The sequence below is a fragment of the Equus quagga genome, chromosome 5 (assembly GCF_021613505.1).
Source record: "Equus quagga isolate Etosha38 chromosome 5, UCLA_HA_Equagga_1.0, whole genome shotgun sequence".
Taxonomy (NCBI): domain Eukaryota; kingdom Metazoa; phylum Chordata; class Mammalia; order Perissodactyla; family Equidae; genus Equus; species Equus quagga.
Genome location: NC_060271.1, coordinates 3,473,783 through 3,545,871, shown reverse-complemented (window position 1 = coordinate 3,545,871; position 72,089 = coordinate 3,473,783). Strand labels below are relative to the sequence as shown.

Below are 72,089 nucleotides of genomic sequence, written 5' to 3'. Positions count from 1 at the left end.
CATTGATGTAATTAGGAGTTCTATTGTCTTCATGTACTTATAAGTCCAGTTTCTTCCCCAGGTTTTGGAAGTTCTCAGCTATTATTTCTTTGAATAAGCTCTCTGTTCCTTTCTCCCTCGCTTCTCCCTCTGGGATACCTATAATCTTTATGTTACTTTTCCTAATTGAGTCAGCTAATTCTCAAAGAATTTCTTCATCTTTTAAAAATCTTAGTTCTTGCTCCTCCTCCACCTGAAGCATTTCTAGATTTCTATCTTCTAGGCCACTTATTGTCTCCTCTATAAGGTCAGCTGTATTTTTATGCTTTCTACATTATTGCTTATCTTACTAATTGTGTTCTTCGCATCCAGAATTTTTGTTTAGTGTTTTTTAATGTCTTTGGTAAAGTATTCCTTCCGTTCATTAATTTTATTCCGGAGCTCATTGAACTGTCTTTCTGTGTTTTCTTGTAACTCATTGAGTTTCTCTATGACAGCTATTTTGAATTCTATGTCACTTAGATTGTAATCTTTTGGGACTTCAGGTTTGGTTTCTGGAGACTTGCCGTTTTCTTTCTGTTCTTCAGTGCTACTATAGTTCTTCATGGTGTTTGATGAATTGATCCTCTGCCAGCATGTTTGTGGTAATATCAGGTCTCAGATTCCACCTGCCATCTCTGGAGGGTTGGCAGGGTCTGCGTTTTCTTTTCCCACCCCATCTGTTGGTAATTGTGCTACCAGATTGCTCTGCATTTGCACAGGCTGGCCTCAGCTGCTGGATGGATTGTGCTTATGTGGGTGGGAACACTGCATTTTTCAGGTGAGTTTGGCCCAGTTTCTGTGCTAGGCAGGCAGGGCACTTTCATGTGGGCCAGGCTGCTGCACTTGGTGGGCAGTCAGACCAGGCTGTCGCACTTGGTGGATGGGTTGCATTCTAGTAGGCAGGGTGCCTTTGCACAGGATGGGCTGCTGTGCTCTGTCAGTACGTCCAGCTGTACTGCTATACTTGGCAGGCAGGACACCTTTGCCCAAGCTGAGCTGCCACCACTCAGTGGGGAACGTTGGTGTAGGTAGGGCTTGCTTGGTAGGTGGATGCTCCCACAGGCTGGCCTACCACTCAAAGCATCTGCATGCGGGCCAGGCTGCACCTGCCTCCACTCATAGTTGTGCTGGCTGCTGTGTGAAGATCCATGACATGGATTGCTTCCACCAGGAAGGGGGAGGGGCCCACTCACCTGGTTCCACTATTTCTCAGGGATCCAATCCACCTACGTTCAGAGGTATAGCTGTGTGGATCTCTCAGGCATCGTGCTGTGTTATATAGGGAATTCTCTCTTGGTTGGTGGATGTTCATTTAGTTGTACCTTAGAGGGGAGAGACAACTTAAGGAAAAACTTAAGACAACAAAAGGAACAACTTACTCCACCGTGACACTTACGTCACTCCTCATAGGTTTGCTTTTGATCGACTTATTTGAAGTGACCATTGACTGCAGCTGTATCTGCATTACCTACTCCCACTGTATCCATTGCCAGTCTTCCTAGAAGAGCCTTCGGCATCCATTTATGCATGGTGCAACAGATACAACATAGCCAGCACCAGAACTGTCGCCCTTAAGGAACTTCTCTGCTGCAAATAAAACAGGGAATTAATCTTCCTTGAATCCCTACTTTTCAAGTAGCAAGACTTATTTCACTTATTTTCCAAAATAACTCTGAGGAATATGTATTACTTTAACACCTTTCAGTTAAGAAAACTGAGTATCAAGCGTGTTAAGTAACATGTGTGAAGACACATAGCATCTAAATGGTAGAGTTATGTTTAAGTACCTTTGACCAAAACCCATGGGTCATAATGGAAGGAGAAGTCAATTATAAGCTAGGAGGTCTGGGTTTATCCCAGCTCTACTGTTAATCTGACTGTGGCCTCAGATAATTTCCTTCTCCTGTCTCAGTCTGGGTTTCCTCATCTGTAGATGAAGGAACTGGATACGGTGACCACTCGTGCTCTTCCCACAGCAGAGCTCTGAGCCCCTAGAAGCTGCTATGCTAGTCACATCAGCCTGCCCAGGTGTTGTAATTCAGAATTTCCCATGTGGTAATCAGTCTCATCTTGTTATTTCCTGCCTGCACCCCTAAGCTCCCTCATTTGAGATCATTTGTATCACTTTTTTGTGTTGTTTATGTTTACTGAGTGCTTGATTTAGAATCATCTGCAAATTTCATCAAAGGGCAATTATTCACCACCTACCCAGGGAAAGTTCAGAAGCAAAGTGAAATACCAACCACGGAGCTTGTGTTCTTCCTTCTTTCTTCTTCTGAAGGAAGATCACCTTCTTCCTTCTTATGTGTTTCTCTAAATAACTGTCCTCGAAATGAGTTAGCACTATCCTGAAAACCTGTCGTTTTGAGTCAGAAGGACGTTATAGAAACCTTGGGCAAGTTATTTAACCTTTGCTTAACTTTCTGAGCTTCAGTTTCTTCACCTAGGAAACAGGAATCATTATACCCACCCCAAAGGGCTATTTGGAGTATTACAGTTATGTGTGGCATACGGAGCAGTCTAATATAGGGCCTGGAATGAGTTACTCCCTCACCCCTTCCCCATCTCTGAAGGCTCTGGGAATGGCCATTAAGCAAACAGAGCTTTCTGAAGAGGCTTCTCTCTCTTTCTCTGAATAGCATCATGGGGAGTTTTCCTAGTAATGACGTCTAATATTGTCTATGTACTTTTTAACACACCCTTAGGCATATAATGTATATCTTCAGCCTGAAAATAAAGAGGGAAAATTAAACCTCATCTCTCTCAGGCAAATGACCTTGGAGGGGTTATTTAATCTTGCTAAGCCTCTTTTTATGGAGCCTTTCTAAGTCTCTATGGTTTTAGGTTGCTGTGAGGATTAAATGGAGTAATGCAGGTATAATGAAAGGCCATGACAGGTAATGGATACATCAGATAGGTCTGTATTTAAATTCCATCTCACATTTACTAACTTAGAGACCCCCTTTTTTTTCTTTTGTTGAGGAAGATTGACCCTGAGCTAACATCAGTTGCCAATCTTCCTCTTTTTGCCTGAGGAAGGTTGTCACTGAGCTAACGTCTGTGCCAATCTTCCTCTGTATTGTTTGTGGGATGCCACCACATCATGTCTTGATGAGCAGTGCATAGGTCCCTGCCTGGGATCTGAACTGGCGAACCCCAGGCTGCCATAGTAGAGCATGTGAACTTAACCACTACACCACTGGGCCAGCGCCTAGATACCCTTTTGAAGACCAGTTTCCACATCTGTCAAATGAGGATAATAATTCTTATGTGTAATATGGTTATGAGTATCTATGCAACAACATTAGTGGGTGTGCCAAACCCACAGAAGGTGCTGAGTATATTCCTGCACTTTTCATGAACATTTTTGAGCTGTGTGGTCATGGTTTGAGAACAGGTAAAGAGCATGTTAAAAAAAAAAAAAAAGTAGAAATGCACAAAAACAAAACAGGTGAAATGTATTCCTTTCTTTGGAGGGTTCTTAAGAGTTAACCTTGGGATGCGGTTGAGGCATCAGATCGTTCTACATAAATAAAAACTTTACTAGGCCATCACATTTGGTTCATATCAAAATCACTCAGATCCAAAGATGCATTCCAAGCAGTTGACATCCATTCCAGTTGGATGCTAATCCAGTTTTTAAAAATTAATCTAAACTTGACAAAAGCTGATCTCATGTATCTTACCAGAACATCCCACTCCCAGTCAACTTCCTGGGACAGAAATGGGTAGCCTGGCTGTCAAGAACAGGACTGAAGACACGCCTTTTCCTTATTTCGGCTGGAATCTGCAGTTTCAGAAAGGATTTAAACAGCCCAGTTGAATCTCATGAATTACTCCTGTCACAGCCATTTTGTCTTTCACATGTGATTTACCAAAAAACAAAATAGCTCACGTCCTTTCCTGCCATCAGTGGATTCTAGAGCCCCAGAGTTGGGAGGACCCTCAGAAAGCTTGCCTCTTCCCTCTCCATCAGCCCCTCACATCAAATAGTCACCAAATCCTACCAGTTCTGTGCTCTGCCTATTTTCCCAAACCTGTCTTTTTAACTTTATCCCAGGTTTTACTCCCTTGATCAAGCCTTCATCAATTCTCACCTAGACTATTGCAGTCATGTCCCAAATCTCCAGGACTCCCCTATATATCAGCCAACATCTTTATAATATGTGAATATGACCATACTACTCCTTGTTTAAAACCTTCAGTGGCTCCCCTCAGGATTAAATACAAAATGCTCACCTTGGCTGCTGATACTCAGCATGTTTTGGCCCCCACCTCTCTCTTCAGATTCCCCCTCTGCTACTGCATCCCTTACACGTTTTACTCCAGCCATAATTAACTTTGAACTTCTCTTCTACTTCTGGAATGCTTTAGTACTCCTGCCACTACCCAAGAGCCCCTATGTGCCCTTCAAAATTAACGTAAATACAATCTCCTCTTTAAGACCTTTCCTGACCTCTCTGCCCAACCCAAGCACGGCTATCTACTCTCCAATCTGTGATCCCATACACTTTGTATCCACTCTATTTACACTGTCTTAGAATTATCAGTGTGAATGTCTGTTTTCCCCGCTATGCTTTGAATTCCTCAAAAGCTAAAGCTATATTGTATCGCCTTGGATTCCTATGTTCGAAGAGTGGGTATTCATGCATTCATAGTCTGGAAATATTCACTGAACATCTACAATGTGTGTAGCACTGGGAATCTGGAGATAAACATGTACCCTACAGCATGGAGGCACAGCCAGTATACAGAGGCAACTAATAATATGATGCGACATGGTAGAAGGAAGCACAGATTCTCTTATTGGAGTCCCAAGAAGTCCTGACAATCTGGGTGGGAAGAGAGAAGAGAAAAATACTTCTAAGAGGAGATGAAAAGGTTATTTCCTTTAAATTTGAATTGTGTTTAGAGTTAGAATTTCAGGTTTATGGTTCAAGACGGCAGACCAGGCATCCCTCCCAGACAAGACCCCATTGAACAGACAACAAAGATGTGCAAAATAGGATATATAAATTCTTGGTGGTTCTGATTTTTTTTAAAAAAGTGGGTGTTATCCACACACAAATCTCTGAAGGGTGGAAGGTAAATGGGATTGTTGTGGCATAAGTGGAGCACAAGAGGGAGTGGGAGCACAGTGGGAGACACAGAGGGAAGACTGCAGTGAGTGTGTGACCTGATATAACCTGATGGAGCTCTAGATAGGCCTCTAGATGGGAGTGAGCAGGCTTGGGGAGCCAGAGAGGGTTAAAGATGGCCATCATGAGGGGATCAAGGCCAGACGGAGGAGGGCTCATAGTCTGGGTGGGAGCTGAGGATGGAGGCAGAGAAGAGTCCAAGGCAAATTGCATGCCCACCTTGACTTGAAAAGAGAAAGGAAATATGCTCCACTCAGGAAGGAAATGTGCAGCTCTCCAACCCCATGGGGAATGCCTTTTCACTGTGGAATTGTGGGGCCTCAAACAAGCTGGTCAGCTTCCCATCCCTACTGAGCACAAAAAAGACCAGCCTGCCATTCAGCAGGACCTGCTCATCTACACAGAGCTCTTCATCAGCTCTCTCACCTGGAGAAAAGACCTTCTGGGTAAATGGACCTGCTGGATTACCAAGGGAAACCATGCAGCTACCTATGCTGTCAGACAAGAGATGTGCAAAAAAAGGTTAGCCAACTTGTGTCAACATTTGAGGAAAACTGATGAGACATAGAAAGCCCAAGATTAAAAAAATGCAAACAGAGGATCCTGGAGGGAATAAAAATAAGCAAGAAATAGAAGAAAAACATCAAAAGAAATTTAATCAGAAATCTCAGATAAATTTGAAAAGTTATTGTTACTACAAGAAACAGGCAGTCAAGAGTTCTTGAAAATGTGAACTATGTTTGTCAACACTTGAAAAATTCAGTTGAGTGTCTAGCCAGTAGATTGGTCATGGCTAGAGACCAAATTAGTATTCTGGAAGATGAAATCAAGGAAATATGATGGAACATGTAGCAAAAGATGAGGAGAAGGAAATTATGAGAAAATTAAAAGTTAAACTAAATGGAGAATAGATCCAGAAGACCCAGAGCTCTTCTAATAGGAGTTTCAGACTTGGAAAGAATAGATTCAGATATTAGCGAAGGTTATGGAGGTGCAGCTATTGAAGGAAAAAAAAAACAGTAGGAAAAAAAAAAAAAAAAACGTATTCCTTGTCCTTAAATAGAGATTCAAGTCTTTAAGGTGAAAGGATCATTTCAGTGTGAAGCATGAAAGATGTAAACGAAGCAAACAAACAAACAAAATGAAAACCCGCTCCCAGTCAGAATCTGGTGAAATTTCAAGGAGCCCATCCTAAGAGACGCCAGGGGATGTGGTAGTAAATGTACCTAAAAAGGACAAAGAATCAGAGTGCACTCAGATCTGTGTCAACAATCATTGACCCCAGACGACGGGAAGGAGTGTCTCCAAAGTTATGAGGGAACATATTTTTGAAGCTAGAACTCTATAAGCAGTATGAAGCTAATATAAGAAATTCCAGGATTTGGGGGGACTCCAAAAGGCTGTGTAATAGGCAAAAGGAAGCCCTCCCCCAAAGGTGTCCACATCCAAATTCCAGAAACCTATGAATATGTTACCTTACATGGAAAAACAGACTTGCAGATCAAATTAATGACCTTGATATGGGTCATTAAAAGTGGGAAATCTTTTCTTTTGTGGTTAGAGGGAGATCTGATTGCAGAGGAAAGGCCAGAGAGATGTCACATTGCTGGTTCTGAAGACAGAGGAATGAGGCCGTGAGCCAAAGGATGCAAGTGACCTCCAGAAGCTGGAAAAGGGAAGGAAACAGATTTTCCCTGAGTGTGTCCAGAAAGGCATCCAGCCCTGCCAATGTTTCTGTTTTAGCTTAGTGAGACCTATGTCAGACATCTTGCCTACAGAACTGTTAAGATAATAAATTTACATTGCTTTAAGCCACTAAGTTTCTGGTGGTATGTTACAGCAGCGACAGGAAACTGCACGGTTACCTCCCATACTCATCTTCTGAAAACAATTACTTGAAGATATACTTTAGAGAAATGAAAGAAGAAGCTAAGAAAGAGAGATGCACATGATGCAAGAAACAATGGAACTAATCCAGCAGTAAAATGTAACGATCGGATTTGGTGCAATAAATCTAGCAAGCATTCTTTCAAAATTAGAATAGAAAGCCAGAAGTTTTCAAGAAAAAATATCTTACAGGAGAAAGTAAATTCCATTGCAAAATCATAAGACTAAGAAACCCAAAGATCTTAAATATAGAATGAAGATATTTGCATATTCTATGAATTAAAAGAAATTCATTAGGAACTTTGGGAAAAAAATCAAAAATTGTACACAGAAGTCATGATCCAAATACATATGATTTTAAACAATTGCTAGGGAGTAAGAAAAGATAAGCCATTTACCCTTGATAACAGGAATATTTCCTTCATGCACCATGGCTGAGAATTACCATTTCTTCTCTGTGGGTTCAGTAACACTGCTAGATTCTGTAGTAAATGTTGTTTACCCAATTACAATATTTGAAATGCCTTTTTGAGAGTTTGGCCATTTAACCTATAGACAAAGCAAGTAAGATTTAGTTATAATTATAGTACAGAACATAATTGGTACCAACACTGACAATATGAAAATACCGCTGGCCTTCAGGATTCAGGAGGGGGAGGAGAGAAGGCAGAAAGTATAGGTCCAACAGTGTCCCCATGTCACATGGTGGGAAGTCAGTAGTACTGTCTAAATGGCTGACAAAACAAAAGTTTACGTATACATGTTTTTTAACTTATAAAGATAATCATTCATTTAAGTAGAGAGATGAGAGAAGGCCTCAGGAGAAATGATGCTCAGGAAACTATCTGAAGGTGGGGAGAGATTGAGCCTTACGAATATCTGAGGGAAGAGCGTTCTAGGCAGAGGGAGTAGCAAGTGCAAAGACTGAAGTGGGCGAACGCAACTAGAGACCAGGAGGCTGAAGCAAGAAGAGGGAGGAAGAGTGTAATAAGACAGGCCCGCGAGCCAAGGGAGGATGAGTAGGCGGGTTGTGGAGAAGATCGTGTAGTCTTTCAGTGAAGTGTCGTCCTTCAGCCAGTAGCATCACACCACCCAGGATCAGAACCTGCACTTGAACAAGCCCCCGGTGAACCTTATGCACTTGGAAGTTTGAAAGCACTTCTATGGAGCCTCCTGGGCCCTCCTAAAGACTTCGGTTTTTATTCTAAATGAGAAGAAAGCCATTGACTGAGCAGAGGAGTAACATGATCTGGTATTCATTTTAAAAGAACTCCTTTGACTACTATTTTGTAATTAGACTATGAGAGGGCAAGAGAGGAAACAGGGAAACAAGTTAGAATATTTCAACAATTCAAATGAGAGATGGTGATGATTTGGACAATGGAAGTGATGACAAGTGGTCAGAGTGTGGATATATTTTGAGCTAAAATCAACAGGATTTTCCACCAATTTGGATATGAACCTTGATGGGGACAAAAAGGTGTTGGAGGGAGGGGTGATAGAAGATTCGGTTTCTGAACAACTATGAAGATGAAGTTGGCATTTACTGAGTGGGGAAGACAGTGGGGGAGCAGGTTGGAGAGGGCAGAGTGGGGTGGAACCAAAAAGCATGAATTTAGTTTGGGATATTTTAAGGTTGAGATGTTTGTTAGCCATCCAAGTGGAAGCATCAAGCAGGCAGTTGGTTGGAAGAGTCTGGTATTCAGTAGAGAAGGCACTTACCTGAAAACCTAAGAATAACTTGAAGAACTGAAAATAGTAGCGTGAGAGAGGGAGAGTGCGAAGGGATTGTGAAAGCGGAGCAATGACACTTAATCTTTCATTGTGGGGAATCAACAAATACTGTTTAAATTTGAGAGATTAAATAACACCATACAAGTGTATAGAGTTATGGTAGTAACCTATCTAAAATAAAAAATAGTCAAAAAGAAATTAAGTGAAATAAGCCAGTCACGAAAGGACAAATATTGTATGATTCACTTATATGAGAGACCTAGATTAGATAGATTGATAGAGACAGAAAGAATGGTGGTTGCCAGAGGCTAGAGGGAGAGAGCAATGGAGTGTTACTGTTTAACGGGTACAGAGTTTCATTTTGGGAAGATGAAGAAAGTTGTAGAGATGGATGGTAGTGATGGTTGCACAACAATGTGAATGTACTTAATGCCAATGAACTTTACACTCAAAAATGGTTAAAATGGTAAATTTTATGTTATGCTTATTTTACCACAATAATTTTTTTTAATTTTTATAAACTCACATAGTAATCGCACACAAAACAGAAATAAACTGTTACCTTATGAGACATGAAAAGAGAGGAAGGAAGGGAGATTTTTGCTTTGAATTCTGTGCTTTTCTTTACTGTTTGGATTCTTTAGCCATATGCACAGATTATTTTCATATTTAAAAATAAAATATTTTAAAAGAATGAGTATGCGAAGGGAGAATTTCAATCCATGTTTCTGCTTGACTTGCGCTCAATTTCTCAAAACACTATTTTATAGAAGCTGATTTCCAAGAAGCTTTCAAAGCCCCTTTTATTATTATTATTCCTAGAGCCTTTCCCTTGGAGTCAGAAACACGTGTTTTTCCAACGGAGCTCGCGTTCAGAGCCTCGGCAGGTAAGCACATTTGGAAACCTGCTCGGCGCAGGCCTCCCCTTTGAACCACTGTGTTTTCCAGGGCTCCTCACGCATCCTTCATCCAGTTGGCTTCCCATCTAACACATCCATCAGGCAGCCAGTATTCACTGAGTTGCCCGTGGGGGTGGCCAGAGGCTGCTGGAGCACGACTGTTAAAGAAAACCTGCCACCAGCAAGGCAGACCTCAGGAAAAGCCCAGACTACAGTGGCTCATCGTCCAGGCTCCAACCAACAGGCCATATGATGCCGATATGAAGGCCTCGAATAAGTCTGTCTCATCTTTACCAGAAATTCTAGATTCCAGCCAGAAAATTCTAGCACACTCGGGTTAGAAGAGACTTCAGAAATCATATTGTAAAACTTTTCCTTTTTAAAAAGGGCGATACAAGACCTAAAGATGTGCCATCACAGACAATGAGTTAGAAGCAGAGCCCAGACCTAAATGTCGGTATGGATGTCAGGAAACATGCCACGTTCTAGATAAGTCTGAAAGATCTCCCAGAATAGTGGTCCTGTCCTATAGGGGGTGGTTAAGGAATAGACGGTGATTAGGGGACTAGGAAGCAGTTGCAATTCCATTGGCAGAGAGAGGAATAGCATGATGAGTCAGCAAGAGTTCTTTGATGGACTGTGAAGGCATTCAACTGATGGATGGATGGATTCTCTGTTGAGCGACTCTTTTTTTATTTTATGTCCCAGAACTTGCTCTATGTGCTCTGGATGTCGACTTGAATCAGACATGGTCCTGCACTCAAGAAGCAGTCCAGCAGGCCAGATGGTTACCATGGCTGCCAAGAGAGACAGTTGCAATACAGCATGATAAGCATGGGATAGAGCAATCTTTACTAAACTTTTCTGATCATGAGAATTACCCACACCAGATTTACTGAGTTGGATTATTCAGGGGAAGGGCCTGGTATTCTGCACTTTTATCACAACCCTCCCCTCTCCCCCCAGCGATACTTATGATCAGTCATTCTGGCTTTGGAATCATTCAGAGCTGGATTCCAATTCTGGTTTAGGTCAATGATGTTATCTGCCTGAGAAAATTACCTATCTGGACATTCACCTTTCACCGGTCCCCAAGTCTCCCAAGACTGTGCCTTTTCCACCTGTCAAGATATGGGCCACTTTGTGTTGTTGTCCAGGTTGTATACTGCACAGACACTGGGTCAAGAGACTGAATGTTTGCTGAGATTCCACCCTGTCCTAATTCCTCCACCCAGAGGAAAGGGTCCCACTGTTTTTCATACAAACACTAAGCGTTGCATCCTGTTGAGCTATCTTCCCAAAGGGAGCGACATTTGTAATTCATCTGCCCAAAGGGGGCACTTTTTTCTAATTTGTACAAAGGCACCATTGAGACTAGCAGGATCCTGAAAATGGTACTGGTACCCGTCACCGCTCCCAGATTTCCCTGCCACAGATGGCTTCTTCATCTCTTCAGTGCCTGCACCAGTCTAAAGTAGGAGCCAGTTCTCAGTCTGAGTCCTTGCCAATCCACTCAGCCCTGTAACAAAGGATACAGCATCCCAAATACTGTTTGCCCTGTGCCTGGAACCAGAGGCAATGTAGCTCGTGATGAACAAGATGAGTTTTGGAGTCAGACCAGAGTTCAGTTTGCAACTTCACCCTTTACTGTGTGACTTGAACAAATTAAGTGTTATCTATAAAATATAAATTAAGAAGTTTTTTATACATAACGTTCTTGGAAGGTTTGAATGAGATAAGGCATGTAAAAGCCTTTAGCATAGAGCCTTTGGCATGGTGAAGTTTGTTCCCTATGTGCTGCTCCAATGGATTTAAGCTTCACCATAACACTCTGGACAGCTACGATTATTAGCTCCATTCCACAGATGAAGAAAAGGAGTTTTGGAGGTGAGAAGCGGGAAGGGGACAGAGCTGACATCCAAACTCAACTCTAATTGTCTAATCCATTTTCCTTCTACTTTTGCCCCTAGATCCAGACATCACCTTTTCTCTTGGTTCCTGATTCAAGGAAAGGAAAAAATAAGATTTCATCCTCAGTTTATAAATGCACCCAGATTATTCCTACCAACATGGGTAGAACAGCAAATAGGATTTTGATTTTGAGTGTCAACTCACAGGGGTTAGTAATTCCTGCCCAGAGGACCACGTTATGAAAGGTTGCCAGGGCAAGTCGGGGTTTCTAGAGAATCATGATTGATTCATGATGTCAGCCACAGGAATGGGATCCAGGAACGAAGGCAGGCCCTACAGAGTGCACCCCACCCCCTTTCAGATTTCAAAGTCTGCCCAAAGTCAAGCACACTTGATAAAAAGGGTACTAAATAAAGCTGTTAAAGACCATTAGCACCTTATTAAGACCTTTTCCCAGAAGCAGCCAAAAACAGCCAAAGAATACAGAATGGAGGAACATTTTGGAGAGAAAGCATGGAGCTGTCTGATGTATTTTACATAAGGAGCAAAAACTCAGTTCTGTCTATTCCCGAAGACTTCTAGGCTCCGGCCTGCTGAACATCCAGGAAGGTGGAGGGAGGTCGCTATGGAATTCTGAGACCTCCTCATGAAGCCCAGCAGGAGCTTACGTGCGACCTGGGGCGACTAACCTAGGCTCTCCCAGCTTTAGGTATTTCATCTGTAAAACGCCGATAGTAATCTCTAACTCATTGTGGTTTTGCAAGTACTAAATAAGGTAAATTATGTAAAGAAACTACAGAGAACCCCATCCAAAGTAGGTTTTGGAAAGTGTTTATTCCTCACTCCTTCTCCTTCTCCCTCAGGAACACTGTGACATCTTTGTAGGTCAGGATTGTTGAGGTATAATTTACACAGAGTAAAATTCATTCATTTTAGGTGAACACTTCTATGAGTTTGACGAACATCACAGCCACGTAACTGCTATCACTAAGCTGTGGGATGCTGCCACCACCCCAAAGAGGTCCCTCACGTCACTTTCCAGTCAACCCCTCACCCACCCCGGCAAACACTGATCTTATTTCTGCTCCTATAGCGTTGCTTTTTATTGTGACCTATTTCAAAAGAATAAATCCAAATAGCAAATAATTCTCTTGAGTTTTTCTTTCACATTCTATTCAAAAATAGCTCAGCTCTGACAGCTCAGCTCTCTTTTCCAGGAAAATTCTTTATTAAATAAATGAATTCCATGTGCATATTAAGAAGACATTCTGCTTAGTATTCCTTCTATTTATAGCCAGAGTTTAACCAGCAGGGGCCCGGCCAGCCTGTCAGGGTCCTTTTCAGCTCACACTCTCTCCTCCCCACTCCAGCCCAACTGCAGAGCTGGCTCCAGGCCCAGGGGGCACAGGCGAGTCCAAGTGCCAAGAGGGGCCTGGGGAAGTGTTTCCTGATGAGGTGCGCTCCTCAATCTTTTGGTGCAAACTTCAGGATGCCCTGGAACTCCCGTGGAGAGTACATGAGCGTATAATAGCTAAGAGCATGTAGAGGGGAACTGGACTAAAGACAAGGCTAGAAGGAGGGATGGGCAGAGCTCAGTGGTCTCTGAAGTCCTTTCCTGCAGAGGAGTCCCATGACCCAGGCAGATCACTCAACAACTCCTGAGGCCACCCCCCGCCCCCCATCATGTGCCAGATATTGCGCTGGGCATGAGAATTAGAGGTGGACAAGTAAGGGAAAAATAATTAGACTAGTTTCTGCCCACAAAGAACTTACTATCTAATAGAGAGATAAAACATGAGCAAAGGACGTGGTTGAGTGGAGGAAAGCTAGCATGGGCTATGGAGCTAAAGGGAAGGAGATTTTAACCAGATTTTGCCGTTTGCTGGTCACGTGACCTCGGTACTGTTGTTCACCTCTCTGAGCCTCAGTGTTCTCATCTGTAAGATGGAAATTACATCCACCCACCGAGGGGTGTTATGTGAGATGAATGAGGTAACAGGCATAAAGCATCTAGCCCAGCCCCTGTTATATACAGGCTCAGGAAAGGCTGGTTTCCTTCTTACCCTCTGTGTTAGTCAAGGTTCTCCAGAAAAACAGAACCAAAAGGAGATACAGAATATAGATATGTATCTGAGAGATTGATTATAAGGAATTGGCTCATGCAATTATGGCGGCTGAGAAGTCCCAAGACCTGCAGTTGGTAAGCTGGAGACACAGAAAAGCCAATGGTGTAGTTCCAGTCCACGTCCGAAGGCCTGGGAACCGGAGAGCTGACGGCATAGGCCCCGTCCAAAAGCCAGCAGGCCTAAGACCCGAGAAGAGATGATTTTTCAGTTTGTGTATGGAGGCAGGTAAAGACCGGGGTCCCAGCTCAGAAGTCAGGCAGGAGGAATTCCCTCTTATTCCACCATTGACTGGATGAGGCCCCATCAGGGAGGACAGTCTGCTTTACTCAGCTTACCAACTCAAAAGTTTCCATCTCATCCGGAAACCCTTCACAGACACACCTGGAAAAACGTTTGACCAATTGTCAGGGCACCCCACGGCCCAGTCAAATTGACATAGAAAATTTACCACCGCACCCTCCAAGAAAGGAGTTGGTGTTCTGTTAGAGGTTCAGATAGAGAGCTACAGCATTTAGAAGGAGAAAAAGGTTACTTCTGGCTGAGAGATGTGGAGGAGACGATATTTGAACCTTCTGCTCGCAACTACAGCTGCCCCATCTCCTGAGAACCTGCTCCATCTTACAGGACAGGTCCCGGTTTAGGTGTCATCCACTCCTGTCAGTGTCAGCTCCATCCTGAGATGTGACTTCTGACTTTCTACCTTGCGTTACAGTCCTCCTCTCATTCTATAGTCTGTAGGCTTCTTAAGGACTTTGTCCCTGACTGATGTGGTCTCAGGCACATGGCAGAGGTTCAGGAATGTTAGTTGAGCAACTGTGACATCTAATCCAACCATTTCAGGCAACAGATAAGGCAGCTAAGGCTCAAGGCTTATTTGTTTGTTCATTCAGCCAGCACTTGCTGCGCCTCCTCTATGCTCTGTGACAATAAATAAAGGTAAAATTAAAGATACAAGCAAGATATCAAATATGCCTCTAAAAGCTCAGGCTAATACAGAGGAGAGAAATGAAGAAAAGGGAGCTCCTACTATGTTCAAGCCTCTTTATTCCCTTATATTCCCAATGTCCACTCACTCATCCATTTCTCCAAAAATATATACATATTTTTTTGAGGAAGCTCAGCCCTGAGCTAACTACCGCCAATCTTCCTCTTTTTGCTGAGGAAGACTGGCCCTGAGCTAACATCCATGCCCATCTTCCTCTACTTTTTATGTGGGACACCTACCTCAGCATGGTGTGCCAAGCGGTGCCGTGTCCGCACCCGGGATCTGAACCGGTGAACCCCGGGCCACTGGGAAGCAGAATGTGAGCACTTAACTGCTGCACCACTGGATCGGCCCCCAAAAATATTTCTTGAGCACTCTGAGTGCCAGGCCTGTCTGAGGTTCCAGCAAACAAATGAGGAGTCGTTCTTCTGCCGTAGAGTTCACAGCCCAGTGGGAGACACAGACTGAGAGACATGATAAAATAAAACAAGGCAATTATAAAAATGGCAGTATTCGAAACTGCAGAGGACTCAAAAGAGAAAGAACAAATCATCTGCCTGGGGAAGTCAGGGAAGGTTTGCCAGTATTGGAGCTGAGAGGTGAAGGCAGTGCAGCTGTCCTCAGTCAGACGTGTAGGGAACATTGACCACACAGACACTGCGTCTTAGGCCATGGGAACAGCCTGTACAAAGGTTACAAATAAGAGCTTTCGTGTCGTGATGGAGCCTCTTATAGTTTAATTTTGCCCAAAACATTGTATTAAAACATATGACCACAAACCATTGCACACCACAGTCTAGCTCTGATTATTCATTCTAGCTGGTTAACTGTAACCCTCCGTGTGGCCGCAATCCAACAGCTTCCAACTCTCATTGCTCAGAGCATCGTGTCAGGTTGGGCTGTAACTGCTGGGCCAGAGAGCGCCCGAGGGCAAGGGCTCCTCCTCCACCACCATGGATATCTTTGTGGCCCTGTTGGTATTTGCCTCAACCAATCTTTATTACCTCTTTTGGAATAAATCCTGCTTTCAAGGATCATAGGCACGGAATGCTACCAGAGAGTTGAGCTGGAGGCTTCGTAGTGCCCCTTACTTACCCTGTTACCACAATCAAAACAGCCTCACAAGCCTCAGTTTTCTCAGTTAATAACTGTTCATCTTTATTGAGGGCTTACTGTATGCCAGGCCCTGTTCTGGGCACTTATAGTCTATTGTCAAACATATGTTATCTCACCCAGTCTTCACTACAAGCTGTGGATGTGGATATAAGTGTTAGGATTCCCATTTTACAGCTGTGGAAACTGAGGCCCAAGAGTGATGAACTGATTTGTCCAGAGTCACACAGATAAGATCAGAATATGGTCTAGAGCTCAGCAAGCTCAGCTCCTTGCCCCTACAACTTCCCTCCAGGACTAGAGATGAATACAATTCAACTGCATAAAAAAGGGGTGTGCAAATATTAATGAGGCAATGAAGCCTGACTATGCCATTCTTTGACTTAAATCGATTGTTCAACTCGTCCTCCACTAACCACAAGATAGTCCCTTCTGCTTGCATGGCCTTCAGTATCCTCTACAATCTAGCTCTGCCTGCCCCTTCAGCCTTTACCGTGTTCATTTACCCAAGCCCAACACCAAATACTGCATGTTAGAGCCCTTAAACCCCAAACTCCCTATTGTAGATAGCGTATGTACAGCTCCTCAGTTACCCAATCTGCAGTAATGAGAGGTTTGGCAATAGACTATAAGGGTTCTTCAGACTTAAGGAAACTACGGAGATTTCTATTTCTGGCCAAGATGGAGTAATAGGGACAAGATTAACCCTCCCATGTGAGACAACTCAAAAAACAATGATTCTCAAGACATTGGACATTTAGGCAATGAAGGATTGAGATCCCTGAGAGACAGGATACAAGCAAAGTAAGTCTTACAATTGCCCCAGTTTACAGGTTGTATGAGTTCTTAGGTCACAACACAGGACGGAGAATCCAGGTGGAGGCCAGTGGACTCCCTGATTTGCGGAGGCCAAGGCGGGTAGAGTTCGCAAGGTGGGTAGATACCTGCAGAAAGAGAGAGCTCCTGACATCTGCAGATGGCTCCTCTTAACCATTCAGCTGAGAGCAGAGCAGAGCAGCACATACATGTAAGAAAACTACTCAAGACGGGAAAGAACCAACCTGTTAGAGGAGTAGAATCAATTGAAACCAACGCAGATGATGAAGCTGGTAGTCAGGGACATGAAAATGGTTATTACAACAGTATCCCGCATGTTCAAAAAGCTAGAGGAAAAGATTGAACATGTTCAGTAGAGACAGGAAAGATGTAAAAAGGATCCAAACTGAATGGCAATATCTGAGATGAAAAATGAACTGAACGGGATTAATGACAGATTCAACATAGCAGAAGACAGTAAACATGCAGACTATCCAAAATAAAACACAGGAAAAAAGACTGGAAAACAACGAACAGATCAGCAGGAAGCTTTGGGAGAGCACTATTTAGAGAATGGAAAGGCAAAACAACAGACTGCGAGAAATTATTTTCAAATCACATATTTGATAAACGACTTGTATCCAGAATGTATAAAGAATTCTCAAACTCAATAATAGGAAAACAAGCAACTCAACTTTAAAAACAGACATAAGATTTGAACAGACACTCTACCAAGAAAGATATATGGATGGCATATAAGCACGTGGAAAGATGCTCAACATCACTAGTCATTAAAGACATACAAACTAAAACCACACTAAGATACACTACTCACCTATTAGAATGTCTAAAACTCTAAAAGACTGACATACCAAGTGTTGGTGAGGACGTGGAGCAAGTGGAACTCTCACGCGTTGCTGGTGGAAACGTAAAATGTTGCAACCACTTTGGAAAACAGTTTGGCAGCTTTTTAAAAGCTAAATACGCATCTATCATTAGACCCAACCATTTTGCTTCTAGGAATTTAACAAAACCAATGTTCTTGGCAGCTTTATTTCTAATATCCAAAAACTAGAAACAAACCAAATGTTCATCAACAGGTGAATGGATAAATTACGGTAAATCTTCACAGTGGGCTGGTACTCGGCAGCGTAAAGGAATGACTGTGCATACATGAAATAACATGGTAAACCTCAACGTCATCGTGCTGAGTAAAAGAAGTGAAATTTAAAAAAGAAGACTTACTGTACGATTCTGTTTATATAAAATGCTGGAAACGCAAACTAAGTCACGGCAACAGAAAGCAGATCAGTGATTGCCTGGAGATGGGGATGGGAAGCGTGGCAGATGAGCCCGGGAAAAAAAGATTCTGAATCGGGTACTGGCCCAGTGGCTGAGTGGCTAAGTTCACGCGCTCCACTGCAGGCGGCCCAGTGTTTCATTAGTTTGGATCCTGGGTGCGGACAGGGCACTGCTCATCAAGCCACGCTAAGGCAGTGTCCCACATGCCACAACCAGAAGAACCCACAACGAAGAATATACAACTATGTGCCGGGGGGCTTGGGTAGAAAAAGGAAAAAATAAAATAAAATAAAATAAAGAAAAAGATTCTGAAGGGGCACAAAGAAATACGTAGGGTGACGGATATGTTCACTATCTTGATTAAAATGATAGTTTCACAGTATATGTGTACACTTGAAATATGTGCAGTTTATTGTACATGAAGAAGAAGAGGAAGAGGAGAAGAGGAAACGTAGCTATGAGGCTAAAAGTAGCTTTTCTCCACCATGCCAGGGCCAAGGGATGTCTGCTGCCTGCTTCAGGGCACCCAGCCCCAGGCTACAAACGTTATATATTTGCAACACTTCTTGAGCTCTTGCTGCTTATCAGGCTCTAAATTAAGTGCTCTGCATTTCTTATCTCATTTAATCCTCACATCAGCCCTCTGAGGGAAGCACTGTTATTATTCCCATTTTACAGATGAGGAAACAGAAGCCCGGAAGGGTTAAGCCTCATCCAGGTTTGCATAATAACGCTAAAATGAAATCGATTAAGTTATATAAAAATGCCCAGTGGCCCAACCCGGAGCAGATATTCTATAAACGTGAGTGGAGACAGCTCCACCTGGTCTCCTGTCAGTGGAGGCAGCCTACCCAGGGATTGAGACACAAACTGAGGTCAGAGGAACCTGGGTTCAAATCCGCTTGCCGGCTCTGGGGCCTCGGGCTTGAGATTTCATTTCTCTGTGCTCAGTTTCCTCATCTGCAAACAGAAATATTAACACCTGATTGAAGGCTAATTTGAGTAATGTGCATAAAGAATATGGAATAATGGTTGATATGTAGTAAAATTTCAAACATGACAGTTATCACGTTAGTTCAGTCTTGGCTTGTGCCGTGTTTGTTGACTGACTGATGATATAATCCACCCGAGAACTCCCCAGGATGGCAGTCGTGTTCTCGTTTACCATGCCACTGGGATCAAGAAAGAGACCTATTTTCAAAACAAAACCCATCATTTGTCTCCTAACAAATTTGGGTCTCATCACCCTGTCTGGCCATCTTGAAACCCCCTCAAAGCCCTGTGGGTGAGCCTTGACCTGAGGTCACTTTTCCTTTCCTGGACAGACCCTCACTAGCCAGTGCCTCTCCTCCTTCCACCTCGTCTCCTCTTAAACATCTTCATCCTGTCTGGGGGCTTTTGGGCTCTCAGGAGAAATGGTTCAGAGCCATTTATGGTACGTCGTCCTCTTTGGAATGGATAAAATTGTTTAATGGTTTAAATAATGCTGAAGAGTCCTGGCTTGGAGGCCGCCAGGCTGGCTCCAAGTACCAGCCTGTTTCTTTGGACAAGTTACTTAATTTTCTGGGCTTCAATTTACACACACATTACATGGTGATGATAACAGTATCCACTTGTGATGCAATTTTAAGGGTAAATGAAAACAATGTTACATAAATCATTTGTCACAGTTCTTTACTGAGAACCAGGTTCTCAACAAATGCCTGCCAATCATTTCATTATTGTTATCACTATTGTGTTTTCCGGCTTACAGAGCTCTTTCATGTTTGGTGTGTCCTTGGACACAGCCTGGTGAAGGGCCAGGTTCGTCGCCACTGGAGTTAAGGATTGGACTCTGAGAGGGGAAATGGCTTTGCTCCGGTCACAGCTGGCAGAACCAGGGTCTTGACCCCATTCCTGCTGCCACAGGTGGATTTTATTGCTACTAATTTGACATCCCTTCTAACACTGGGTTCTACCATTCCACAGAGTAGAGTAGGGAGAGGTTGCTGTGGAGGCTTCAACTCATTCCAATGAGCGGGTACTGAAGTCGCTAAGTGTTCTGAACAGAATGCATTGATAGCAGAAGCCTTTCCGATTGGGAGGCAGTGTCAGGATGCTTAAAGACCCAGTCTTTGGAAGGAGGTCCGCCTTCAAATCATCGCTCTGCACTAACCAGTCATGTGGCCCTGGGCAAGCCCTTTGATTTCAATAAGACTTGGTTTCCTCAGACGCAACATGGGGATAGCAAGAGCACCCACCTACCTTTTCTAAAGCATAGAGCATGATGCAGGCACATAGAAATCCTGAATAAATGTTCACTATTATTTACCCTCTAGTTGGTACCTACTACCCTGAGACAAAGACCAAACTCTTTAATAAGGCCTACAAAACCTTTGCCTGCCCTGTGTACCCGTCTAGCCTAACACTCCACTTTGCTCGCTACCCACCAGTCACATTAGATGACTGTGTAATTTCTCATCAGAGACACTTTAGAGAGTGCAAGAAGGGTCTGTTAATGGGTACTCTGAGCCCAAAAAGGGACTGTGGCCAGCAAACAGGGCATATGGTCAGCCTACATGTTGACCTTCTCTCCATTCTTGGTTTAGGCCAAACTCCTCTGAAACTTCATGAGTGCTGATTTACTTAACCAAGAAGCCCATCCCCCTCCCTCTTCACTCCACCACCTATTATTTATCCTTTGAGACACACCTCGAATGACACTTTCAGGCCCAGGCCCTCATAGCACCTTTCTCATGACATTCCTTTCTCATAACACTTCCCACAATTGTTCTTTCAACAATTCTCTCTATCGAGCTTGATTTATGTCTATCTCTCCCCCTGGACTATAAGCATAGGCCACAGCTGTCTTATTCATCACTATATCTCAAGTTCCTAGCAGTGACTGAATGAATGGATGAAATTTTTATCACATCTGTCCTGCACAATAACTATGTAAGATGAAAAAGTATTATCATGCCCAATTCATAGATGGAGAAATGAAAACAGAGAGGTTAAGCAAAGTTGCCCAAAGTTAGACAGTGAGAGAATCATTGAGTACATGTCCTCTGGATCTGAAGAGCTCCATCTCTGCAGTGAATAGCTACGAAATGCAAGAGAATCCCTCTGAATGTAGATGAGCTCTCTTTACTCCCTATTTTAGTCAGGAGTCTCTGGAAAGGAAGCTTACTTCAGACAGATACAAAAGATAAACATCTTCACCAGGTTGAATGTAGCCTATTCCAGGGGATGTTTGGATTAAAACCCCAGGGCAGTGTCTGGCCAACCTCCTCTCTCTGTGGGCAGCAGAGCACCACCAGGTTCAGGCCACGTTCAGGAGCCTCAGCCCAGGGGATGCACACAAGGAAATAGTCCAGAATCCTAGTGCTCCAAGGCTGCCTTGATGACTGACACCTGAGAGGCCTCTCGAACTTGAAGGAGAGGTCAGTTGACCCAAACACTCCATTATCCACTGAAAGTTACACCCAACGCAATTCGAGACACCTCAAAAAGAACACTATTCTCTTACAGAAGAGAGCTTTATATTTTTCAAAGTGCTTCCATAAACAGCTTTGTCTTCCTTTTATCCTGCTAACAACTACAAAAGGTGTGGACACAGACAATGCAGCAAAAATGATTAAGATCCTGGGATTTGGAGCCAGACTGGTTTGCAACCCATTTCTGACACCTTCTATCCATGGAACTGAGCCCCTATGAGCCTCATTTCCTCATCTATAAAATGAGGCTGCATACTATTACACACAGGGACATGATGGAGTCATTTAGGTGGTGGTACATGTAAAATGCCTGACTCATATGTTCGATAGTAATTCAATATTCGTAGTCCTGTAGTCTAGATTGCTGGATTCCCTTTCATTGAGTGGGATTTCTTTATAGGGAGGCCCACCAGCAAACATCCTCCTTCTCAGTTCATCTCCATGGTTAAACAGCAGGCTGAGTAAATATTTGTAGGATGAATCAATAAACCAGTGAATCTCTGTCCCACGATGGCCCCAAGAAGCCTTTCCTGTTCTCCTGGTTCAGGGCATAATCGCTCTGGAATAACAGGCTGTCAGGCTTTGATGGATCACAAACGGGTGGATTTACCAATGCCCTCAGAGCAGTCAAGTTTAGAGAAAAATCCTTTAGGGCACATTGATGGGGGTGAAGGAGAGAGGGCCTGGGTCCTGATGAATCCCACACATGGCCTGACAGGGTGAATGGCAGCCTCGTCAAATCGGTTCTTGGTGGGGGCACCTGGGGAGTTCTCACTTACCAGCCTCTCCAGACCTGTCTGTCTGTCCATGACAGACCCCGCCTCTGATTGGGGAGGCCGGAGTCAGGCGAGCAGGGGGCCTGCTGATTGGAGTCAGCTCACCGGGCTGTCAGCTGGGGAGAGGGGTATTGAATTCATCAGTCATGTCAAAAGAGATGGGGTTGGGGGAAGGAGCTCCCAGAGTGCAGGGGAAAAGCCAGTGGAGGGCAAAGCTGTGAAGAGCAACTGGCTTGGCCTTGGGTAGGGTGACCCTTTGAGCCAGATTGATGACCCACAGATTCCCATTTTTGTTTCAAATTGCACTAAATGATGGATGATAAACATTAGCCCTTGGTCCTCATTCAAATAGTCTAAGAAAAGCAGTAGATAATTTCCTAAACTTTTTCCTTAGTATTTTTATGTATTCTTGATGTCATAGAATGTTTTGCTTTTCAATGACTGGACCTTCTGTTACAATCCAGGAAGAGGAAAGAAACTGGAATTTATTGAACACCTATTATGTGCCATGTGTGTACATGTATATCTGTCATTTCATTCCTCTGAGAGGTGGGCATGAATATTTGACCTATCTATCAAGTGATTCTATCAAGTGATAGATAAGGGTACAGGACAAGACAGGTGACTAACTTGCCAAGTCACCTCCAGACAGTGACAGAACCAGAATTTCAACTGAGAGCTATTCAGCTCTAAAGTGCGGTCCATCCATGCCCCACCCACCTACCTCTGCTGCAGGAATCAGTAGCTGGAGTTGGTTTGACCCATTGCTCAGTTATTGATAATATGTATATGTGTTTTTCACTGGTTAATTTCTGGAGTGAATTATTTCTCTGGATGAGTTTTCGCCAGAGTTCTGTTGAGTTACCTGGCTAAATCTTAAGGTCAATTGTTTTTGGTCCTAAATGTCATGAGGAGCTCCAGTCCACCTGGAATCTGGGAGAGTCTTTCCTAGGATCTACTGTAGGCCTGGTCCAATCCAGGACCCATCAAGATGCACCTTTTCCTAGATTCTCAGAAAAAGAACAGATCTTGAGGTTCTTCTTCAAATTGCTGGAGCTGTCCTAATTAGAAGGCGGTAGAGGGGGAGGAGAGGTTTACAGCTGGTGCAGGGAGCTGGGCCAAGGTGCCCTCTGGTTGTGATGCTCTGCGATTCTGTGCATGGAAGGCTCTCCTCCAGGTGTCCTCATCCCACACTTCTGCTCTCCCAGCCTGGCTTCCACGTCCGTGGATTTCATCACTCGCTCTAGCGCTTTCAGGTAATGACACTGGACCGCAGGTTTGGAAAGGACTTTTGGGCTCTCAGGCTGGCTGTCATTCAACACCTGAATCTCATCTACAACATCCCTGCTTATCCTTCTCCAGCAAATGAGGAGCTCACTACCTCATTCCTTCTTTGGATAACATGGCTGTTAGAAAGTTCTTCCCTCCCTTTACGTTGTTTCAGGCAGAGGAGAAAATATGAACGAAAGCATGGAAGAGACAAGCAGCCTTGTGCGTTCAAAGAGGATCTGGAATCAGAAAACCAGACTTCCAGTCCCACACTTCCCACTTCTTAGCTGGTGAGCTTGGACTGATTGTTTAACCTTTGTGGACTTGAATATGTCTTTCCTTAGCTATAAAATAGGGTAGTAATACCTGCCTGTCTGCCCCAAGCAGTTGCCCTGAGGATCAAATGAGATAATGAATATTTACTTTCACAGAGGAGAAAATTGTGCTTGTAAAATACAATCATTATCATCCATATTTTATCATCCGACTTTTTCCACTTTAAATAAGAAAGGAACCAAAGCAGTTGTTTTTGTTTTGTTTTGTTTTGTTACTACTTGTAAGTGAGAGGTTTGACACCTATTATAAAATCCAGAGGTGGCCCTTGCCCAAGTTTTGCCATTTAGCGCACCAAAATATTCCCAGACGACACCATGAAATGGCTTTTCCCTTACCCCCAAATCCCCTTCCCCATCCAGGCGTATTTTCTGGACTTCCCTGGGGGGAAGCTGACACTTGTGCTGATTCGCACCCATGCTGCCTGGGGCGTGCACTGACAGAGACAGATGTCAACAGGGTGAAACCAACTAATTAATTTTACCTGATGACCTAAGCCAGATGTGGAGAGAAGTCTCAGAAGAAAAACGAGGGTGAACAAGATAAGACCTCTCTCTGTTGTGCCACAGCCTGTTCCGTTTTTTCAAGATTATCTGTCAGCCGTAGACCTCAGAACTGTTCCACACCCTATGGAAGCTTTCTGAAACAGCGGCTTCAGCTCACCCAGACTGGAATACCTCCGGATAACTATGGGTGTCATCCTTTGGGAAAGCCCTGCTTGACAATTTCAAATGCAACAAACAGTTCATTCCCATTATTTAGATGCACAAAGCGAGGCCAAGAGTGGTGAAAGCGATCATCCGAGTTCACAAGGTTAGTAGAAGGAAAACTAGAGCTAAAGTCTTTGACTTCAAAATAAAAAGAAATATTAAGGGGATCTCTCTTAAATGCGCATTTCAACACTGATTACATCCCCTCTCTGTGCCAGGCTCTGCACTGAGCACTGGAGATGGGTGCAGGTTCAGAGGAATATCTCGTTCTATTGAGGAAGAGTTTGAGGAGAAGTTTCCTTTCATAAGCTATAAATTGTGTGATTCTCAGGTCTGCCCCTTCAAAAAGTATCTATGGCCTACCCCAGTGGCCTAATGGTTAAGTTAGGCACACTCCACTTTGGCAGCCCCGGTTCAGTTCCGGGGCCTTTCACCACTCGTCCGTCAGCAGCCATGCTGTGGTGGTTGCTGACATGCAAAAAGCGGAAGATTGGCAGAGATCTTAGCTCAGGGCAAATCTTCCTCAGCAAAAGAGGAAGATTGGCCAAAGATGTTAGCTCAGGGTGAATCTTACTCAGCGTAAACAAGATTTAATGATGCCCACTAGGTGCCAACTAATGCTCTGGGTGTGAAAAAAAGCCACAGAGATGAATAGTTCATGTCCTCAAGATTAAGATGCAAGATTAAGAGGAAATCACTCCAAATGGTCAAATAGATGCGATGATCAAGGCCTACGAGGCTAGATGGGATCTCAGAAAACCCTTCTGTTACACAGTCCTGGGGTGGAGGAGCACAGGGAGGGGGAAGTGAGAACGACTTCTAGGAGGAGTTCTCATGTGACTTAGATCTTGAAAATCAAGTATAGCCAGATTAATATATGAAGAAAGGATATTCCAGAGAGTCTGAACAGTGGAAACTAGGCATAGAGCTGACAAGAGTGTCGTGCATGGAAGATCACAAGCTTAAATCCCAGTGAGAGAAGTGGTGAGGAATGAGACTGCATAGAATGCCAAGGGTTCAATCACAAAGGATCTAAGGAGCCAGACCAGGGAGTTTGGACTTATCTCAAAGATCATAGGAGAACAAGGAAGTGTTTTAAGCCGTAGAGTAAAATTTTGACCTGAGGTGGATATTTTCATTATCATAGTATATGATTCTGTAAACAAAGACTCAAATACATAATGTTTGTTTTTTATTGAAGTGTATTTGAAATATAACTGTGTTAATTTAAGGCGTAGAAATGTTAATTTATTACATTTATAAATTGTAATAGGATTACCATTGTACTGATAATTGGCACGTCTCTCACATTACATAATTATCTTTTTTTTTAGTATCTTTAGCATCTTTTTGTATCTTTAGTATCTTTTAGTATCTTTAGTATCTTTCTTGTTAGAAGCTGGCCTAGAGTTCTACTCTTTTAGCAAGTTTGAGGATTATAATATAATATCATTGTCTATGTTCACTGTACTGTGCATTAGATCTCTAGGTCCTGTTTACTACTTGTTGTAAACAGCATCTGTCCTTTCCCTCCACGTCCCACCCCCTGGTGGCCACCATCTTACTCCCTGCTTTTACTAGTTTGGCTGTTTTAGATTCTACATGTAAGTGGGATCATGCAGTACTTGTCTTTCTCTGACTTATTTAACTTAGCATAATGTGTTCAGGTTCCATCCATGTTGTCACAAATGGCAGGATATCCTCCTTTCTCATCTTGGCTATTGTGAATAACACTGCAATAAACATGGGAATGCATATATCTCTCTTTGAAATTCTGTTTTCCTTTCCTTTGGGGATATACCCAGAAGTGGAATTGCTGGGTCATATGGTAGATCTATATTTAATTTTTAGGGGAACCTCCATATTGTTTTCCGTAGTGATTGAGCCAATTTGCATTCCCACCAACAGTGTACAAGGCTTCCCTTTTCTCCACATCTTCACCAGCACTTGTAATCTCTGGTTTTCTTGATGATAGTCATTCTAACAGGTGTGAGGTGGTATCTCATTGTGGTTTCATTTGCATTTTCCTGATGATTAATGACATTGAGCATCTTTTCATGTGCCCATTAGCCGTTTGAATGTCTTCTTTGGAAAAATGTCTGTTTAGTTCTTCTGCCCATTTTTTAATCAAATTGTTTGGTTTTTTTGTTATTTAGTTGTCTGAGTTCTTTATGTGTGTAAAGTATTGATCGCTTTTCCGATATACAGTTTGCACAATATTTTTTCCCATTCTGTGGGTTGTCTTTTTATTTTATTGCAGTACCATTGGTTCATAACATTATATAAATTTCAGGTGTACATCATTATATTTTGATTTCTGTGTAGATTACATCATGTTCACCACTCAAAGACTAATTACAATCCATCCCACACATATGTGCCTAATCGCCCCTCTCACCCTCCTCTGTCCCCTATTCGCCTCTGGTAATCACTAATCCAATCTCTGTCTCTGTGTCTTTGTTTGTCGTTTTTATCTTCTATTTATGAGTGAGATCATATAGTATTTTATTTTGTCCCTCTGACTTATTTCACTTAGCATAATACCATCAAGGTCCATCCATGTTGTCACAAATGGCTATATTTCATCATTTTTTATGGCTGAGTAGTATTCCATTGTGTATATATACTACATCCTCTTTATCCGTTCGTCCCTTGATGGGCACTAAGGTTGCTTCCAAGTCTTGGCTATTGTGTATAATGCTGCAATGAACATAGGGGTGCATATATCTTTAGGCATTCATGTTTTCGTGTTCTTTGGATAAATACCCAGCAGTGGAATAGCTGAATCATACGATAGCTGTATTCTTAATTTTTGGCGGAATCTCCATACTGTTTTCCATAGTGGCTGCACTAGTTTACACTCCCACCAGCAGTGAATGAGGGTTCCCTTCTCTCCACATCCTCTCCAACACTCGTTATTTCCTGTCCTGTCGATTATAGCCATTCTGACAGGCATGAGGTGATCCCTCATTATAGTTCTCATTTGCATTTCCATGATGATTAGTAATGTTGAGCATCTTTTCACATGCCTGTTGGCCATCTGTATATCTTCTTTGGAGTAATGTCTGTTCATATCTTTTGCCCATATTTTAATTGGGTTGTTAGTTTTTTTGCCGTTGACATGTATGAGTTCTTTGTATATTTTGAATATTAACCCCTTATCAGATATATTTTTTGCAGATATCTTCTCCCAATTGGTAGATTGTCTCTTTGTTTTGTTGATGGTTTCTTTTGCTTTGCAGAATCTTTTTAGTTTGATGTAGTACCATTTGTTTATTTTTTCTATTGTTTCCTTTGCTGGTCAGATGCGGTACTTGAAAATATGATAAGACCAATGTCATAGAGCATACTGCCTATGTTTTCTTCTAGAAGTTCCATGATTTCAGGTCTTACATTCAAGTCTTTAATCTATTTTGAGTTAATTTTCGTGCATGGTGTAAGATAATGGTCTACTTGTATTCTTTTGCATGTGGCTGTCCAGTTTTCCCAACACCATTTATTGAAGAGACTTTGCTTTCTCCATTGTATGTTCTTGGTTCCCTTGTTAAAAATTAGCTGTCCATTGATGTGTGTGTTTACTTCTGGCTTCTCAATTCTGTTCCATTGATCTATGTCTGTTTTTGTGCCAGTACCTTGCTGTTTGGATTCCTATAGCTTTGTAGTATAATTTGAAATCAGGGAGTGTGTTGCCTCCAGTTTTATTCTTTTTTCTCAGGATTCCTTTGGGTATTCAGGGTCTTTTGTTCCATATAAATTTTAGGATTCTTTGTTCTATTTCTGTGAAAAATGTTGTTGGAACTTTGATAGGGATTGTGTTGAATCTATAAATTGCTTTAGGAAGTATGGACATTTTAACTATGTTAATTCTTCCAATCCAAGAGCACGGAATATCTTTCCACTTCCTTATGTCTCATTCAATTTCTTTCAAGAATGTTTTATAGTTTTCACTGTACAGCTCTTTCACCTCTTTGGTTAAGTTTATTCCTAGGTATTTTATTCTTTTTGATGCAATTGTAAATGGGATTGTACTCTTAATTTCTCTTTCTGCGACTTCATTGTTAAGGTATAGAAATGCAACCGATTTTTGTATGTTGATTTTGCATCTTGCAACTTGACAGTATTCATTATTCATTTATTATTTCTAAAAGCTTTTTCATGGATTCTTTAGAGTTTTCTATATATAAAATCATGTTATCAGCAAATACTGACAGTTTCCCTTCTTCTTTTCCAATTTGGATCCTTTTTATTTCTTTTTCTTGCCTGATTGCTCTGGCTAGGACTTCCAATACTATGTTAAATAAGAGTGGTGAAAGCGGCCATCCTGTCTGGTTCTGTTCTTGGTGGAATAGCTTTCAGTTTTTCTCCATTGAGAAAGATATTAGCTATGGGTTTGTCATATATGGCCTTTTATTATGTTGAGGTACTTTCCTTCTATACACACTTTTATTGATAGTTTCATTAATGGATGCTGTATCTTGTCAAATGCTTTCTCTGCATCTATTGAGATGATCATGTGATTTTCATTCTTCATTTTGTTAATGTGGTGTATCATGTTGATTAATTAGCAGTTGTTGAACCATCCCTGCATCTCTTGAATAAATCCCACTTGATCATGGTGTGTGATCTTTTTAATGTATTGTTGTGTTTGGTTTGCTAGTATTTTGTTGAGGATTTTTGCATCGATGTTCATCAGTGATATTGGCCTGTAATTTTCTTTTTTTGTGTTGTGTTTGTCTGGTTTTGGCATCAGGGTAATGTTGGCTTCATAGAATGAGTTAGGAAGCCTCCCCTCTTCTTCAGTTTTTCAGAAGAGTTTGAGAAGGATAGGTATTATGTCTTCTTTGAATGTTTGGTAGAATTCACCAGGAGGCTTTTGATCACTGTTTCAACCTCTTTATTGGTGATTGGTCTATTCAAATTCTCTATTTCTTCTTGATTCAGTTTTGAAAGGTTGTATGATTCTAAGAATTTATCCGTTTCTTCTAGATTATCCAATTCGTTGGCATATAGTTTGTCATAGTATTCTCTTATAATCTTTTGTATTTCTGAGGTGTCCATTGTAATTTCTCCTCTTTCATTTCTGATTTTATTTATTTGAGCCTTCTCTCTTTTTTCTTGTGAGTCTAGCTAAATGTTTGTCCATTTTGTTCATCTTTTCAAAGAACCAGCTCTTAATTTCATTGATTTTTTTCTATTTTCTTTTTTAGTCTCTATTTCATTTTTATTATTTCCTTCCTTCTACTGATCTGGGGCTTTGTTTGTTCTTCTTTTTCCGATAACTTTAGGTGCACTGTTTGATTGTTTATTTGAGATTCTTTTGTTTGTTGATGTAGGCCTGTATTGCTATAAACTTCCCTCTTAGAACCGCTTTTGCTGTATCCCATAAATTTTGGCATGTCATATTTTCATTTTCATTTGTCTCCAGATATTTTTTGATTTCTCCTTTGATTTCTTCTTTGACCCAATCGTTGTGCAGTAGCATTTTGTTTAATCTCCACATATTTGTGGCTTTTCTGATTTTCTTCCTGTAGTCAATTTCTAGTTTCATACCATTGCAGTCAGAAAAGATGTGTGGTATTATTTCAATCTTCAATTATTTCAATCTTAAATGTATTGTTTTGTGGTCTAATGTGTGATCTATCCTGGAGAATGTTCTGTGTGCATTTGAAAAGAACGTGCATTCTGCAGTTTGGATGGAATGTTTTCTATATATATCTACTAGGTCCATCTGGTCTGATGTGTCACTTAAGGCCAATTTTTCCTTATTGATCTTCCATTTGGATGATCTATCCATTGACATAAGTGGAGTGTTAAAGTCCCCTACTATGATTGTGTTGCTATTTCTCCTTTTATGTCTGTTAATAACTGCTTTACATATTTTGGTGCTCCTATGTTAGATGTATAGATATTTACAAGTGTTACATCTCTTGTTGAATTGTTCCTTTATCATTATATAGTGCCATTCTTTGTTTGTTGTTACAGTTTTTGTTTTAAAGTCCATTTTGTCTGATATAAGTATTGCTACCCTAGCTTTCTTTTCATTGCTATTTGCATGGAGTATCTTTTTCCATCTCTTCACTTTCAGTTTGTGAGTGTCTTTAGGTCTGAAGTGTGTATCTTGTACATAGCATATATATGGGTCTTGTTTTTTTTCCAGTTGGCCACTCTACGTCTTTTGATTGGAGCATTTAGTCCACTGACATTTAAAGTAGTTATTGATAAGAATGTTCTTATTGCCATTTTGTTACCTTTTTTTCAGGGTGTTTTAGTACTTCTTCTCTGTTCCTTTCTTCTTCTCTTGATGTCTTCCCTTGTGGTCTGATGGCTTTCTTTAGTCTTTTGTTTGGGTTCCTTTCTCTTAATTTTTTGTGTATTTATTATAGGTTTCTGGTTTGTGATTATCGTGAGGTTCATATATAATAATCTACTTCTATAGCAATCTATATTAAGTTGATGGTCTCTTTAGTTTGACCTCCTGCTAAAAGCACTACTCTTTCTCCCCTCCTCCCACATTTACGTTTTTGACATCATCTCTAACCTCTTTGTTTGTGCATGTGTATCCATTACCCTCTCATCATGGAAATAGATCATTTTAGTATTTTCATCTTTTGACCTTCATATTAGCTTCATAGGTGGTTGATCTGCTACCTTTACTGTATTTTTGCCTTTATCAGTTATTTTACGCTTTTTTTGATAATTTTTTTGTTCCTGTTTGTGGTCTTCTCTTTTCCACTTAAATAAGTCCCTTTAGCATTTCTTGTAGGGCTTGTTTCTTGGCGATAAATTCCTTTGGTTTTTGCTTGTCTGGGAAATTTTTATCTCTCCTTCATTCTGAATGAGAACCTTGTGGCTTGAGTATACCTTAAGATTTTTCCTGGCCTGCCATGAAGCAGGCAGCTGGAAGTTGGTTTTTTCTCTCAGAGGGAATTTCTGCCTCTTCCACCTCAATCAGCACTGTCCCTTTCTATGGGGATTATTTTTATGCAGTTTTCAGTTCTCTCTCAGGGGTTACTGTTCCAAGAGTAGTTGTAAATTTGTTGTGTCCATGGGAGGAGGTGAGTTCAGAGTCTGCCTATGCCACCGTCTTGACACCGTCCATGGGTTGCCTTTTCATTTTGTTCATTGTTCTTTTGCTGTGTAGAAGCTTTTAAGTTTGATATACTCTCATTTGTTGATTTTTGCTTTTGATGTCATACCCAAAAATCATTGCCAACACCAGTGTCAAAGAGCTTCTTCCTTAAATTTTCTTCTAGGAGTTTTACAGTATCTGGTCTTACGTTTAAGTCTTTGATCCATTTCAAGTTAATTTTTGTGAGTGGTGAAAGACAGAGGTTCAATTACATGGTTCTGCATATGTTTATCCAGTTTTCCCAACGCTGTTGGTTGAAGAGATTCACCTTCCTCATTGGGTGTTTTTGGCTCCCTTGTTGAATATTAGTTGACTGTATAGGAAAAGGTTTATTTCTGGGCTCTCAATTTTGTTCCATTGGCCTACGTGTCTATTTTTGTTCCAGTACCATACTGTTTTTATTACCATAACTTTGTAGTGTAATTTGAAATCAGAAAATGTGATACCTTCAGCTTTGTTCTGTTTCCTCAAGATTGCTTTGGCTATTTGGGGTCTTTTCTGATTCCATAAACATTTTAGGATTGTTTCTTCTATTTCCACAAAGAACTCCACTGGTATTTTGGTAGGGATTGCGTGGAATTTATAGATGGCTTTGCATAGTATGGACATTTAACAATATTAGTTCTTCTGATCCATGAACATGGGATATCTTTCCATTTGTTTGTGTCTTCTTCGATTTCTTTCAACAAAGTCTTAAAGTTTTTGTTGTACAGATCTTTCACTACCTTGGTTAAATTTATTCCTAAATATTTTATTATTTTTGATGCTGTTTTGAATGGAATGGTTTTCTTTTTCAGATGTTTCATCATTAATGTATAGACATGTAGATGGTTTCCGTATGTTGATTTTGTATCCTGCAACTTTATTGAAATTGTTAATTAGTTACAACAATTGTTTGGTTGAGTCTTTGGGATTTTCTATACCCAAAATCTTATCCTCTGCAAATAGCAACAGTTTTACTTCTTCCTTTCCAATTTGGATGTCTTTTATTTCTTTGTCCTGCCTAATTGTTCTAGCTAGGACTTCCAGTACTATGCTGCATAAGAGTGGGGAGAGAATAAGAGATGTTCTTGTCTTGTTCCTGATCTTAGAGGAAAAGCTTTCAATTTTTCTCCATTGAGTATAATGTTAGCTATGGGTTTGTTGTGTATGGCCTTTATTATGTGAGATATGTTCCTTCTATACTCATTCCATCAAAGGTTTTAATAATGAAAGAATGTTGTATTTTAAGTGCTTTTACTGCATCCATTGAGATGCTCGTGTGATTTTTATCTTCGTCCTATTAAAGAAAACACAATGTTTTAATCTGAGATAGTTTTCTTCTCCAGTCATAATATGTTTCTGAAAATTATTTGATATTCACGATGGATCCCAAAGTTACAACTGCTCTGTCAGAGGGAAAATGTTTGAAGTTTTAACAACTAAAGCTAAAACCAAGGGACAATTGCCAAAAAGCACAACTAGAGCTAATGATCAGCCTGTTAACATCACTCTAGATTAATTATTACATTCTGAGCATCTACACTGAGCCCTGCTCTGGCAGGGGCTATACATACATTGTTTTAGGTACTCTTGCCCTCACCTGGGAAAATACGTGTTGTGAAAGAGGAGGAAGCTAACCTGAGAGTAAAGGACGAATGCTGAAGTCTGAGTATCTGCCTTGTTACCTATGCATCATACAGGTCCCTGGACTTTAGATCCTGGTCTTTCGTAAAAAAAAAAAAAAATTAACTTTTTCGAGGTGTAATTTTTATACAATGAAATGCCCCTATTTGCATTAGACAATTTCGTGAGTTTTAACAAATGTATGCACTCACATACCAACACAACAATCAGGATGTAAAATATTTCCATCACCCCAAAAAGTTCACTTATGCCCCTTCCAAGTCAATCCTTACCCAGCCTCTACCACCTATCTCACACCCGTATTTCTCACAATCACTGATCTTCATATGGTTTAGTATGTGTATATGTGACGTGTGTCTTAATCTTTCTGTATGTCTTCTTTTGCTCAGCATATTGTTTTTTAGCTTCTTCCATGTAGTTGAATAGCTCAGTAGTTCATTACTTTTTATTGCTGACTATTATTTGTACACACACACACACACACACACACATTTATGTTGCTGGGGTTTTTTTGAACTTCTTGGATTTGGTCATGTAGATTTTTCATGAAATTTGAAATTTTCTTTTTTAGATTGGCACCTGAGCTAACTGTTGCCAATCCTTTTTTCTTTTTTTAGTTTTCTCCACAAAGCTCCCCAGTACATAGCTGTAGATTCTCGTTTTAGGTCCCTCTGGTTGTGCTATGTGGGACGCTGCCTCAGTATGGCCTGATGAGCGGTGCCATGTCCGTGCCCAGGATCTGAACTGGTGAAACCCTGAGCCGCTGAAGTGGAGCACGTGAACTTAATCTCTCAGCCACGGGGCCGGCCCCTGAAAATTTTTGAACATTAATATTCAAATATTTTTTTCTGTTCCTCTTCTCATAATTTTTTTCTGTTAGCCTGCTTACATTATTCCACAGATCATTGATACCCCTCTGTATTTTCACCCCACCCCCCCAGACATTTTTCTCTCTGTGCTTCAGTTTAGATTCTATTGTCCTGTCTTCAAGTGCACTTCTTTTCAATTCACATCTTTTCTTCTGCCATGTTTAATGGACTATTAATCTCATCCACTGAAATTTACATTTCATAAATTGGGTGTGTTTTTTTAACCTTTAGAAGTTCCATTCGGATCTTGTTTTATATCTTCCATTTTTCTCCTTTCTCTGTTTATATTTTCCTTTTAATATTCATACATGTTTATAATAGCTATTTTAATGTCATTGTCTACCAGTTCACAGTCATCTCTGTCATTTCTGGATCTGTTTCTATTGATGGGTTAATCTTTTTTCCTCCTGGCTCAAAGTCACATTTTCTTCTCTCTTGTTATGTCTTGTGCTACTTACTGGATCTTGGACATTTTGTCTATTATGTCATTGAGGTTCTGGAGTTTGCTGTCTTCCTTGAATGAGTGTTGGCTTTGTTTTTACAGATAGTTAAATTATTTGTGGATCTGTTTGATTCCTTGAGACCTGTTTTTAAGCTTTCCTAGGGCAGTTTTAGAATAGGTTTTATTGGAGGAATTATTCAGCCCATGAGTAAGCTATGATCCTTCTGGAGCTTTCACTGAATGCCTCAGGTGATCACCAAGGCTTTTGCAATTTGAGTCGTTGGAGCTTGAATGTTTCCCTGTCTTCTGTGAGCTCTGAGAGTTGTTCTCATTACAACTCCCAGTTGTCCTTTGCCTGACTTTGTACAGTTCACTTTACACATGTGTCACTTCTTACTCAGCAATGATTCAAGGGCACCCCTGTGCAGATTTCTGGGGATTTTTTTCTGCAAAGCTCCCTTCTTTCCATAACTCTGCCCTAAAAGTTCTTAATACCACAACTTCCTCACTTTTGATCTTGTCCTCAAGTCAGTGTGGTCTCCAGGCTCCAACAGGTTCTCCTTCCCTGAGCTCAGAGTCCAGAAATTTAGGCTCATCTTGTTTCCCTTTTTTCAGGGATCACAGCCTTGCATTGTCTATTGTGCAACATTGGGAAACAGTTCCTTTAAATATTTTGTCCTCTTGTTTCTTATTTACAAGGTGGAGAAGTTCATTCCTTGTTACTTCATCATGGTTGAAAGTGGAGATCCCCTATCTTGGTCTCTTACTCCCTGACCCTCTTGCTCACAGAGTCCCATCCTTTCTTTCCTGACCACTTCAGGTCCCTGATTCTGCAATCCACTTGCAAGTCTCCTACTTACCCAAATTGCTGTTTATCACCCAGGTAAGCCAACTTTTGCCTAAGGCAATTTTTCTCCTTTAAGGAATATCCCATACTCTGATTTTACTTTCTCACTTCCTGTTCGTGCTTTGATCTAATGCAATTTGAATTTCATTAGTACCCACTGCTGATACTGAGGACAGACATCAATAATCTCCTCATTCTTAAATCCAGTGGAAGCACTTCTGTCCCCAGTTTCTTTGATTTTTCTGCAGCATTTGATATTGCTGACTCCTTCCTCCTTCATGAATCTGCATTCCCTTGGAGGAGAGAAAACATAACATTGTGGTTAAGAGTACAGACTTTGAGTCAAAGAGACCCTGCTCTAATCCAAGTTTTGCGACTTATCTAGATATAAGAACTTGGACTAATGACTTGACTTTCTTGAGTCTTATTTTCTTCATATGTTAAAAGACCATAATAATAACCTCATGGTATTGTTGAAAGATTAAATGAAATATATTTGTAATGTGCTTAGCCAAGGGCCTGGCACATAGAAGCCACTTCATAAATGAAAGTCATGATTATCTTTTTTCTAGTTTCCATGACATTAGGCTCTCCTGGCTGTCTCTGGCCATTCTATGAATCTCCTTTAAAGGTCCCTTTCTTCTCTAACTATCCTTTAAGGTGTATTGCTCCCGATGACTCAAGTCTCCCTTATTTCTCTTTTTGTTTTTACATTTCAGATTATTACTTTAAAAAACAAAGTATTAAAAACTATTGAGTAGAAACAAAAAGAAAATATTTGTGAAATAGATGTGGATTAAAAAGAAAACAGATACAACTTACACTCCTATTCCTACCACCTTTTGGAAGAAATAGAGTATTATAATCATCTCTGAAACCCCCTGTGTGCTCCTATGGGATTTTATCCTTTACCCTTTCTCTACAGAGAAGGCCCCTATTCTGATTTTTGTGTTTGTCATTTCCTTGATTATTTTTTAAGTTTCACTACAATTGTTTAGTTTTGGGAGCATTTGAACTTTATACAAAATAATCATGCCGAACATTCTTTTCTGCAACTTTCTTTTTCTACTTAACATTATGTCCTTGAGGTTCACCCATGTTGTTTCTAAGGCTCTGTCTCATTATTTTTTATTGCTGTATCATTCCATTGTATGAATATTCCACAATTTATTTAGCCTTTCTATTGTTGATGGATATTTGGGTTGTTTCCCATTTTTTGCTAGTGCAACAATGCTGCTATGAACTTCTTTTCATGTCTCTTATGTCTCTTCCCTGAAATTGTCCACAATATATAATCAAGACTGGTATTGCAGGATGAGAGGGATTACACATTTTTACTAGGTAATTTAAGACTGTTTTTAAAATGGTCGGATCAGTTTACACTTCCATCACCATTGCACGAATATTCCAGATGTTTGATATCCTTACCAACACTTGATATTGTCATACTTTTCTGTTATTTTTTACTCTATTCACTGTCCCTTATCTTCAACTATCAATTCACTACTTCAGAGCTGATGACCACGGAACACTTATCTCCAGCTTCTATCTTTCTCCTAAGCTCCAGATCCACATACACAACTCCCTATTTCATATCCCCTACTGGTTGTCTTCATCCACAGCAAATGCAACGTGTCACAAACCGAGCATGTCTTTTTCAGTAAATCACACCATTTTTACCCAGTCATCCAAGCTAGCAATCAAGGCATCCTCCTAGACTTCTGCCTTTCCTTTTTATCCTACATCCAAATCTTATTAATTCTTTTCTTCAAATACCTCTTGAATCTACTCCTTCTCTTCTATTGTGGTTCACTGATATTTCTGGTGCTCCCTTTTTCAGAGGTCATAGTATGGTTGTACAACCTCATTTCATGAAGTTGGTAAGGTTTTGTGACTTTCTTAGCCAATCACATTCACTTAGAAATGTGAGCAGATGTAACATGTGTCCCTACCAGGCAGAAGTTGTGAGACTCAGTGCATGATTCACCATGACCTATACTCCTGCCCCAGTGACTGGCAACAGTGCATCTGGTAGTGGCTCCATCAGCCTCGGTTCTGGATTAAGAATAGCAGAACCCTGCTTACACATAATCAACATGGAGCATTAATAAAAAATAAGTGTTCGCTGTTTTAAGTCGCCGAAACTTTGAAGTTATTTGTAACTACAGCATAACCAAGACTATCCTGACAAATACACCCTCCTTTCCATCTTCCTGACTGTCGAACATGTTCAAGCAGCAAGGTTGGAGAATTTTCCAGTTCCCTTGGAGTTCACTGCTATTTGATTTTTTTTTTTTTGCAACTTCCTGAATAAACTCTTGTGTTGGCATAAAACATAATAGCCCTCGAGTGCCCAACTTCAGAGCATGCTGAGTTCTTTCCAAGTGGCATTAGTCGAGGTTTTGGCACTTTCTTCCAGAGCACGGCCATCCTCTATCTGCATAAAAGTCAGCTGTTATCTTCTTTCCAAAACCATCAAATCCCAAAATAGCATAAGTGGGGGGTAGGCTAATATCTTCCTGGCAAAGTCCAGTGTGAGGTTTCAAGGGCACCATTTGACATCCAGCTAACTAAAGGACATAACCTAGACTCTTTATAGTGCTCAAAGACCTACAGAGTTTTGCTTTTAAGGAACTAACCAAATTGAAGCCATATTACGACACTAACTGAGTGAAAGGAAATTAACATTGGTTGAGCACCTTCAAGCGGCCGGCATTTCATGCATACTGTCTCCTTGAGTCTTCAAAAGCACCCTGTGTGTTAGATAGTACTAGTCTAGCTGACACGTCAGTCCCAGAAAATAGATTCCAATTGAGTAAGTGACTAGCCGAGGTCACAGTAAAGACTTTGGCTCTAAAGCCCAGAGCTTGTAAGATGTTCTTCTGACTCCGCCATAGACTCTCTCAATTCTGTTACTTCACTTCACTTAGGGTTGAAAATAACCCAGATGCAGACAGATGAGTTTTCTGAGTCTTGACTCATTCATCTAACAAACATTGCCTCCTACTTACTCCCTGCGAATAGCAGTGCCAAAGAGAGAAAAAGTAGGAAAAAACACAATAGAATAGATAAGAGGAATAAATCCCTGCCCTCAAGGGGATCATGATATACAGTGGTATACCATGATATGCAGGCAGATTAATTAGTGTGTGTGACGTCATAAATGCATCCATTCATTCATGTGCCAAATATTTACTAAGGGCTGAGGATTTGAAGACAGAACCACAACCTCTGTCATCAAGGAACTCACAGTCCGGTGTCACAGGAGTGTCGAGTGGGGGCATCAAGGAGGGTATGGCTAGTTCTCTTAGGTGAGTCAGCAAAGACTTCCTATCCAGGGTGATTCTAGAGATAGAGTTTTTTAACTGAGATATAACTGTCACATAACATTGTATAAGTTTAAGGTACACAACACGTTGATCTGATGCATTTATATATTGCAATATGATTACCACCTTAGCATTAGCTAACTCCTCTTTCATGTCTCATAATTAGCAGGGAGATAGGTTTTAAAAGATAAGCTGATGGTCACTGGAAGAAGAGTATCCCAGGCCTCTAGAGAAGCACAAGGAAAGGCCCATGGGACAGGGCTGTGAATTCTGCCCCAGAGAGCAAGGGAAAGCTTCCCAGAGGAAGCAGCCAGTCAACTAAGCCATGAAGAATGACCAGGACAGACCCCGCTGACAAGGTGCAGAAAAGCACCACCAGCACAGACAGAACAGCAGATGCAAAAGCATGGAGGCTGCTTTGGAAGAACCTGCAAGCATTTGAACATGGTGTGGTTCAAGGTTCACATGGGAGAGTGCAGAAAATGAAACTAGAAAACAAAGGTCAGAGCAGCATTGTGGAGAACCTAGATTGCAAAGAAAACTGAGACATTGCTTCTGAGCCGTAGAGAGCTACGGATGTAACGTCAGTACAAATTAAACACCACCACTCACAGCTGGACACATAGCAAGCCCTTAACAGACGTTAGCTATTATTATTTTAATTATAGTCTTAGTCACTTCGGGCTGCTACAATAAATACCAGAGACTGGGTGGTTTCAACAATGCAATTTATTTGTCACAGTTTGGGAGGCTGGAAGTCTGAGATCAAGGTGCCAGCAGGGTGAGTTTCTCTCCTTGGCTTACAGATGGCCGCCTTCTTGGTGTAGCCACACACGACAGAGAGACAGAGACAGAGAGACAGCTCTCTAGTCTCTATTATAAAGCACTAACCCTATCTAAACCTAATCCAAACCTAATCATCTCCCAAAGGCCCCACCTCCAAGCACCTTCACACTGGGGATCGAGACTTCAACACAGAAACTTTGGGGCACAAACGTTCAGTCCATAGAAATTATCATTACGGAAAGGTATTATAAGAAGAAAATAATATGGTCACGTTTGCAATTGAGAAAGTTTACCCTGGCAGGCACGAGGGCCTCAGAAATGGAGGCTGCCCTCCACCATGGAGGGGAACTACCTGTGTCGGCAGGTGAGAGCCAGCCTCCTCCTCAAGCCTTCCACCACCCTTCTGCTGCCCTCGCTCACCATATCTGGTATGTGGATCTGCTTATATGCTGGTCCCTCATATTAGATTATGAATTTCTTGAGGACGGAGATTGTATTGATCTCTGTGTCCTTAGTGCTATCAGAGAGTGTGTATTGAGCAAATATTTACTCAAATGTGCATCCACACCACCTCATGCCACCGCAGCCCTTCTCTGCTCCACTTCATTTCCACTCCTCCTTCCATATCCCACATTCAGGTGCCTTACCGTTGCAGCCTGATCTGGTCTTGTGATGTCATCTTTCAAAAGTTCCTGCTCGTACGAGGGGTGGTAAGCATGGTGTCTGTAGTCCCCTCACTTTCCAGAACCATCCACATCTAAGTTTCCAGTTTCTTTCGACTTGTCTTGAAATTGATGACAAATGATTTCACAAGCCCATCTAGGAAATTACCTCAGCACCCAAGTCATTCCCTGGGGCCGTTTACATTCTTAAATGTATGGAGAAGGTTGAGGTGCTTTTTCTTTTTTAATTCCCTGGACCACTGGTAAACCCTATTCACCCTTATAAATGGATTGGAGATGATATCACAGCACAGTAAAGACTCATTGCTTTAGCCCTCCCTTCATGGTTAACAACTGACTCAGAGTTCTCTGACTTTGGCTCCCTTTCAGAGGCTGACATATCAGATCACTGGCACTTGTCTCAGAACTCCTGCCATTTGGGACGATGGACATTCAGGGAACTCTTGGAAGAAGACAGTGATTGTGCAACATCATACTGTTGGCACGCACATCCTCCTGACTCCAGATGGACCACTTAGCCATTCATTAATTCAAGCAACATTTAGCGAGCTCTCGCAGTGCTCAAGCCTGTGTTGGATTCTAAGGTCACAGAAGTGAGGAAGGCACATACCCTGCCATGGAGGACACAAAGCATTACGCCAAGATGTAACAACCATAGCTAAGACCTGCTCACTCACATCAGTGAGTTTGCAGGGTGGTAGATGAGGGACATGTATAGCTGCATGGCCATGATACAATGAATACAATATGGAGGGTAGCGAGGACTTTAAGGAAAAAAGTACATATATTTAAACTATACATAAATATAGCTCCACTATATGTGCATATATTGTATGTATACTGTGTATATCTATGTGGGTATACACACTTATGTATACCTATTCTATGCGTTTCCTATACATATATCATATTATAAATATATATTTAATTAGTATATATTTCCTATAGTGCTTACTATGAGCCAGGCACTTCTTAGAATGTTCTCACAAATTAACTAGTTTAATTCTAGCACTATCTCCATGAAATATGTGCTATTATCATCATCTGCATTTCAAGATAAGGAAACTGAAGGTTAGACACTTTCAGTAACGTGCTCATGATCTAATAAGTTGTTGAGCAAGGATTTGAATCAGGCAGAATACCTCCCGAAGCCATATGATTAATCTCTATGCTATAAACCGAGAAGCGAGTAAATAACAAAATTCTTGGCAGCCAGGGAGGCTGCCTTTGTGTGTGGACTTTGAGGCATGGGAGGAATAGCTTGAAGAAAGCTTTTGACATGAGACTTTGCAGACCACTCTCAAGAATGGCCAATAATTTAGTTTGGTTGGGACACACAAAGATGAAGCCTGTCTTGGGCTCTGTGAAAGGCCGTGTGGAAGCGGGGCCACATTCTGGAGGGCAGCAGGACAGCCAACGGGTAGAGAGTGCAGGCACACAGATGGTGTCCAGATTTCTACCAGCAAGGATCTATTCGAATGGTCCAGCCTGCCTGTTCATCTTGATGATAAAGGCCTTAAGGTCTGGGCTCCGACTAGGTTAACTTTTTAGTACAATGGCCTAAGGCCTAAGTGGCATCTTCTCTTGCCTGAAGAGACCACCAGTGTCCACAGCTGACAATAAAGGCACTAACGACCTGTCCAGTTATCTACTGTTGTGAAATAAATCATCCCAAACTTGAGAATGTGAAGCAGCAATCATTTTATTGTGTTCACAGATTCTGTGGGGCAGGAATTAGGAAAGGCACAATGGGCACAGCTGGTCTCTGCTCTCCAACGCCGGGGACCTCAGCTGGAAGACTCTAGGCGGCAGTAACTTGACAGGTGGCATCAGGGATCCTCTGAAGACTCCTGTACTCACATGTCTGGGGTTGACACTGTCTGTTAGTGAGAATCTCTGCTGAGACTTTGCGAACACCTCGAGAAAGCCACTCCACACGGCTTCCCCACACTATGGCAGCTGGGTTACAAGAGTTACCATCCCAGCAGAAAAGAATGGAAGCCATAGCCTTCTATGACCTCACCTCTGAAGTCACATAGAGTCACTTCTAGCAGAGTCACAAGCCCATCCAGATTCAAGGGATGGAAACCAAACTCCCACAATTACAACTGTGAATGTCAAGGTTACATTGTAGGAAGAGCATGTGGGATGGGACAGATTGTGTGACCATCTTTGGAAAATACAATCCCCCACAGAACCTCATTTTCAGAATTTACAGACCCCCTGGCAGCTGAGGTGGCTGCACCTTGCTATGGAGTTTGTTAAAGAACGCCAGCTCAGCAAAAAGGCATCATCATTAGCCCCACCCAATTTCCAAAGTTATTTGACCACCAAACCCTTTTCCAATGAGATTATTAAGAGACAAGCATCCCTCGAGCCTACTTTTAAAAATAGTGATCCACAGATTACTCATACAAGATGTGATCTCAAAATGAATTCTTGGGGGCCGGCCCCGGGGCCGAGTGGCTAAGTTCGTGCGCTCCACTTCAGCAGCTCAGGGTTTCACCAGTTAGGATCCTGGGCGTGGACCTAGCACCACTCATCAAGCCATGCTGAGGTGGCATCCCACATAGAAGAGCTAGAAGGACCTACAAGTAGGATATACAACTACGTACTGGGAGGATTTGGGGAGGAAAACAAAAAAAAGAGGAAGATTGGCAACAGATGTCAGCTCAGGGCCAATCTTCCTCACCAAAAAAAGTGATAAAATTAAAAAAAAAAAGCGAATTCTTGTCCAAGTCCCTCCTCAGGACTTTTTCACCAGCTCTTTTCTCTGCTTTCAACACTCTTCACTCAGCTCTTTACAAGGCTGGGTTTCTCTTCATCCAGGGTTCAATTCTAATGTCACCTCTTTGGAGGGGACTTCCAGAATACCCACGTTAAGGTGCCCACTCTTTCCAGCACACTATCTGGTATTGTTCTAGCCCTAACGGTCTCACTAGCTGAAATTATCTAGTTTACTTGTGTATTTTCTGTGTCTTTGCCCCACCTCACCCCCTCCGCGTGGTAATCCCATTAGACCACAGACCTTGCTCTTCCTGTTCTCCGGCATCTTGCCCAGTGCCTGTACACAGTAGACACACAGTAAAGTCATTGAATGAGTAAGTAGAAAATGGTGCCATACCCAGAAGTCTTTCTGCTTCTTGTTGGTGGGATTTGGGGTAAGGAGAATCAAGGACTTTCGCATGATCTCAATAAAATGTAAACTTCCTTTCTTTCTCCTCTACACTTCTTGAATCCTCTTCCAAATTTTCTCCTTTTTTAAAAAAATGATATAATGCACAAGAGTGCTGTGCATAACCTTGCAGAAATCTAGAAAAATGACTACTTGTTGAATTACCTCTCCATAGAATTTCAGGTGGTTCAATATATTCCACTATAAATTCCCTCATATGGAATTATTTGCTTTATAATAATAAGTGTAGCTAAAAATATATAAGTATATACAATAAAATATAATATGTAATTTATTTGTACATAAATATATTTTATATTTATATATTAATTAAATTTATGTTTTTATAAAACACTATATTTATTTATAATATTTATGATTATAATATTTATGAGGTATAAAATTTATATTTATATAAATACTTTAATATTTGTGTAAAATATAAACATATATTATGAAAATAATAATAGCTAGAAACAATTTTTTAATCTTTGAAGTATTTGATCTTTCTAAAAGATTTCAGTTTTAGTGGAAAAAAATCAATTTACATCACAGTGAAACAGAAGTGTATATCAAAGAAAGTATAAATATTAAAAGCACTAAAAATGGCTCCCTTGAATTAAACAAAGCCCAAGGTTTGAAAAACCTCCAACATGAAGAAAATGGAAAGTCAAACAGATACGGCAGAATCTTCTCTTCATGTGTGGCCAGTCACATGTTCTTTATTCTCCGACGAGAGGATTCAGCGAACACGGCAAGCCTCTTGAGGTAGATTTCAACATCCACGTACTTTTTCATCCAGGATTCTTATAAACAATGAGCTGAAAGAAAAGGGAGCTCTTCACACTTCTGTGAACTATGCTCCCCAGACTTTCCTCCCCATCCTTCCCTCCCATTGCACCTTCCACTATCCGCTAACGACTGAGCAGCGAGCACTTGCCACCTGCAGGGGCACTGACTTGGGCACATCAGATTCCACCCAGGATTTTTCACAGAAGTAAAATTATACTCACCCCACACACCAAAAAGGAGGTCTGCTAGAAATCTTTTAAAAACCGGGCGCTTAATTTATATGAGACGGTGTCTAGACATTTATTTTCTGGAAATATTTAACTTGGATAAGACATGTGGCCCCCAAGATGAATGCAGAATTGAAATATTTCACTTGAAAATTTGTGCAAGGAAACGTCTGGTTGAGTGCAATGAGGTTAAACATTGAAATATTTTCCTCAAATGGAAAGGTCATCCTGTTTGCTGTGTGCCAGGAGGACATTGCGTCTGAACACTCCTGCTACTATGTTAGAAATATATGTTTAGGCAAGAATTGCTTTTGTGATGGCTACTTTTCCATAGTTATATATGCATTTACATGACTCTATGTGAATGCTACAACTTAGTTAGTTATTGGGAGAAATACTAGAGACGGAAATTCCAGAGATTATATCCAATGAGAGTTTTATTTAACTTCGAATTAGAAGTTTTTGCCTCAATGTCCTAGACCATAAGGGCCAGCAAATTTTTCCGCGAAGGGCCAAATCATAAATATTTTAGCCTTTGCAGGCCATACGGTGTATCACAACCACTCAGCTCTTCCCTGGTGGTGTGAAAGCAGCCAAAGATAATACACTAACACAGCGGGTGTGGCTGTGTCCATTAATTTTTGTCCACAGAAACAGGCAGTTGCTGACCCCCGTCCTAAATCAGTAACTTCTCTATTGTTTTAACTGTGAATAATAGTAAGATCTGAAATTTACAACATCACCCAAAACAAACACACGTGCGTGTCTGCGTTTGTGTCCGTGTGTGTGATCATTCACAAAACGATACTACCTCGATAATGAGCGTACACTGATATTTTCTATTCTATCCAGTTTGATTCTAAATCACTTTTTAAATGCTGGTGGCCACCATCTAAATTGATTTCAAGACCCACTAATGGGTCATGACCCTCAGCTTATAGAACACTGTCCCAGGCTAACTCTGTGCTTGGGTTCATAGCGAATGGCGTGCAAATGGCTAGAAGCAGACAAAGAATCTCTGTCCCTCTGCTCATGAATGGGAATGCTTGCCCTTGGTCTGAAGCCTCTGCTGTCTGCCTGAGTTTTCACGTCTCTGGAATCTGGTAAAGTTGTGACCCAATAACCAGGGAGAACACGCATTGCTGAGAATGAGGATGAAAGGTCTGGGTAAGAGCCACCGTTCAGGAAGCTGGATGCCTTCTCTTTTCCAAAATGGAACGGGGAAACCAAATCTTATTTCGGAATGAGGCTAGTAGAGTTGGCAGGAATCCTTCTCTAAATGGAGCTCCAGTGGGCAAGAAAACCAGGCAACAGACCAAGCCCCAGAGGAAGAATCACACACCTCAGTCCTAATCCCACTGTGGCCACTAACCAGCCGGTGGCCTGGGCAGGCCACTCCTCCCCCTGAGCCTCAGGCTGCTATACTGCTAGCTGGGTGACTTGATGCAAGTGTCTGCACTTCTCTGAGCCTCAGTCTCTTCAACTGTAAAGTAACGTCTCAGAAGACCGCAAAGAGGACTAAATAAATTAATGGTGGATGTAAAGTACTTAACACAAGCCTAGCACGAAGTCAGTGCTTGATATATAATACTTAGTACTAACACATAATACTTGATATGCAATACTTTCAGTTTTAGTTGATAGTTTAATAGGAATGTATGATTTGGCTGCTCCGAAAATTTATGAGACTTCAGACAGCACTCATAGAAGCAAGGACTCCAGAGAAATGGAGGCGGTCTTTCTGCTTGTCTCTGGGATTGGCAGCCTTAATTGGAATGCTGAGACCAATTCCTGGACACAGATAAACCAGATGGCTTGCCCACAGGGACTTTCTCAATTTTGGTTGTGGGGAGAAGGAGGGGAGGGTAATAAAAGAAGCGACTGAAGAACAGTTGAGACAAATTGGGATGATGACGCTGATGGTGATCATGACTGTTGTTTATGGAGTGAATACAAAGAGTTAGAGCGGTGCAAACTCCACTAGCACTTTTATACACATTATGTGTTCCTCCCAATGTCACACTAGGAAGGCTGGTAGTGACCCCAGCTTGGAGAGTTAGGCGAGGTACCTCAGCCTCATTGCTACTCAATAGCAGAGCTGGGATCTGACCTACACCTGTGGCCTCCAGAGCCCCTGCTCCTGCCCATAGCACATACTTGCCTCTGGCCTGAGTATGGGAATAGGTGGATAGGTGACCAGGGGCAGATTCCGGCTCTGCCTCCACGTGCCCTTGAAGGAGTCACTCCCCTTCCCTGAACCTCAGTTTCTTCAGCCTTTTCTGGAAACCCCAGCAGCCCTTGCTCTCTGGGTTCTCTCCCCCTTCTCCCTGCCCCCATCCCTGCCCCCACCAGAGCTGCAGGCCCTTCCTAGTGAAAGTCAGTCGGTCTCTCCTCCACCCTGCCAGCAGCTCACTTGACCCCCATCAGTGCAACAAAGGGCAGGCACCCAGAGAGGAAGGACTGAACACTGCAGTGTGGAACAGCTTCTCCGCCATCGCTGCCTCCGGGGCCTTGATGAGGAGCACCCTGCATGAGGCTGGAGGCAGAAGCTCTGGTTAGTTGTTTGCTTGCTTTATAAAATATCCCACACACATGGAGAAGTTCAAAGACTTATAGAACAAACACGCTGCAGCCACTGCCTGGATCTAACAATGTTAACGTTTTGCCATATTTGCTTCAGATGGCTTTTTTCTAATTGAAACCTTTGGTTGAAGGTTTGGCAGAAGTCCTCTTTGCAGGCTTCTCCGGCCTCAGTACCCCTCCTCCCCAGAAGTATTATTATCACGTAGTGGCGTATGCTCTTCCCGACCAGATCTTTATGGTACATAGAAACAGTTCATCTTAAACATTCAGGATTCATGCTTTGTATGTTTTTTAAACATACTTAAATGATATCATCTCTTCTGTCTTTCTGCAACTTGCTCTTTTTTATTTAACAATATGTGTCTGCGATTTATCCACATCGCTAAGTGGAGCTCTAGCGCATTCCTTCAGCTGCTGTTTCATATTTCTTCTACAAATGACCAGTTTATTTATCTGCCCCTCTCTGAATGTACTTTTAGATTGCTTCCAATATTTCACTATTATATAAAACACTGAAGTTGAACGTTTTTGTGCCTCTCTGTCTGCACGTGGGCAAGAGTTTCTCTAAGGTTTCACTGCCCAGAGGAAGCCCTGGTTCCAAGGGTATTTGCCAGTTGCTTCCCAAACTGACTTTACCAGCTTATATTTCCACTATAGCACCCATGTCTCCCGTCCTCACCAGCCCTTGGTATTCTCCAACTGTTATTTTTGCCAACCCGATGGGTGAGAAACGGTATCACTGTCCTTATGTGAATTTCCCCTATGGTGTGACTAGCGATACAAACGTCTTTTCATGTGATTGCTGGCCATTCGAATTGCCTGTTCATGATCGGTCAATTTTTCCGTTGAGTTGCTTGTCTTTTTCTTGTATTCCTTTGTATGAACTACTTATATATCCTGGATCATAATTTTTTAAAATTTGAATGTGTTGTAAACACCGGGGCAAGCTTAGTAAACTTCAAAGCAGCGTCAAAAACGTTGGTTTGACTGGTGTTCGTTTTACTGTCACGTAACTCTTATCGCCCAAACAGAGCCCCAGAGGACAGAGAACATGGCTCCTGATGTTTGTTTATCCAGAGTGAGTGTTAATAGGAAGCAGCCTGGAATTATGGGGAAAATTATGGCTTTAAAAATAGAAATGGAGTTAATAGCGCCTCTGCCACTGAAGAGCTATGTAAGCTTGTTCAAGCCGCTTAGTCTCTTTAAATCTGTTTCTTTTGTTCTAAAATGGGAAGAATCTCTCACAAGGTTGTCGTGAAGAATCGCACGAGACAATGCACGCAAAAGTGCTTAGTGTGGGCACGACCTATGCTAGCCCTCACTAGATATTGGTTGAGTAGAAATATCGGTAAATATTTGTTGGTGGTGAACTTAATTCTTCAATGACTGAATAATAGTTTCAATTTATTGAACATTTCTTATGTGCTTAACATGATTCTACAGGAACAGTTACCCTCTGTTGTATTTTCATCCCTTTTACAGATGACAAATCTCAGACTAAGAAAGGTTAAATAATTTGGACAGTTAAAAAGCTTATAAATGGTAGCATTAAGCTGCAAACACTGATCTTATTCTTTTTTTTCACCTTTTTTCTTTTTTCGAGGAAGACTGACCCTGAGCTAACATCCAGGCCCACCTTCTTCAATTTTATATGTGGGACACCTGCCACAACATGGCTTGATAAGCAGTGCATAGGTCTGCACCCGGGATCCGAACCGGCAAACCCCGGGCCGCCAAAGTGGAGCATGCAAACTTAACCACTGCACCACCAGGCTGAGCCCAACTCTCATCTAATTCTTGTCCCCAAATCTATTCTTTCATCAACAATATTTATTGGACGTGTACTATATGCCAGGTCCTCCATAGGCACCGGGCTACACTGGTCGACGAAATGAACAGAGCTCTTTCCCTCACGGATCTTCTAGTAAAGGACGAAAACAGAAAGTGAACAGGCTAATAAATTGTGCTGTGTTATGAAAAAACGTACAGCTGAGACAGAAAGTGGCAAAGAGCTTGGAGGTACCCTTTCAGGGAGGTGATCAAGGAAGGCTTCTCCAAGGAGATGACATTGAAGCCAAAATGAAATAGATGAGCAATAGCAAGCTGGCCATTTGACGAGTAAGAGCACTTCAAGCAGAGGCAACGAGGGTCAAGTCCAGTTCTAGTCTATACTGTCAACTTAACTGAAACTATTTTCTTATTCCATATCCCCCACTTGTGGCTGCCGCTCACTCCTTTTAGCCTAACCCAAGGAAGAAAAGAGTGTGAACCCCAAGCATCTGGGAAAGCTATCATTCTACCCTGGGCCCAGATCACCCCCAGCTGGGCAGTAGCCATCTGGACATCTTCCAGATGTAGGCTGCCCTCCTCCTACCAACTTCCCTTCCACATCGCTGTTGCATCTCCCAGGCCCCAAGCCTGTGAACTCAGCCAGATAGGTTTGGCTTTGTTTCCCAGGTAAAAACTTTTCACCCTAGCATTCCCCACACCATCACCAGGGTGGACATTTGCAGATTGGCCTGTGTGTGCGCGAGCTGAGGACCCCAGAGGATTCATTCAAGCCTGGAAGGCTGCCAGGTTTTCATTAAACCCCCTTGTAAACCCACACTGCGGTGCTGCAGAGCCACATCTGCTGAGGAAGCCATCTGCGATTTGTATCGCTGTGCTCCAACAAAACGCCAGCAGTGTGAAAAACTCTCCCTCCGCTCTGCAGTGAACTGGAAAAGTAACATCGGTAATCACTTCTGCAGGCTCCATAATGACATAATGGGCATTGGCTTAAGTCTTAAACCGCGGCTGATGGTCCCTGCCAACAATCTGGGTGGATCCAAGTTGTCCTAAAAGTTACAGGTCATCACTCATGCCCACCTCCCTACCTAAGAGAATACAAATAAAGAATTTGCACTCTGTGCTACACAGATAAAAAAGTAACTAACATTTAATGTGGGTCTGCTCAGCATCAAGCGTGTTATAACCATGACAACCTTAAAAAGCTGACATTAGTATATTCATTTTACAGAGGAAGAAACCGAGGTCAGAGATGTTAGATGGCTTACCAAAGCCACACAGATAAGTGACATGGCTGAAAGTCAAACTTGCATCTCATGAACTCCAGAGTCTGAGTTTCCCAGCACCCCAGAAGGAGAACCCTGAGGAGGGCACACAAACCAATTGTTTGGTAGCTTGTTTCGATTTTTCTCAGACTACAATTCAGAAATTCACTAAAAACTGAGTCAGGCAGGACAGGTAGGACACCTTCCACCTAGAGTGGCCTGGAGCTAAGTAAAACCACTAAGTTGTGGGATCTGCACACGGGTTACATAACCCATGACACTCGCTTTGAATTGGATGGACTGAAAGGAGCTCCCCTTCCCTGCTTCTTTCTTCCTCCTCCCCCAAGCCCAACTCACCTTGCCAAAAAACAAAAACAAGACGTGGCCTGCTCCTGATGACTGAGCCCACATCCAACACTAGAGACATCCAGACCCTGTCCATTCCACCCACGGCGCCTTCCCAAAGCTGGGCTCACCCACATTTGCTGCTGCGGACTTCTGGTGTCTTATGCAGTCTCAGAGCTAAGGCCCTTCTCCTGAAAGTGCAGGTCCGCATTCTCTCTGGATACCCCTGGGGCTATACAGGACAAAAGCACCGGCTCCTTAAAGGCAGAGTTCAGAGGAGCAACAGCTCACTTCAGCAGACTTGCAGACTCAGAAGCAGAGAGTCGTAGAAGAGCGAGCCTGTGCTTTAGGACCAAACAGGCTAAGGTTTGCATCTTGGCTTTGACGCCTAATCATTGTGTGATCCCAGACAAACGTTTACCTTTCTGAGCATCCTGATATGGCAAAGGGATCTAATGATACCCCCAGATGGGGTGGCTGTGAAGAACTGAAAACACAGTACGTCAAGACACAGGCACATGCTATACTTCAATAAAAGTTGATTGGCTCTCCTGACCTTCCACATTTATCTCATATTTGGCTAAGCCTTCAAAAAATGACTCCAAAAAATGTCAGAAGAGTTGATAGCTTTCTTTTGAAAGGATAGTGTCTGATATTTCGGATGTTGAATCGTCCAAAAGTTTACCTCTCAGCAGCTTTTCCTCTTCCCTCGTATAAACACCTAGAAATAATTTCCTGACCCATGTCCCACTGAAGCCAAAGACACTTCGACCAAGAGAATCAACCCTGTTTAAATCGCTTAGGGGAACTCGCCCTCCTCCGTGGATGGCCAGGTTAGCCAAAGGTTCTGGTTTCTTGAGAAAGGGGAATGGTGGGAGAAAAGGCGCCGACAACGAAGGAGACCGGCCTCCGTGGCAGAGCTCTAGGCTTGACTAAGACGCATGAACCACAATCTTCCCGCGCGCATCTACAGTGTGATCCTGACGAAAGAATCGCGGGGTCTGCGGCAGCCTCGCTGGAGCACGCGCTCACTGCAACTTCAGCTTCCTCTGCCCTCAGGTGGAGACTGCAGATGATGATAACTACCTAGCAGGATGGTTAAGGGATTACAGGTTAAATCCACGTCCCTACCAGGCTCAGGGCCTAGTTGAGAGCAGGTGCTTCTTAAATGGCTGTTTTAGTGCTTACAAAACACTCTTTTGATATCCACAACCCTGTAAGGTAACAATCTCTGATTCCATTTTTTAAGATGAGGAAATGGAGACTCAGGAAAATAAAACCTGCTCAAGATCCAACAGCCCTGGCTTGCGCTGAGAGGATCTGCACATAGCTTTATTTGGCTGCAAAGCCTCTTTTCCTTCCAGCACACACACAGGCACACGCGCACACACACACACACACACACGCATGCACACACGCACGCGCACACACGCCACTGCCACGTCTGCTCCCGCGGATGCAGAGGGGAAGGAGATTTCAAGCGCGTTTGGTCTGCATCTGAGTTGTTTCCTCTCCTCTGGCTGGCTTGGTTCCATCTCTGAGTCCTCCACTATGTTGCCAGCCTCCCCCCACCCCCACAGACCCCCGCCCCCCTCACCCACCGCCCCCCACTCCCCTCTGCCACCACTGAGGCTCCCACACAGCCAAAAAGGCATTTGAGAAACCACAGCGTCCCCCCTCCCCACCGCGTGCCTTTGAAGTAAGCCTGTCATCTGACCGGTACTACTCAGGCTGAAAATCGTGACTCCTCTCCCACCTGGAGCCCTGGCTCCCCACTGGCTGCGTTCAGCACAGACACCAGATCGTCTGCCCTATTTTTCACAGGGCTTAATTTCTAGCCAACCTGAATTCACTAAGCACCTACTCTGTGCCAGACACCAGGCTTCACTCTGGAAAGAGAGAAATGAGTAAAACATAGGCTCTGCCTTCAAAGAGCCCACGGAATATGACAGAATCCAGTTTAGTTCAGTTCAATAAACACTCGCTGAGCCCCTGCCATATGCCGGACCTGCGCCGGGCACTAGGAAATGCGAGGATAAGTCGGATGCCAGTGCCCTGCAGAGGGAGCGTACAGTCAACAGAGCATCTTAATCAGCATCCTCGTGCCTGCCAGGTATCCACTGGACAGCCTGCGGCGGCTCCCTCACTGTGCCTTGTACACATTCTCTCCAGTCCTCAAAATCAAGGAACCTTTTGGGATAGATGTTTGAACGTGCAGAAAAGTTACTCCGTACAAAACCAGTCACGATGATGAGGATTCTAGAACTCAGGTCTGCTTTTTGTCTCAAAAGTTGCTAGGTTTTTGGCAGGGTTGTGACAGATCCGTTGTTCTTTTTATTACCTCATATTTGAATGGTGTGCCTGGATTTTCCAAAGCATCTTCCCTCTGTTACCTCCGCTGAGCATCAGCAGCGGCCCTGTCCCGAGTAGCACAGGGATTTGAGTGGGGCCCAGGGATGGTCACACGTCAGGGTAAAGAGGGCTGACCCGAGCCAAACACTGCAATGCCGCTTGATGCTCACCACACCCAGGAAAGGAGCCAACCTACTTCCCTCCTTCAGTTCCTATTTGAGGAAACTGAGGCTATGAGCATCTGTCCCAAATACACAGAATTAGTCCTGGGCTTGGACCGAAGTCCTGCAGTAGCAGCCACTACCTCTGACAGGCAGATCTGTCCTCAAAACAAAGCAGGGCTCTCATCACAGAGCTGGGACAGCCTGCCTGCCTGGTTGAGAGGCAGAAATGGCTTCATGGGAGCTCAGCACATGCTTGTTCCCTCAGCCATGTGACTTTGGAAAACTCACCAAAACCTCTCTGGGTCTCACTGGCTCATTTGTCAAGAGGCGATGCTAACCTGTGCCGTCTGCATCGCAGGGTTCTGTGAGGGTCTGCTGAGAGGTGAAACGGACGGGAGAAAGGCTTCGGGGGAGTCAGGAGCGAGTGGGATGGTCCTTCATAAAGGTTCTACTGACATGTTACTACAGAACCAGAAGCCCAGGAGACAGAAAGCAGACAGGCTACAATCCCGTCTGGGAGCCCTGCTCTGGAACCAGGACCTGCCCCTGCACGGGGTCCGAGCGAGGCCCACGGTCCACAGAGCCAGACCCTGCCCCGGTGAGTTATCTGCCTCTGCCTGTTCAGCAGGGTTCAACTCGCAGGCGTGGGGGGAGGGGCCATCTTACAGACAGCCAGGCCTGATCACAGGGTGATGGCGTCCACGCCAACAGCCGCCTTGGTTGTGATGAATGACACCAACATTCAGGCCATAAACTCTTCACATCACTGTGTCTGGCAGTAATTACATGCCTCCCATTAATAAATCCTGTTTCTGAATGGTTTACTGCACCCCTTTCTTCAAACTCTGCAGGCTGAGACCTGTCAGATGAGGCGAGGCGGACTTGTAAGAGAAGGCAAACAGGGTGGCTTTCTGGGCACGAATGGCAGCAACCACAGGCAGGGGGAGCCACAGGCTGCGCCCCACACCCAGGTTCCGGGGAGGAGGGAGATTTGTGATTCTCAACCCCACCTTCAATCAATCAGTCACCAACTCCCGGAGATTTTACCTTGAAGCCATCTCCACCGCCTTAGCTCAGAATTCATCATTCTCACCTGGAGTACAGTGACAGACTGTCATCTTGTCACTATCCAACCCATTTACCACAGGCTGCCAGAGTGCCTCCCAGCATAAAAGTCTGACCACCTCATTCTCCTGTGTAGACCCTCCACAGTGGTCCCCAGCACTCCAGGAGAAATCCACTCCTCCCCCGTCAAGACCCTTTGAGATCTGAATCTTGCTACCTGCCCAAGCTCACTTCCTGGGAGGTCCCCTTCCCATGCTACTCTACCCCAGTGCCTGTCCAAGTGTGCTCCTTGGACCACAGCATCAGCATCACCCAGGAACTTTTGAGAAATGCAAATTCTCAGGCCCCACCCAGAGCCACTGACTCAGAAAGTCTGAGGTGAGGCCCAGTGATCTGATTTTTTAACAAACCCTCCAGTTGATTTTGATGCTTGCTACAGTCTGAAAAACACCTCTTTACCCACTTTTTCTTAAACTTTCCTGTGGGCAGGACCACCTGGGGATCTTGTTAAAATACAGATTCTGGGGGCTGGCCCAGTGGCGTAGCAGTTGAGTTCATGCACTCTGCTTCAGTGGCCCAGGGTTTGCAGGTTTGGATCCCAGGCACGGACCTAGCACTATTCGTCAAGCCACGCTGTGGCGGCATCCCACATAAAATAGAGGAAGACTGGCACAGATGTTAGCTCAGCAAACAATCTTCCTCAAGCAGGAAGGGGAAGATTGGCAACAGATGTTAGCTCATGGCCAATCTTCCTCACACACACACACACAAAATACAGATTCTGACTTAGTTGGTCCAGGGCAGAGCTCAAACTTCTGCTGTCTCAGCAAGTTTTTCCAGGTGATGCCCATGCTGCTGGTGCACACACCAGACTGAGCCACGAAGCTCTGGCCGTCAGGCACTCCTCATCATTTCCCAACACACCTACTGCTCCATGCTTTTGTGAGTGCTGTTCCCTCTACCTCCCCTAGATTTCTTCTCCTCCCTTTCTCACCTCCCTCATCCGTCGGACAATTCTATTCATCTATCAAAAGTGAACACAGGGGAGCTGGCCCAGTGGCATAGTGGTTAAGTTTGGACACTCTGCTCCGGCAGCCCGTGGGTTCAGATTCCAGGTGCAGACTTACACACAGCCCATCAAGCCGTGCTGTGACAGTCCCACATACAAAATAGAGGGAGATTAGCATAGATGTTAGGTCAGGGCCAATCTTCCTCACCAAAAAAAGTGAACATGAAGGACCCCTCTATACAGAGGACTTCCTTAACCCCCCCCCCCCTTAACCTGTCTGATCCCACATGACTCTGCAAACAACATCCCCCATCAGAGCACTGACCACACACTACTGTCTGTTCACCTGTCTGTGCTTCCCCATCTATGAGAAATACGCTAAGAAGAGGATCTCTTGCATCTCTGTGACCACAGCACCAGCACAGTGCCTGGCACACAGCAGGAGAATGATGGATAGAGAGGAAGTGAGTGAATCCTTAACAACCAGCCCCACCCGTGGGCACAGTAGTAAACAAAGTATTTGGGAGGATTGGCTGCTTACTCCCCTACCCATCACAAGACCTGTATTAACTGCCAGGTCCCTTTTAAAGCCAGTGGTAGCAAACTCCGCTTTCTTTTTTTTTTTTTTCCCGAGGAAGATTAGCCCTGAGCTAACTACTACCAGTCTTCCTCTTTTTGCTGAGGAAGCCTGGCCCTGAGCTAACATCCATGCCCACCTTCCTCTACTTTATATGTGGGACTCCTACCACAGCATGGCTTTCCAAGCGGTGCCAAGTCTGAACCTGGGATCCGAACCTGCGAACCCCGGGCTGCTAAGAAGCGGAATGTGCGAACTTAACCGCTGTGCTACCGGGCCGGCCCCACAAACTCTGTTTTCTAAACAGAACCGATGGCCCATCCTAGAAGACAAAAGACAGAGAGATGGTCTTCCTGAACCAGGAACCCCAGAGAAAATTTCCAAGAGGAGATATCCTAACTGGAGGTATGTACATAGGGATTTCTCAGAGAGGAAGACTCTATACACAGGAATTTCACAATGGAAGTTCCTTTTTTAATGTCTACACTCTGTCCACAAACATTTATTGAACCCTGACCATGTGACAAACACTGTTAAGAAGTGGGGCTACAAGCTGAATTAGAATCTTCCTTGCTCCTAAGAGGTGTCAGTAAGGGAAAAAGATACAGACAGGCGTCAGGCCAGTGCAGAGTGACAAGGCTGTGGTGCAGGTGTGCACAGACATGGAGCAGACGCTTCTTATGTTGCCGGGAGGGACAGGGAGAAGCATCAAAGAGGAGAAGATATTTGAGCTGAGTCTCGACAGCTGAGTTAATTTTCCAGGAGGAAAACAGGGAAGAAGGATGCTCCAGGCAGAAGGAACAGTGCAGCCCCAGGAGCAGAGGACACGGAGGAGGCTGCCTGTGGGGGAACTGCGAGGGCTTGGTTCGGTGGGGTGGGAGGGCCGGGGTGGAGGTTCATGTTAGGAGGCTGAGCAGAGCCAGATGGGTCGTTGAGCAAACATCCCTTGAGCCCCTCTCGGCACCGAGGCAGGCGCTGGAGATGCAGACAACCATAAATAACACAGAAACGGTTCTGCTCCCCCGGAGTTTACACTTCACAGTTTAGTAGGAGTGGTGGGGAAAACAAACACAGAAACAAATGAATAAAATATCTGCACACGGTAATGTACAATCCAGCTGAGCCAGAACAAGACTGAGAGCTTTGACTTCAGATAAAGTGGTCAGGGAAGGGCGCTCTGAGGAGGTGAACTTACTTAGGGGAGGAGATGAGAGAAGAGGACCCCGAGCAGAGAGAAAAGATTAGGCAAACCCCCAAGGCGGGAAGGAACGTGGCAAATTCAAGAAACCAGAAGTGCACGGAATTAGCGAGTGAAAGGACTGACGCAAGTGGACAAGAAGGGACTGGCGGGCAGCCAGCCATGCCGCCAGGTCGTGCAGGCCGTGTGGGTGTTTGTACTGATTCCAAGCACAGCCGACCTTTGGAGGGCTCGTGAGCACCAAGGTGAGATGACCCAGTCTCTTCAGGGTATTTTCTTTCCTCTTTTATTTTTGTCTTTTTCCAAAAAGGTAACTCTAGTTCCTTAGTAGAAAATGGGTTGGAAGAAGACTGAAGACAGACCCTCACTTAAGAATGAGGCTATGGGGCCAGCCCTGTGGCCGAGTGGTTAAGTTCGCACCCTCCGCTTTGGTGACCCAGGGTTTCCCTGGTTCGGATCCTGGGCGCGGACATGGCACGCCTCATGAAGCCATGCTGAGGTGGCATCCCACATAACAGAACCAGAAGGACCTACAACTAGAATATACAACTATGTACTGGGGGGCTTTGGGGCGAAGAAGAAGATTGGCAACAAATTTTTGCTGGGGTGCCAATCTTAAAAAAAAAAGAATGAGGCTACGTAATTGTCCTTTGGAGACAAAAGCCAGGGCCAGAACTAATATAAGGGCAACTCGGATGGAGAGAGCAGCCTCGAGAGAGTGTCTTCCCTAGGAAAAGTCTACACTCGAAGCTACCAACAGCAACTTCCTGTACTTGAAACAAATATACAGCAAGTTCTCTTTCAGACAGCATTTATTGAAAAGAATGCCTTTCCTTTTTGCAACATGGCTTCCATCTGCCTGAATTCTGGGTTAGGGAACCAGCCATTTGGCTCAAGGCACAAGGAAGCCCTACGGTGGCCATTCCTGGCCAACACGTATACTGATGCTGGCAGGCCCTCAAGAACGTAAAGGCGACTCTCATATGTTCCCCCTCGCCACTCTTGGGCTGCCCTATGGCGACCTGCCCAGCCAAGTCTCCCATCGCACTGAACTCCTGAGAAACGAGTCTGAGGAACACTGGGGAAGGGGGTGGCTCCACAAAGGGAATGGCAGATTGTACACAGCAGGCATGCAACTGCTTCTTTCTCTTAAACCCTCTAGAACACCTGTCCTATGAAACAAACGTCAGGCATTTAGCAGAATTTTAGGAACGGCTGTTCTTCCTGGGGCTTTTCAGACCTTTCAACAAATCCAAGTCTTAGACCTCAAAGGTCTCCAAGGATCATTTAATCCAACCCCATTTTTGACAGACGGGCAAAGTAAGACGCAGAGAAAAGCGACTTATCTAAAGTCATGACGCTATTTTTAAGCAAAGCTGTAGCTGCAATGTTGGTCCTAATTCTCAACTCTGGGCCCTTTCTCTATGACTCAACGCATGCTTCAGTGAGCAACTTATTGAGCATTTACTACGTGCTGGGCTCTAGTTCTCCATACCATTATAGAAACCAAGTTTTACATGAGGCAGCATTATAAAACGGCATACTTGGCTTGTTCAGAATCTTGACCATAGGCATGGCCTCTGTGGTATTCTAAACTCCTGAGAACAAGCGAACTGAGTCTTATTCATCTCTCCACATCCAGTCAAGGAACTGGGCAGATAGCACTGTTTATCAATGAATGGAAGAATGCTTCCTGTGGTTCTGTGAGGATTGTTCACAACTATAAAATGGGGCCAAGTGGTGTCTGGTGCAGACAGTTCCAAGCAGCTCTCCTTTCGTGGTGGGTCTCTGAACGGAGACGCTGCGGGTAGTAGGTGGGTGGCGAGGATTTTTTTCCCTTGCTGGTCGATTGCCTTTTCAGGTGGTCTTTATTAAGCCATCAATCTTTCAACCCTGACAGTCACTGTGACCCACTGCAGCTCAGGAAAGGGATCTTTCTTAATTACCAGACCTTACTTGCTCCCTTGAGATCCCTGAGTGCTACACCAGGTGGAGCTGATGGATGTGTCATCCAATTCTACCAGCAAGTGAAGTGTCTTATTTGCTCAAACCTGAGGGCCTAGCTTGCTATTCCAGCCTAGTTAGAGGTGAGGCCCTGGAAAGCCACCCATGTTTTATGTCTCTGGGATAAGATCTCTTTGCTCCAGCATTTGGAGTATTGCTAAGTGGTTAATAACACAGACTTTAGAGTCAGACCCATGGAGCTCAGATTCCCGTCTCTGCCAATCACTGTGAAGCAATTGCTTGACTCCCCAAACTTTGATTTCCTCATCTGCAATGGGGTCCCTTCACCTGCACAACTTTGACATGCCAGAGGGCCCCGTCCTCAGGCTCCTTCTCTTTTCTGTCTATACTCATTTCCTTGGTGACCTGACCCAGGAAAATGCTATGTATAGGCCAAAGACTCCTAAATGTTTATCACCCCAGACCTCTATCACAAATATTTGACTACACCGCAAATCTCAACTGGACCGTGTAACGGGACATCTCAGACTTAACATGTCTCAGACCAACTGCTTGATTCCTGCTCTGTCCTGTCTTCCCCATTTTAGTAAATGGCGACTCTATTCTACCGGTTCCTCTGGTATAAGACCATGAAGTCATCCTGGGCTTGCACACCCCACTTCCAAGCCCTGCAAAGCCTGCCTGCTTTGCCTTCCACAATCCCACTCCTTCTGACCACCCGTCTGTCTCATCAAAATCCCTTGCTGGGATTATCGCAACCACCATCTCACTGCTGTCTTGGTTTCCACCCTTGCTCCTTGTAGACTTTTTCTCACTCAGCCACCGTAGTGATACTTTATAAAATCGGATCACGAGTCACTTCTCCACAAATCCTTCAGTGACTTCCTGCTTCACTCAGTAGAAGCTCAAGTCCTTACAGAGTCCTCCAGGGCTCTACGAAATAGCTCCTCCCCTCCCCCGGCCAGTACTCCTTCCCCCACCACACTCTGTCTCCTTCAAGCCCTCCCACCCACACACCCCCTTGCTGCGCCCCCAAAGAGCACACGCCCGCCTCACAGCCTTGCTGTCCGCTCTGCCTGGAGCGTGCTGCCCCTGCTCGTTCACGCGGATCACTCTCTCACTGTATTCTGGTCTCTGCTCAGATGTCACACTCGCAGAGAGGACTCACGCAGCCTTCTCCCACCCTGCGCCATCATCCTCCACAGCCTGCTGTATTCTCCCTCACGGTCTGCCTGCTGCCCCTGAAATACTCATTCAGTCTCTCGTCCATCTCCTTCAACTTGCACGTAAACTCATGAGAGCAGGCACTTTGTTCTGTTCCCCACCGCGTCCCTGGCATCTAGAATACTGCCTGGCACCGAGGAGGTGCCTGACAAATCTTCGTGGAATGAATAAATGAACAAATTCATAAACTGGAGGGGATAGTCTACCTGCTGGGACGGTGGAGGGATCAAGTGGGACGGTGCGTGTCCATCATCCCGCATGTCGCCTGGAGGTCATATCTGTCTCCCTGTGGAACTTCCAACACGACTGCAGCTCATGAACATGGTACAGTGAAAACCCAGTTCCAGCCCCTCTATATGATGAGACCTAACATTAACTTCCATGCGCTGGTTCCTGTACTAAGCTCTTACCTTCTCTATATCGTTTAATGCCATGGCAAACTTACGAAGTGAGTAGTTTTATTATTCCTAACTTTACAGACGCAGGAACCGAGGTTTGGAGAGGTAGAAAATTTAGATAGATTAAATGTGTATAAAAGAGGTTATACACATAAGGAGCTTATACACAAAAGAGTAGGAACATAACAAAAGTGCATTGACTCTTCCATCCTAAGTTCTGTCTCTGACTGGGAACGTAGGGTCTGGTGGGCTGCTGGGCCTCACTGGAACCCAAGTCTCCCTACAGACCAGATTTTAAAAGGCTGAGAAGTCATGAAGGAACTGGAAGAACAGAATGGGGCTCCTCTTCCATAGATTGGACCTATGAAGAAACCTGCCCTTGAAACTTGAACCTCTTCATCATAGATGTAATGAGGTGAGTCCAACATGGAGCTTTTCAACACCCATTTGGAGAAAATCTACTAGAGTCGCACCAAAGTGATGATGTGCAAGAGCACACGTGAACTTACCCCATGTTTCTACTTTCAAATCTTGCCGACTTGTCCTCTGTCAGTTGAAAGGACATGGCTGCAAACAGAATCAGGTTTTTAAAAAAAGACACAAGATAATTGCGGCCACTGAGTCACTTGGTTCAGACTTATGGGTAGAGGATTCTCCTGGACCTTGAAAATCGGGCCCCAGGTCTCAGGCCTCTTAAGGAACTCTGAGTAAGGAAGTATAAATACTGCAAGATCAAAGGCATGTAAATGATGCAGAGTGAAAGGGGAAGGGAAGCTGGGAAGAGCTGGAAGCACATTGTTGGGAAAAAGAAAGCTCAAAGTAGACCTATTACACAGAGATATGTGTGTGGTGTGTGGTACGTGTGTTATGTAATGCTTTGTCTATAAAGCGAGAGATTCTGTGAGCATATATAATAAAACACTAAAGAACTTATCTCTGAATAGTGGGAATATGGATGATTTTTATCTCTTGTCCTTATCTTTTTTTTTCCCCTGCAATGAACATATTTCATGTGTGTAATAAGAGGGAAAAAGAGAAGATTAGCCAGAAGAGAGCAGGCCCCAGCATTTCCCAGACAGCACTGACACTGGTTCCAAGTGTCGTGTCAGTGAGTCCAGCTCCCCACAACTGTGGAGGCCAGGCCACGGCCTTTCCCCTGTTTGCTGGGCTCCTCAATTTCACTGCTCTCTTCATCCCTTTATGTATTTCACTCGTCCTAACAGGCAAACTTCTGCTTCGGAAAATGCCTTTCACAGAAACAGTAATAATTAAAGAGAAACCACAAGCATCAATCCTATGTGAGGGAAAATGATCATCCCCCAATAATAAGTAAAGAGATGCAAATTGAAATTAAAGTGATCGCCCATATTTCTCCTAATAACTTTACCACTAATAATAATAGTAATATCCAGTGCTGGCAAAGGTGCAGTGAAACTGACGGTCTCCTTCAATGCTGAGGACATTGTGTATATGTTCAGACTTGTGGGAAAGGCAAATTGGCAATATATATTAAGATCCATGAAACTGGTCACTCTATTTCATTTAGTAATTCAACATCAGGAAACATAGCTTTAAAACATAGTAAGAGGTGCTGTCAAAGATTTACATCCCAAGATGCTCATGTTTGCACAAATAATAACTCTGGTATATCCACTTAATAAAATATTAAGCCACCATTTAAAATTAGCCTCATTAAGACAAGGGGCAATATGCTCATGGTATCTGTAAACACACAGCGTTATTACAATTACATGCAAGTCACCGATAAAACAGTCTAAAACATGTCGGCCCACCCACGTTGGAAACGAAAGAGACGTAGAAAATGAACATCTCCCTTGAATTTTTCCGTAACGTGGGCATGCTTGTTTAAGAAGTTTTTTTAATCCATTCTACATTAAATTGAGGTGGAGACATGCCATCTTTGCACCATAACCTCTCTGTGCCTCAGTTTCCTTTCCTCAGAATGGTGTTCAGAGTAGTTTTCACTTCAGGCGTGTCATGAGGATAAGACAAGTTAGTACCTCTGACACGTTAGATGAGGTAAGTCTTTAAAGTGCCAGAACAAGACCTGGTACAGAGCAAGTACTCAATGAGTACTAGTTAGTACTGTTGTTGCTCTTTCATAATTTGTCCTTACCTCTCCTCTCCGTGCTCTTCTGCCACATTATTCTAGGGAATTTCGCTTCTCACTTAGGGCCTTTAAGCAACCCCCTCCCTGATCTGCCTCCAGACTCTGATTTGTTACCTCTCCTGAGCACAGTTCTCTAACAACAAATGGACAGACAACCGCAACCCACAACCAGCCCCTTCCATTGTTGAAGAACGAATAGTAAGTCATCCCACACACCTGAAAGAACCGCGAGTGGCCACTTGCTGCTGGCACTGCGGCTGCAATCAGTGCGGGTCGCCTCGCAGCCTTTAGGATGAGGATCCGTCTACGGAAGGGGAAACAAGCCCAGACAAGTGACTTGCCCAGGGCCACATGGCTAGTAAATTACAGAACAGGGATTTGCACTCCGCCCACGTACCAACTGTGGGGGCTGTCTCCTTCCACTTTCTTCCCCATGTGTCTGCCTCCTGGATACACCTTCCAGTTCAGGCTTTCAGGATCACCGTTCCGCAAACGCACCACGTTTCATCCTGGACCCACTTAAGTTCTTGCGCCTGGAATGACCTAGACACACACCCCTCCTCCACCCACATTAGCACACCTGTGCGTGCGGACGCACACATGCACACACGTGCCCCTATCTAATCCTTAATGTCTCTCCTGAACACTAGCCCTCCTTCTAAGATGACTTAAACCCTTCCTCTTGCATAAAGCCTCTCCTCACCCCACCTTAGTCATTGAATTCCATCCGTTCTAACACCAGATGCTTTGACTGCAGTAACTGAGTGCTGAAAAAAGGGGCTGAGGGGCCAGCGGAGAGGTGACAGGCCAGGTTCCACCTGTGGAGTGCTTACAGCCTGGCAGCTAAAACACTGAGGTGCCAACTACAAGGAAGGTCACACTCCTGGGAGAGATCAGGGAGGGCCAGAGGAGGCAGGAAGGGGGCAGAGCAGACGAGCGAGGAAGCGCTGTGTGCTAGCGAGTCCTGACTGAGTCTGTCGTTCTGATAAGTCGTCCTCTCTGGGCTCAGGCTCTTCCTACATCAAATAGTATGAATGAGCCGGACGTCCTCTAAGTACCCCCACCCTCACCCCACTCAGCAGAGTGTCTGGCACAGAGTAGGCATTCAATAAATATTTGTTAAATGAAAAAATGAACTCTCATATTCCAATGCACTTTAAGATAAGGTCCAGATGTGTGGAGGGGAAAGGAAGAAAGTTCTTCCAGAGAGGAAAAGACTAGGTTTAGGCTCTCAAGAAATGAGTCCTGACAAAAGGATGAGCCATCACCCCTCTTCCCTTCCTCGCAAGATCCAGGCCAGGTTTTCTCTGAGACCCTGACTGTGCTTTGGCTGGCTGTTTAATTATTTCTCTGTGAGTCTCTACCCTCCTGGATAGAGTTAATAAACCAGCCCGGTCTTTATCTTAACAAGGAGTCTTAGGACCAAATTCTCCTTCTCCCCTCATTAAAGGCCCAGAGTTCTCCCTGACTGCGGTGGGAGTCCTGCCATCAGCCCGAATGTGAAATTTAGTTTCTTAGTGAGTTCCTTCTTGGGCACAAGCCTTTGGCGGTGGGACAGTTTGGGACAGAGGGAGGGAAGGATGGAAGGAAGGTAGGTAGGTAGGAAGAGAGGGCAGGAGGGAGAGGGAGGCAGAGGTAAGTAAACCTTGGGAGAACCCAGGACCAGAGATGGGGGGAATGAGCTCCCTGAGGTGGGCGTGGTGTGGAGGGGGGGACAACTGGAGCCAGAGCGACCCTCAGGCAGGCCATCTCCCTGACTCTCTGGGCCACCCTGGGGGGTGTTACCATCGAAAGGGGACTGATGAACCTGAGCCCCCGGCTAGCGAATGTTGAAGCGGGTCCTCCTTCCTCCCAGGCCTCGGCTCTTTCCATCGACCACATGGGTTTCCCCAAAGAAATTTCCAAAATGTGGCGGTCACCAGGGACAGCTTTCATATTCCTATTTCTAAGTTTTCACAACAACCATGCAAGACAGATTTGGAGCCAAACAATTCTTTCCTCTTTAAGATAAGACCACATATATATTTATAAATGAATGAATATTTATATGCAGGGAGAGATCTAAATGTGTATATAAACGACGCTTGTCTATTTTTCTGCACAATTGTTGGGTGTATACTTATGCACATGTTCCTGTAGAGTCTACATGGAACCACGAGACCCGAGTTTGAATCCTGCCTGTATCACACACTATGTGTGTGACATTGAACAAATCTTCATGTCCTTGAGATTTTATTTCCTCCTCCTTCAGGAAGGAATAAGAATAAAGCGTATCTCACGGGGTGGTTGTGTGGGTTAAATAGGAGAACACTTAGCCAGTCAAAAGGACAAATGCTGTAGGATTCGGCTTCCATGAGCTATCTAGGGTCGCCACGTTCACCAGATGGAAAGTAGACCAGGGTTGGGGGGGTGGGGAGGGGGAGTCAGGAAGCGTTTAATGGGTATAGAGTTTCAGTTTTGCAAAGTGAAAAGTTCTGGAGATTCGTTTGTTACACAGCAGTGTAAATCTACTTAACACTACTGACCTGTACACTCAGAGATGGTTAAGGTGGTAAAAGTTATGTTTTGTGTTTTTTACCACAATTAAAAAATAAATGCAAATAGGAGAACACAGCATCTCCTAAACACCAAATATTTTGAACACTTTATTCCACTGAACCTTCCAAACCACCCATCACCATATAAGGTAGTAATTACCTCCTTCATACAGATGACATGACTGAGGCTCAAAGAGTTAAGTAATTTACCCAAGGTCACATGACTAGTTGATGCACCTTTATTTTGAACTCGACTTTCTTGAACTCCAAAGTCCCTTTCCTTTCTGCTGTGACAAGCCTACCCCCTTATAATCCTAGCCTAGCACAGCGCAGGCAGCTGTAAGTACTGGAAAGTGTGCGTGAATGTTTGGGAATACATTCCATTGGAACCACAGGAAGATTCCACACCCTGGAGTGTGACTTGATGGTTCATGGGGCAGAACAAGTGGCCATGTGGTAGGTTATCCTGCACATTAGTTCCAGTTTGTGGGGTCTCCAAGGGCCCAGAGGGATTGCCACTGGGGAGAAGGCCAAAGTTGACGGGTCCCAGGCACAAATCAAAAGACAAAGAGTTTGAACTAGAATTCAGGGTTGAGAGGGAGCCCGAGTGGTGGCAGAATAAATAAAGCTGATTATCAGCGTCAATGGGCAAGGCAAGTCCAGAAATTAAATCGGAAGCGATGGACTTGAAAGCAGCGTGGACCAAAGGCAGTATATGGGAAAGAGCAGAGGAGGGGCCAAACTGCGTGGCTCGGAAGCTGTCTGTGAGGAGGAAGCAGACGTGAGTTTCCCCTTCCAGCAGCACTTGGGACATGACTGGGCTTAGAGAGGCTGCAGGGGGGACACTCAGCATGTTTCTGAAATGTACCCGTAGCCTGTGAAACCTGCACTAGCCTATGAACCAGAACTCCAAAATGGTGGGCTGGCTGTGAGCTCAGGGATAAGGACAAAGCAGCCCGTGGTATTTCTCTTCTGAGATCATTCAGCCCCTAGTCAGCCTTCCAAGGGAAATAAGGTTCAGGTCTTCCCCTCCACCTCCCCTGGAAGCTACTGTCAGAAAAAGAGAGTCGTATGCTTTCGAAACATTGAACAGGGCTAGGTGAGCTTTGCAATGTCAGAGGGACATTGCGCCACAGAATGCAGAGAGAGTGAGGACCAGCCCTCTGAAGACAGTAAGGGGACAGGGCAGCCCAGAAAAGGGTCTTGTGTCGGGGTGAGTGCTCTGAGCCCCTTCCTCTGGCTCTTTCAATTCTGAGATAATGGTGCTGGCAGTGATGATATTCCTGTCTGTGCTCCTCACTCAAACCTCCCGCCAATTGTAAGATGGCCACAAGAAAGGCGCTCTTGCCAAACCAGAGGCTTTTGGTCCCATTATTTGCACACGTGCCTATCGGTGAGAGGTAAATAGCACAGCCCACGGCCATCTTGTACTGGGGGATTGCACCAGTCCTGGGAGAGGTGGCACCAGGACCGGACAGTGCATCTCAGTTTGCAAAGACCTTTCACCTGTCTAGCATCTCAGCAGGAGGGAGGTTATCGGCACCCAGAAAATGAGAAAACTAAAGCCCTGCCACGTCTGCCCTGCCCGCCTCCCCACCTCCTTAGACACCACTCCATCCCTCACTCACTAGGCACATCGAGGCTCAAGCTGCACTCACCTTTCTGTTCCTTGAACACTCCAAAATCATTCCCACCTCAAGGCCTTGGCACCCGCTGTTCCCTCCTTCTGGAATGTGCTTCCCTATCTATATACATGCCGGCTCCTTCTCACTCAGGTCTCAGCTCCGATGCCACCTTCTCCAAGAGCCTGCCCCGTCCGCCCTCAGTCAAGTAGCCTCACCTCCCTGAGACAAGAGCACCAGAACTCAAACTAGACTGTGCTTCTGAGGGTCAATGGCAAAACTACTTTTCTGTCCTTTGTAGTCTTGTAAAATAAAATACAAGTGAATTTCTCAGACACTTGTCACAAAAATTGAGAAACCACTCATCTACGGTGACCATTAGCATTGGGCGCTGCTGTGATGGGTCTTCTGAATGGAGCAGGGGCAGTAGGGGGGTTCCCTGGAGACTCCCACCCAATAGCACAGGTCACTAGTGGAGAGGTGTCCAGGCTAGGAGAGGCTGGTGGAGGAGGTTCGTGGGGAATTTTCTGGCTAATCCTTGCTAGAACTCTTTGTCTAAGACCAAGAACTTGGTGAGGAGTTGGGAGAGGGGACATTTAGGCTGCTCCTTGAAGAACGTATTATTAATATTCTAGTGGTGGTGGTGATAGTGACCCAGAATTCCCTTCCACATGCCCAGCCAGGGTGGAGAGCAAGGGAAGGGAGTCTCCTCATCCGAGCCTCTATCCTACATATCTGCGCTCAGTCACAAAATACCCACGCTCAATGGTGAAATCCCGCCTCCCACCTGCCCCCCAGCCCCAGGGGTCCCCCGTGCCATGTCTTCTATGTGTTCAGGAGAGGGAGGACTCATCAGGTCCCTGGGAAGAACTAACAGCTGAGAAGCACAAACACCAGAGTGAGAGTCAGAAGACATGGCTTTGGATTCCAAATCCAGCCCTTCCTAGCTGAGTGAATTTAAGCAAACCAGGTGATCCCTCTGGGCTTCAGTTTCCTCACCTGTAAAATACAGAGTTGAATCGAACCCTAATCTACATTTCTGCCTTGGGTGTGCCTTGAGGAGCACTGCGTAAATATGAGATTCTACAAACAATTTGCTTTAACAAAGAAGGAAGAGCACCAGAGAGGTGCCGAAGTCACACAGATAACTTGTCTCTTTCCTATAGAGCTCCCGCTGAGACGGAGCACTGGGTCACAATCAGCGGCAGCATCGGCTTTACAGAAAGGCTCCCACTGGGCCACCTGCACAGAGGAAACCTCCTTGAGGCTTTGAGAAGGAGGGTATTTGCATACATTTGGGTTGCAAACCAATATTCAAGAACCCACAGGCCCCAGATGTATAAAGTGAGTCGGCTTTTCTGTTATAAGTTTACTCTTTACTTGTCCTTTGATTTGACAGATGGCCTTCTGCCTCCCCAGCCCCCAACCTCCTGGGAGCTATGAACTACCATTTACTGACTTTCTGCAGGGTGCTGGCACGGTATTAGCAGTTTTCACTCATTTTTTCTTATTCTTACGGCAACCCTAGGGGATGACTATGATGCAGATCCCCATTTCCCACACAAGGACACTGAGGATCAAGGGGTTCAGGACTCGCCCAGGGTCACACGGTGCTGAAGTGACGCAGCAGGCTGTTTTGGCTCCCGAGCCCGCACTCTATCCACCGCAGGGGAGAGACGACCGACCGTCTGACCTGCGCGGGGTCCTGTGCTTGTTTCACCAGAGAAGTGGCCAAGAAGAGTGAGCGTACCCCTCCGGGCACGCCTCCCGGCTCCTCCTTGCCAGTGGCTCCAGGCCCATACTGCCATCCACCAAGCCGTCCACACAGCCTGTTCTGACTTCCCCTGAAGTCAGCCATCCAAGGGAAGTTCGCTTGAAGCAGAACAGCAGGACTTTCCACTTCACAGAGGACTCCAGCCTTGCCAGGTTCTCCACCAGCCAGGCGCCTGGAGGTGGGCCCGTGTGTTCCCATTGCATAAGTGTTATCCCAGCCAGTTCCTGGAATCGGAAATATGGCAAACCGTTCACCTGGTGGGGAGCCCGTGGACCGGAGGGGCAGTTGTTTGGTTAGCTGCGCCTTCAAGGTCCTTTCTGGGAGACCAGCTCATGAAAAGGTTTGTCTCGCAAGCCCCATTTCTTATGTCAAAGTTGCTTTATTTTCCCTATTCTTCAGTCACCCGACACATACTTTTCCTCTCAATGATCCCTCAGATGCACCTCAGCATCCTCTGCCCTGGCTCGGGCCGCCATCTCTGGCTGAAATTGCACCATGGCCTCCTCACTGGCCCCAGGCTTCCCGCCTCCAGCCAGGCCCAGCTCTAGGCCAGCCTTCACATGGCAGCCAGGAGGATCTTTCCAAATGCCAATCATATTGCATTAGGCCCCACCATAAATCCTTCCACGGCTTCCAGAATCTAAAAATTAAATACGTCTCTACCATTTGAATTGTTTGCAGTGAGAGTGTATTGTTATAATTTGAAAGAAAATGTTTTAAAATATGTATGTAGATATTTGTCTCTCCCTAGACTGCAAGTTTCTTGAAGTAGGAAGAATGTCTTTTTGTCTCCACATCTCTAGAGCACAGCTCAGTGCCCTACACACAGCAGCAAAGAACTCGACGTGTGTTTAGTGAAGTTCAGTCAACTGATACTTACCAGTTAATCGGAACTCATGAAGAGTAATGAGGTACTCAGTGTACTAGAGTGGGTTGGCAAAATTCTAGACAAAACCGTTTAGTCAGTGTGTGCAGCGTTATCTAAGATGAAGATACAATTTCTGTTATAATTTTTGATATTGAAAATGATTCTTAGATCCTTTTTGTCAATTCATGGTAGACTAGACGTCTAGGTTGGGATCCATTTGTTTGTCCAAATCTCTCGAGTACCAATGAAGGAAACAGTGTTCTTCAAATTGTCTAGGGCCTCATTTTGATGAGCTCCAAGGACAGAACCACTGTAGCAAGTAGAAAGGACCAGAAGAACAATTGTAGCCCCATGCTCTATCCTCCCATCTATTTGGACATCTAATGGTAGCCTTTCCTGAAGTTCATGTCTCCAGGGCCAAATCTGCATTCTGTCATATACTAGCAAACCACTTCTTGAGACTTCACGTTTGGATTTGTTCATGGGTTAGTTGTGAAAAATAAATGAAATCACATATATATATAACGTGTGGTGTATTGGCTGATGAATTTGAGAAACACTGAAAACCACTAAAATTGTTGAAGTTACTCACGCACAATCTGCCGGTCCTGCAAGATTAGGCACTTGAATTGTAGGGAATCGTGTTTCAACCATCCTGCCTTCCTCACCGTTCCAGGAGATGGTCTTGAATTGATCAGGTGTTCAGCAAAGGAGTTGGGGCAGGAATTGCCATCAGGCATGGAGGAATCAGGCCCGCTGGCCTCCACTGAGCCCTGATGCAGGCTTGCATCTGCGAGGCACAGAGGAGGCGCTGCCAAGCGAAGGTAGCAGAAGGCTCAGTCTTCCAGGAAGCCTTCCAAGGGAGCGTTTTTTTTCACTTCCTTACTGAATTTTCCCAAGTTTCGGATTTATCCTGCAGTTCCACAGGCTCAGAAACCTGGTTTTGTCAGCCCCCAACATCTAATCCTACCCTCCTACACACCAAGACCCAATCTCCTGGAAACTGATGGCTCACGTTTTATGGCACAGTGAGAGCAAGAAGGTACCATCACAAAGAAGTGGATCCACACATCTGCAAAACCAGGACTTTCTCTCCATGGGCCACACTGCTTGGGATGTCACATCACACACGTGGAAGGTTGCCGGGCGAGCTAGACATCAGCACAAAAGGGATTACCTGAATAAACTTTCTAATTGCACCCAATTAAGAGAGCCTCATGTGATTCCTAGCACACAGCAAGGACAGAGTGCCAAAATTTCCCTCTTGTCTCTGCTTTCCTTCCTTCTTCAAATATATTTAAGATCTATGGGTGGATTAAGATCAGCTGACTCTCACAGTCCTGGGAGCCATCCTGTCTCCTCACTAATCCTCGTGTGCCTCTCTTAAACTTTAACTCTCAGAAGATAATCTTGTCTCCATATTTCTGAGTTCTCCCTGGAAGTTCCTTGTCATTCTACGTACTGGCAACAATGGTTTTGTTTGAGAACAGCCTGATTCGGTGGAATGAGCACAAAATCCGCAGTCAAGAAACTGAGATTAAGAACAAGCTCAGACACTTTGTGAAATGAACCTCACCTTGTCATCTGTTAAGTGGGAATGAAATGCTAATAACTCCTCCTCTAGGGTAGCGGCCAGGATCCAGGATGTCAGGAGTATCGTCAACCCCATATGACAGGCTAGTCGTTATTTCCATTATTCTTATAGAAAATCTGAGAATGAGAAAGACACAATTTGACTCTTATTCAGCCAGTTTGTAAAGGATGCAAACAGAAAAACCACCCCATCAAATATGAGATGGGGTTTAACACTCAACCACTGAATAGCCGTCTTCTCTCCCAGACTATCCACATCTCTTCTGCGTCTGAAACACTGGTCCCAGACATTTCTAAAAGACATGTCTGAGGAAGCATCCAATTGGATGTATTTCCTGAAGAGCTGTCTGGGGAGAAGTTCCATGTTTTTGCCCCATCTTGTACATTTCTGGAAGTTCCAGAGATATGAAAGCCAAGAAGTGGGTGGAGATTCATCCAGAAAACAGCCAGACTTTCTGGATACCAGAAGGAGTTCACTTGGGGTTAGATTGATTCAGCTGTCAAATAGTAGCAGACACGAGGATTCTTTTTTAATGAGAGCTACCCAGCCCACCCCTTGTAGAGTATGAACAGCATGAAGAATATTTGGCAGATGCATCTACCTACTGAAGGGTCATCCATCCGGGATCAGTTCAAACTTGGCCCAAAGAGCTGGGAGGTCCTTGCAAAACATCCGCTGCTGTTAATTACAGAATAATGTGCAATTGAAACCAAAGCAGATGTTGACTCCTAGCTTTTTCATTCTATTACTGGCTTTGACCTTCATGCCTCAATACTTCCTAACACCTACCCTTTGCTTCAGCAAGATACATCTCCTGATTGTAATCCCCTTCTGCCATGACCATTTCCTACCTCCACGTCTTTGCTCATCCTGTTATCTGTCAACATTTGGCAGGACAGGGAGGGGACACAAGGCCTCGTCTGTAAATCCATAACATCTAGCACCATGTCTACACTGAGAAGTAGCTCCTTGAGTATTAGGTGGATGAATGAATGAATGAGTCAGTGAATGAACAAATGAGTAAGTGGATGAATAAATGAATGAGTTAGTGAATGAATAAAGTAATGAACAGGAACCTGTGTCTTCCTTCCTCAAATATAAAATAGTTAATTTCCTTGTTTTCTTCCAGGATGGTCCACACAGCTTGGTTTGCACAACACAGCAGAAATACAGGTCAGTGAAACCCAGGGAATCAAAATGAATTTCAGATTTACTGGGTTTAATTCCAA

General features: G+C 43.8%; 1 long non-coding RNA gene across 1 annotated transcript; it reads right to left on the bottom strand.

The window, feature by feature from the left end:
• Window positions 1–41,943: 41,943 nt before the first annotated feature.
• LOC124239071 (uncharacterized) lies at window positions 41,944–62,743 on the bottom strand. Its single transcript, XR_006888515.1, has 3 exons — window positions 62,682–62,743; window positions 60,844–60,901; window positions 41,944–42,087 (listed from the first exon to the last, which is right to left on the bottom strand). It is a non-coding gene; the product is annotated as an uncharacterized LOC124239071 (long non-coding RNA).
• Between the last annotated feature and the right edge of the window lie 9,346 nt (window positions 62,744–72,089).